Source organism: Pipistrellus hanaki, assembly GCF_964339955.1.
Source record: "Pipistrellus hanaki genome assembly, chromosome: 3".
Taxonomy (NCBI): Eukaryota; Metazoa; Chordata; class Mammalia; order Chiroptera; family Vespertilionidae; genus Pipistrellus; species Pipistrellus hanaki.
Window position 1 is genome coordinate 90903644 of NC_140505.1, and position 72089 is coordinate 90975732.

The 72089-nt window shown below is 40.7% G+C and overlaps 1 protein-coding gene across 1 annotated transcript; it reads left to right on the top strand.

Annotated features, from left to right (window-relative positions):
* The first annotated feature begins 15092 nt into the window (after positions 1–15092).
* HDHD5 (haloacid dehalogenase like hydrolase domain containing 5) lies at positions 15093–47038 on the top strand. The gene is made up of 8 exons (XM_084879576.1): positions 15093–15236; positions 34126–34329; positions 35827–35939; positions 38388–38481; positions 39977–40010; positions 41632–41806; positions 45833–46021; positions 46189–47038. The coding sequence occupies exons 1-8, from the start codon at positions 15114–15116 to the stop codon at positions 46520–46522; spliced, it is 1266 nt and encodes a 421-aa protein (XP_084735702.1). The 5' UTR covers positions 15093–15113; the 3' UTR covers positions 46523–47038.
* The last annotated feature ends 25051 nt before the right edge of the window (positions 47039–72089 follow it).

Sequence of the window (72089 nt, forward strand, 5' to 3'; positions counted from 1 at the left end):
CAGTATTTCAGTTCCTTGTGTTTCACTGCTCCTAAGTGTTGTAATCCAGTCCTGGTTTTTAAGCAGGCAGTGTCTTGATATCTGGTGTTATATTTTTTATTACACTAGAGTCAATTTGTGATTCAGCCTCTGAGTGGCAGTGTTTCTGGGTTGACTTCCAGGACTCTATAGCCTCTCCTGCTTTTTTTTCTCTGTGACACTCAACTGGCTGGAGAGCAAGTCCGAGCAGATACACTACCCTGAAACTCACAGGCTATCCCTCGCATCAGATCACAGCAGGTTGCCCTTTAGAGATCCCCTCTGTTAGCAGCTCTGAGGAACCTCTACCATAATCACAGATCACACAAGCCCAATAGCCCTGAGCTTCTTTATGGAAACACCTCCCGGGTCCTCCAGCTTCTGTGCGCCCTGTGTGCATTTGTCTTCCACCGGGACTTACCTTATCTCTGTGAAATTGACCTTTCCATGGTGGAGTGGAGAGCTCCTTTGAGGTCAAGCATTTGCGCCACCTGGGACTGGTGTTCTGAGGCTCACTGCTGCTCTGTGGTCACTGCGGCTGTGGATATCCAGGCTTCTGACAAGATCCACTTTCCTTTCAAGATGGCAAGATTTCCCTGCCTGAACCCGTAGCTCCTGGAGGGGACGCAGTTACCGTGGGTGCTTCCCTGTCAGAGGAACCCCATGCAGCTTCCTGCGCCTTCTCCTAGAGTTCGCCTGTCCCTTAGTTTGCTAACAAACACTCCCAGTGCGACCCTCAGCTGTTCTTTCTTTCTGCTCTGGGACAAGACTCAGAACATGTCTGTCTATTCTGACACCATTTTCTCCCCCTCTGAACAATAAATATTTATATTTTAAAAATCTCCTGGAAGATATGAAGGGAGAGATCAACAACAGTACAATCATAGTAGGGGACTTTAATACACCACTGACATCACAGGATAAATCCTCTAGACAAAAAATCAGCAAAGAAACAGCAATCATAAATGACTCACTACATCAAATCGACCTAATTGACATATTCAGAACATTTCACTCCAAGCTAAGAAATACACATTCTTTTCAAGTGTACATGGAACATTTTACAAAATAGACCACATATTGGGTCCCAAACATAGTCTCCCAAAATTCACGAAAATTGAAATCATACCAAGCATCTTCTCAGACCACAATGGCATAATATTATAAATAAACCACAATATAAACAATCCAAAAGACTCAGACACTTGGAAGCTGAATAGCATGCTATTAAATATTGATTGGGTTACCAATGAGAACAAGGAAGAAATTAAAAACACCCTGGAAACTAATGACAATAAAAACACAACAATCCAAATTTATGGGAGACAATCAAAGCAGTCCTGAGAGAAAAGTTTATAGCTCTACAGGCCTACCTAAAAAAAACAAGAACTAACTCTACAACTCAAAGAATTAGAAAGAGAGAAACAAGAAAAGTCCAGAGTGAGCAGAAGGAAGGAAATAATAAAGATCAGAGCAGAAATAAATGACATAGAGAAAAAAAAATCAACAAAACCAAGAGCTGGTTCATTGAAAGGATAAACAAGATTGATGAACCTCTAGTCAGGCTCGCCAATAAGCAAAGAGAGAGGACTCCAATAAAAAAAAAAATCAGAAATGAAAGAGGTGAAATAACAACAGACCCTGCCAAAATATAAAGGATTGTTTAAAAATACCATGGCCCTAACTGGTTTGGCTCAGTGGTTATGGACTGAAGGGTCTCAGGTTTGATTACAGTCAAGGGCACATGTCAGGGTTGCAGGCTCAATCCCCAATAGGAGGCAAGCAGGAGACAGCCAATCAAGGACTCTCTCTTATCATTGATGTTTCTATCTTTCTATCCCTCTCCCTTACTTTCTGAAATCAATATAAATATATTTTAAAAATACTATGAACAACTCTACTCCAACAAACTAGACAACCTGGGTAAAACGGACATATTCCTAGAAAAATACAACCTTCCAAAACTCAATCAGGAAGAATCTAAACATCTCAATAGGTTGATAACTATGGAAGAAATTGAAGCAGTCATCAAAAAGCTTTCAGCCAACAAAAAAGCCCAGGGACAGAGGGCTTCACAGGGGAGTTATAACAAACATTCAGGTAAGAACTAAAACATATCCTCCTGCTGAAACCGGTTTGGCTCAGTGGATAGAGTGTCAGTCTGCAGACTGAAAGGTCCCGGGTTTGATTCCAGTCAAGGGCATGTATATTGGTTGTGGGCACAACCCCAGTGGGGGATGTGCAGGAGGCGGCTGGTCAATGTTTCTCTCTCATCGACGTTTCTAGCTTTCTATTCCATTCCTTCCTCTCTGTGGAAAATCAATAAAATATATATTAAAAAAACCCAAAACATATCCTCCTTAGAAATATTAAGGGTAAAATAGAATTTTAACAGTAAAAAATGGAGGAAAACAACACAAGATTAAAAAATAGAAATACAAAATTTTAAAACAAAAAATAAGTCAATAAAGAAAAAAAAAGTCTGTCCTGTGTTGCTCAGTGGTTGAGCATTGACCTATAATCCAGGTTAAGGTTCAATTCCTGATCAGTGCATATGCCTGGAGTGTGGGCTCAATCCCCTGTGTGGGGCGAGCAGGAGGCTCTCTCTAATCATTGATGTTTCGATCTCTCTCTCCCTTTCCTTTCCTCTCTGAAACAATCACAAATATGTTCAAAATAAGACATTTTATTTTTTTTTTTAAAAAGATAAGACAAAAAGGAGGGCAAGATATGGCGATAACAAAGAGAAAAATATTGAAGGGGGCAGAGATAACAGAAAATAGTCACAACAAAATGAAAAAAGGTATAATAGTATAAAAAAAGGCTAAACAAAGAAAACAGAAAAAAATTGAAAAGAACTAATGGATTAGAAAACAAGAGGAAATGTAGGGAATGAGTAAATAGTAACAGAACAAATAAAAGGCAGAGAACAGAGGAAACAAAATAAAATAATTGAGTAATGGGGAGAAAATATAAAAAACAATGAAAATGGAGAGAGTGAAAGAAGAAACCAGAAACATTGAAAATAAATAGAACAATGAAAATATATCAGAACAAAAAAAGAACAGAGAGAAGGGGGGAAATTAAGAGAACAAAGAGAATGAAAAAAAAAAGGAGTTCAAAAACAGATCACAGAAAAAATGAAATAACAAAAAGAGAACAGAGATAATGCAAAATGGAGAGAGAAAAGAGAAGATAGAACAGAGAATAAGTAAGAACAGAAAGAGCAGAGAAACTCAGAGAATATAAAGAGAAATGAGTGAATAGGGGAAACAAAGAGAATGAAGAAAAATATAGAAAAAAATATTGAGAAAAAAGAGAACCAAGACAAGAGGGAAAACAGACATGAGAGAGAACAATCACAAAGAATTAAGAGAGAAGAGAGAAAACAGAACAAGAGGAAAAGAGAGAACTTAGAAAACAAAGAGAAAAAAATTGTACAATGAAAATAGGTATCCAATAGAATTAATTCATGCCAAAGGGGATTTTATCAAACTGTTTTTAGCACAGACTATGATTACTCAATGAAAGTCCAATTAACTATGTAATATATATTTTCCAACATGCTCCTCCAGGAAATGGCCTTAAATGTAGTATCTGACAAAAGATACCAGCACTCTACATATTAGGTTCAATAGTGTATTCTTTCAAAGGGTGAAACATATTCCCAATAGGTAATGTACTAGTATAATGTTTAATCAATACTACTGGAAATACACTAAGTCAGTCTACTTTTAGTGATTTAATAAGCTGCGCATTGTGTGAAACCTATAGTAAAGTGTTTGAAGACTTTTAGAATGAATTCCTAGCCAGCTGGATTTTTGGCAGACTCTAACACAGGCTATAATTAGTAAAGAATATGTGTACTAATTATGTAATGAGTGTAAATGGCATGTATTATAGTATCTCACAGAAGATAACGCCATTCCACACATTAGGTTCACTTGTGCGTTCTTTCAAATTGTTAACCATATTACAACATATAATCAATGTATTTGTAAATGTTACTAGATCAGTCTATTGTTACTCTACCAGTGAACTGTGTATTGTGTAAAATCTGTAGTGTTTGATCACTTACAATTAATTTGTACCAAGTGGGATTTTGACCAACTGTTTACAGCACAGATCATCATTACTTAAAACACACACACACACACACACACACACACACACACACACACACCTCCTTCTCACTATGTAATGAATGTCCCACAATGCGTCTTTTTCCATTAAATTACATAATAGTACAATATTTCACAAAAGGTACCTGTATTCCACAAACAAACCTGTGCATTACTGAAAACAGTGAAATATATTCCAAATAGTATAACCTCTAAGAAATACATTTGTAAACATAAAAAAAGAAAGACAGCCTGGCTGGTATTGCTCAATGGTTGAGTGTTGACCCATGAATGAGGATGTCACGGTTTAATTCCTGGTTAAGGCACATGCCCAGGTTGTAGGCTTGTTCTCCAGCAGAGGGCATGCAGGAGGCGGCTGATCAATGATTCTCATCATAGATGTTTCTCTCTCTTCCTTTCCCTTCCTCTATCTGAAATCAATAAAAACATAGTTTAAAAGAAGAAGGCATTGAAAAAATAACAAGTGTTAGTGCACATGTGAAGAAAAAAGGGCACTCTTGGGCACTGTTGGTGGGAATATAAATTGGTGCTGCCACTATGGAAAATAGTATAAAGTTTTTTCAAAAAATTAAAAATAGAATTCCCATATGATCCAACAATTCCACTTCTAGGTATTTATCTGAAGAAAAAGAACACACTATATAGTATATATGTATTCCCATATTAATTGCAATATTATTTACAACAGCCAAACTATGGAAACAATTTAAGTGCCAATGCATGGATCAGTGGATAAAGAAATTATAATATATATGTATACCATGTAATATTATTCATTAATAAGAAAGAATGAAATTTTGCCATTTGCAACATGATGGACCTTGAGGGCCTTTTTAAATCTCATGGCACACATAAAGTAATTACTAAAAATCTGTTGAACACCAAGAAATATATTATATTTTTTGCTAATCTGACAAAAAAAATAGGTATAATTTTGATTCATTCCCACTGGACCATTATTTTTGTGTTGGCTGTTGTAATTTTTTTTATTTGACAATCAGAGGAAAAAGAGGCTAATACCCCTGACTAGTCAGGTGTATATTTAAAAATTCTTGAGGTTCACTGGTTGAAAATTGCTGTGCTAGGAGAAATAAGACACAGAAAGACAAATACCATATGAACTCTCTTATATGTGGAATAAAAAACAAACAAACACAAAAACAACTCCCCTTGCCCCCTTTAGCCTCAACCAAACTCATAGATACAGAGAATAAGAGAACAGATTGGTGATTACCAGAGGCTGGAATGAGTGAAATGGTTGAAGGAGGTCAAAAGGTACAAACTTCCAGCTATAAAGTAAGTACTGTGAACTTAGAGTACAGCATGGCAACTATAGTTAATATAGATTGTTTTTTTTTTTTTTTTTTTTTTTTTTTTTAATATATTTTATTGATTTTTTTTTTACCCCCTCCCTCCCTCCCACACATCCCCTCCCTCCCCAGAGTTTTGTGTCCATTGGTTGCACTTATATGCATGTATACAAGTCCTTCGGTTGATCTATTATCTCCCCCAGATCTTCCTCCCGTCCCCACTGTAACTTGACAGTCTACTTGTTGATATACTGTCTCTATATCTATCTTATGGTTCACCAGTTTATAATGTTCTTTATTATCCACAAATGAGTGAGGTCATGTGGTGTTTCTCTTTCATTGATTGGCTTATTTCACTCAGCATGATGTTCTCCAATTCCATCCAGGATGCTGCAAATGATGAGAAATCCTTCTTTTTTATGGCAGCATAGTATTCCATTGTGTAGATGTACCATAGTTTTTGGATCCAATCATCTGCTGACGGACACTTAGGCTGTTTCCAAATTCTGGCTATTGTAGATTGTGCTGCTATGAACATAGGGGTGCATATATCCTTTCTGATTGGTGTTTCAAGTTTCTTGGGATATATTCCTAGAAGTGGGATTACTGGGTCAAATGGGAGTTCCATTTTCAGTTTTTTGAGGAAACTCCACACTGTTCTCCACAGTGGTTGCACCAGTCTACATTCCCACCAGCAGTGCGCGAGGGTTCCTTTTTCTCCGCAACCTCGCCAACACTTGTCGTTTGTTGATTTGTTGATGTTGGCCATTCTGACAGGTGTGAGATGGTACCGCATTGTTGTTTTGATTTGCATCTCTCGGATAATTAGTGACTTTGAGCATGTTTTCATGTGCTTTTTGGCCTTCCTTCTGTCTTCTTTTGAAAATATTCTATTTAGGTCCATTGCCCATTTTTTAATTGGATCATTCATCTTCCTTTTATTTAGTTGTATAAGCTGTTTGTAGATGTTGGAGATTAAACCTTTATCAGTGGTAACATTTGCAAATATGTTCTCCCACACAGTGGGCTTTCTTGTTGTTTTGTTGATGGTTTCTTTTGCTGTAAAAAAGCTTTTTATTTTGATGTAGTCCCATTTGTTTATTTTCTCTTTAGCTTCCATTGCACTAGGGGTAGTATCAGTGAAGAAGTTTTTTTGGCATACGTCTGAGATTTTGTTGCCTGTGGATGCTTCAAGTATTTTTATGGTTTCCCGTCTGATGTTTAAGTCCTGTATCCATTTTGAGTTTATTTTTGTGTATGGTGTAAGTTGGTGATCTAGTTTCATTCTTTTGCATGTATCTGTCCAATTTTCCCAACACCATTTATTGAAGAGACTGTCTTGACTCCATTGTATATTAGTGCCTCCTTTGTCAAATATTAATTGAGCATAGTGATTTGGGTTGATATCTGGGTTCTCGATTTGATTCCATTGATCTATATGTCTGTTTTTGTGCCAGTACCAGGCTGTTTTGAGAACAGTGGCTTTGTAATACAGTTTGAAGTCTGGTATTGAGATACCTCCTACTTTACTCTTCTTTCTCAGGATTGCTGTGGCTATTCGGGGTCTTTTATTGTTCCAAATGAACTTTTGGAGAGTTCTTTCTAGGTCAGTGAAATATGCCGTTGGTATTTTAATGGGGAGTGCATTGAACTTATAGATTGCTTTAGGAAGTATGGACATTTTGATGATGTTGATTCTACCAATCCATGAACATGGTATGTTCTTCCATCTGTTTACATCTTCCTCTATTTCTTTTTTCAGTGTCGTGTAGTTTTCCGCAAATAGGTCCTTTACTTCCTTAGTTAAGTTTATTCCTAGGTATCTTAATTTTTTTGGTGCGATCGTAAATGGAATTGCTTTTTTAGTCTCTGTTTCTATAAACTCACTGTTGGTGTATAGAAATGCCATAGATTTCTTGGTGTTAATTTTGTATCCTGCTACATTGCCAAATTCATTTATTAAGCCAATTAGTTTTTTAATGGAGTCTTTTGGGTTTTTTATATACAATATCATGTCGTCTGCAAATAAGGATAACTTTACTTCTTCTTTTCCAATTTGGATGCCTTTTATTTCCTCCTCTTGTCTAATTGCAATGGCTAGTACTTCCAGTACTATGTCAAAGAGGAGTGGCGATAGTGGGCATCCCTGTCTTGTTCCTGTTCTTAGAGGGAATGGTTTTAGTTTTTGCCCATTGAGTATGATGTTTGCTGTGGGTTTATCATATATAGCTTTTATTACGTTGAGGTATGATCCTTGTACTCCCACCTTGTTAAGAGTTTTTATCAGGAAAGGGTGTTGGATTTTATCAAATGCTTTTTCTGCATCAATTGATATGACTATATGATTTTTATCTTTCAACTTGTTTATGTGATGTATCACGTTTATTGATTTGCGGATATTGTACCAACCTTGCATTCCTGGTATAAATCCTACTTGGTCATGGTGTATGATCTTTGTGATGCTCTGCTGGAGCCGATTTGCTAGAATTTTGTTGAGGATTTTGGCATCTATGTTCATGAGGGATATTGGCCTGTAATTCTCTTTCATTGAGTTGTCTTTATCGGGTTTTGGTATTAGGGTGATGCTGGCTTCATAGAAGGAGTTTGGAAGTGTTCCTTCCTCTTGAATTTTTTGGAATAGTCTGAGGAGGATAGGTTTTAGTTCTTCCTTGAATGTTTGGTAAAACTCTCCTGTGAAGCCATCTGGCCCTGGGCTTTTGTTTGCTGGAAGCTTTTTGATGACTGTTTCAATTTCTTCCCAAGTCACTGGTCTATTGAGATTTTTAGATTCTTCCTGATTGAGTTTTGGAAGTTTGTATTTTTCTAGGAATATGTCCATTTCCTCCAGGTTGTTCAGTTTGTTGGAATAGAGTTGTTCGTAGTATTTTGTAACAATCCGTTGTATTTCGGTGGGGTCTGTTGTTATTTCACCTCTTTCATTTCTGATTTTGTTTATTTGGGTCCTCTCTCTTTGTTTCTTGGTTAGCCTGGCTAGAGGTCCATCTATCTTGTTTATTCTTTCAAAGAACCAGCTCTTGGTTTTGTTGATCTTATGTATTGTTTTTTTGGTCTCTATGTCGTTTATCTCTGCTCTGATTTTTGTTATTTCCTTCCTTCTGCTTACACTGGGTTTTTCTTGTTGCTCCTTTTCTAACTCTTTGAGTTGTAGAGTTAGATCATCTGTTACTATTTTTTCTAGTTTTTTGCAATAGGCTTGTAAGGATATGAACTTCCCTCTCAAAACTGCTTTTGCTGTGTCCCAAAGATTTTGGATTGTTGTGCTTTCATTGTCATTTGTTTCCAGGATGTTTTTAATTTCTTCCTTGATTTCTCTGGTAACCCAGTCCTTGTTTAATAGCAAGCTGTTTAGTCTCCATGTGTTTGATTTCTTTGGATTATTTTTATTGTAGTTAATTTCCAGTTTTATGCCATTATGGTCTGAGAAGATACTTGATATGATTTCTATCTTCTTGAATTTGAAGAGACTTTGCCTATGTCCCAAAATGTGGTCTATCTTTGAGAATGTCCCATGTGCACTTGAGAAGAATGTATATTCTGTGGCTTTGGGGTGGAGTGTCCTGAAGATGTCAATTAATTCCATCTGGTCTAGTGAGTCATTTAGGATTGATATTTCTTTGCTGATTTTTTGTTTAGATGATTTGTCGAAGGGTGACAGTGGGGTATTAAAATCTCCTACTATGATTGTATTGCTATTAATCTCTCCCTTAATGTCCTCTAGCAGTTTTTTAATGTATTTGGTTGTTCCTGTATTGGGTGCATATATATTTACCAGGGTTATTTCTTCTTGTTGGATTGTTCCCTTTAGTATTATGAAGTGGCCTTCATTATCTCTTGTTATGTCCTTCACTCTGAGATCTAATTTGTCAGATATAAGTATTGCTACCCCAGCTTTTTTTTCATTTCCATTTGCCTGGAAAACTTTTTTCCATCCCTTCACCCTCAGTCTGTGTGCATCTCTTTTTCTGAGGTGGGTTTCTTGTAGACAACAGATGTATGGGTCTTGTTTTCTTATCCAATCTGTTACCCTATGTCTTTTGATTGGAGCATTTAATCCATTTACATTTAAGGTTATTATTGATAGGTACTCATTTGACGCCATTTTTATTCTATACCCGTGTTCCTTCTTCACTTCTTATTTCTTTATTTTTACAGTAGACCCTTTAGCATTTCTTGCATTGCTGGTTTGGTGGAGATAAATTCCTTCAGTCTTTTTTTGTCTGTGAAGCTCCTGATTTCCCCTTCAATTTTGATTGATAGCCTTGCTGGGTACAGTATTCTTGGATTCAGACCCTTCCTTTGCATGACTTTGTATATTTCATCCCATTCCCTTCTGGCCTGATAAGTTTCTGTTGAGAAATCAGTTGCTAGTCTGATGGGGGTTCCTTTGTATGTAACTTTCTGTCTCTCTCTGGCTGCTTTTAAGATTCTTACTTTGTCGTTGTTGTTTGCCAATTTAATTATAATGTGCCTTGGAGTCTGTCTTCTGGGATTCATTTTGCTTGGGACTCTGCGGGCATCTTGGATTTGTGTGGGTTTTTTCTTTTCTATTTCAGGAAAGTTTTCTGTCATTATTTCTTGAAATACTTTTTCCATGTCTACCTCAGTTTCCTTTCCTTCTGGAACCCCTATTATTCGAATATTATTTTGTTTTGTTTTGTCCCAAAGCTCCCGTAGGCTCTCCTCCTGCTTTTTAATCTTTTTTTCTAGAAGTTGCTCTACTTGGGTATTTTTTTCCATCTTATCTTCTAGCTCACTGATGCGGTCCTCTGCTTCATCTAGTCTACTCTTGATGCTTTCTATTGAGTTCTTCATGGTAGCGATGTCACTTTTCATTTCTTCTTGGTTCTTCTTCAGTTCCTCATGGCTCTCCTTCATTTCCTCATGGTTCTTTCTCATTTCTTCTTGGCTTTTGTCAAATTTCTCTTCCATTCTTTTTAGCCATGCTATGATCATTACTCTGAATTTTTGCTCTGGCAGGCTGCTTACCTCTGGCTCGTTTACTTCCTTTTCTGGTGATGCCTGCTTTTCTTTCAAGTGCGGACTATGTTTTTGTCTCCCCATGGCCTCTCTTTTCAGGTTGTCTGGTTATGTGGTATTCCTTCTCCTGCGTTGATTTTGAGGTACAAAATACAACACTACCAGGTACAACACAAGCGGCACTTAACAGGAATGTATTTACAATATTAATAACCTCTAATAAAGGTGACCACTAGAGAAAGGCAACTTAGGGGATAGGAGAGAAGGAATAAAGGTAACAATAAAATAAAGAAAAATTAAAAAAAAATAAAATTAAAATTAAAAAAAAAAAAAATTAAGTAAATTAAAAAAAAAGAGGGATAAAGAGATAGAAAAAGAAGAAGAAAAAAGTAATGACAAAATGAAGTTGGAAAACAGGGAAAAAAAGAAGAGGGAGAGAGAGAGAGAAAGAGAGAGAAGAAGCAAACTAAAAGAGAAATGGGAAACAAACTATATATATATGGAGAAAATTGCCATAGAAAAACCTCTGGACCCAGCCAATGCCAGTAACAATACTTGGAGATTAATACAAACTACAATATCCACTATTATTAAGTAAGGCTATGATATACAGAAGTAAAATAAACAAACAAAAACAGAGGATTTAAAAAAAAATACAAAGCAACAATAACAATACAGGAATAAGCATAACAATTTCACTAAAAGGCATAAAAATTCACAATAATCAACCTTCACACATACAATGCGAAAAGGATAGAGGGGAGAATGGATTTTTTTTTTTTTAACTAGTTAATATAGTGCAGAGATTGGTATTTATACACTTGGATCAGGGGTTGGAACTTAGGTCTATAAGTATAGTGAGAGCTTTAGCAGGGGGTATAGAGAGAGAATAGAGGAAAAACTAAAGCCGGAAAGGGATAGGATAAACTGTAGACTAAAGGGTAAAGTTTAGTAAGAGAGTGATAGTGTAAAGGTTGAGTTGAGATAGGGTTGAATGATGCTATAGTAGAGATTAAAATAGAATGAAGGTTACTCCCAATGTAAAATAAAGAAAAAATAAAATGGTACTAGAGAGAGAAAAAAAAGAAAAGAAAGAAAGAAAAAAAAATAAATAAAATTTTTTTTTAAAAAAATTGCAAAATAGCAGTAGTAATAGTGATAGAGATTGAAAAATGTAGTAATTGAAAAGGTAAAATCAAGTAAGGAAAAAAGAAAAAAAATTGTTTCTTAAGTAAAAGATATGAAAAATGAAAATTAAATAAAAGATGTAAAAAATGAAAATAAAGTAAAGTATAGCAAAATTAGCATAAAAATGACCAGTACTGGTCACTCACTTCCTCAGTTAATGTATTTGGCACTTCTGATTCTCGGACCAGACAGTCTTGCAGTTCCCAGCTTTCCACTGCACCTCAGTTTTGTAAGGTAATCCTTAATTTTTAGTAGACTATATCTTAGATATTTGTGTCCATTTATTTTTGATTAATTAAAAGACAAAAGAAAAGAAAGGAAAAAAAAAAAAAAAAAAAAAAAAAAGAAGGGCAGTTTGTAATTCAGCTCTTAGGTGTCAGTGTTTCCGGTTTGACCTCCCAGTCTTTTTGGTTGCTCCGGCCTTCTTTCTCTATGGCTCTAGCTGGCAGGGTGCCAGCTGGCTCCCAGACTATCTCTTCTGGCTCCGATCCCTTGTTTCCAGGGAGGCACTTTCTCCCTGCAAATTCCCCGGATATGCCCAACTAGGCTGATCTTCCCTAGTATTCCGAAGCTAGGGGGTGAAGGGGATCAGGCGCCGAGGTGTCCAGATGTTCCGCCCTTGGCGGGACAGCCGCGATACTTAACACTCTGTCCCGTGTCCCCTGGCTTTAAAAAAAAAAAAAAGAAAAAAAATTCCCGCTTCTGGGGAAGCTTATGCCAAACCCAGCACTAGATGTCGCTGCAGCCTTCTTAGGGCTCAGCTTTGTGGGCGCTGCATGGAGGCAGGGCCGGAACTCCCCGGCTACTGTGGCTCCGGCACCGCGGGACCGCGATCTCTCAGGCTTTCCCCGCAAATTCTGACCTTTCCGTGGGTGACCGAAGAACTCCTTTGAATCCACACGCCAGCGCCAACTCGGGCGTCTCAGCTACTGGATGGAGCTCTCCGCAGTGGGCTTTCCAGGCCTCAGAGAAGCCACTCCTTTCTCACAGCGCCGCCGCCGCTGCTTCTGCCGCCGCCGCAGCCGCCGCGGCCGCCGCTGTGGCTGTGTTGGCCACCGGCTGGAAATCCTGTCCAGCAGATCGCTGCCTAGCTTCCTTGAAACCTCTGCTGCCCCTCAGCTGCCAATCAACCCTCCCTGAGCGACTCAGATGTTACTTTTATCTGTTCTGGGACCAGAGTCAGAACAAGTCCGACTGTTCGGTCGCCATCTTCAAGCTCCGCTAATATAGATTGTTTATTTGAAAGTTGCTAAAAGAATATATCATTAAAAAATATATATATATATATATATACACCCTGTTTTCCCAAAAATAAGACAGTGTCTTATATTAATTTTTGCTCCCAAAGATGCGCTAGATCTTATTTTCAGGGGATGTCTTATTTTTCCATGTGCTAGGTCTTATTTTCGGAGGATGTCTTATTTTTGGGGAAACACAGTATATATATATATATATATATATATATATATATATATATATTCAATATATATATATATATTCAATATATATATATATATATATATATTTATAAACACACACACACACACACACACACACACACACACACACACTAGAGGCCCAGTGCATGAAATTTGTATACAGGCGGGGGGGTTGGTGTCCCTCAGCCAAGTCTGCCTCTCCAATCTGGGACCCCTCGAGGGATGTCTGACTGCCCCTTTAGGCTCGATCCAACTCCAGGACTGCTGGATCCCAACTGCTCACCTGCCTGCCTTCCTGATTGCTCCTAACAGCTTCTGCCTGCCAGCCTGATCACCCCTAACCACTATCATGCCAGCCTTATTGATGCCTAACTGCTCCCCTGCCAGCCTGTTTGCCCTTAACTGCCCTTCCCTGAAGGCCTGGTCATCCCTAACTGCTCTCCCCTGCAGGGTTGATCACCCCCAACTGCCCTCCCTTGCAAGCCTGGTCCCTCCTATCTGCCCTCCCCAGCTGGCCATCTTGTGGTGGCCATCTTGTGTCCACCTGGGGGCAGGATCTTTGACCACATGGGGGCAGCCATCTTGTGTGTTGGAGTGATGGTCAATCTGCATATTACTCTTTTATTAGATAGGATAGAGGCCTTGTACATGGGTGGGGCCAGCTAGTTTGCCCTGAAGAGTGTCCCAGATCAGGGTGGGCTTTCCCTTGGGGCATGAGGTGGCTTGGGAGAAGGGCCTGTGGTGGTTTGCAGGCCAGCCACACCCTCTGGCAATCCAAGTGGAAGCCCTGGTATCTGGAATTTATTTATCTTCTACAATTGAAACTTTGTAGTCTGGAGCAAAGCCAAGCCTCCTGCTTGCTTCATGGTGGCAGCCATTTCTGTTGGAATTTATGTATCTTCTATAATTGAAACTGCGTAGTCTGGAGTGAAGTCCTGAACTGGCCAGCGCTGCAGAAACTTGGCTTCCTCCATTGCTCGGGGCAACCCTGTTCTTCCAGGTCAGTGGCTGCCACCATTTCTGTTAGAATTTATTTACCTTCTATAATTGAAACTTTGTACCCTTGAATGGAGGCCTGGGCCTGCCAGGGTGTGTGGAAAGCTTGGCTTCTTCCATTGCCAGGGAAACCCAAGCCCCCACTCCTGCTCTCTGTGGCCAAAGCCATCTTGGTTGGGATTAATTTGCATACTCGCTCTGATTGGCTGGTGGGCATGGCATATGGGTATAATGGAGTGATGGTTAATTTGTATATTACTCTTTTATTAGATAGGGTATATATTAGCCTTCAAAGCTGAGTACCAAAGGGTATTTATTGCTAACCCTTGAGTTAGCATCCCTGATGCCCACTTTTAGTTCTCCTCCTAAAGTTAGATATATTGTAGGCTCATTTATTCTTAGTATAACTATTACCAAGGACAGATGAAGGAGTCTGGAAGGGGGGCATCCTACACATTTAAAATGGTGGGAACACACAGTTGTGCTTAAGTAGTTATTCAGCCCCTCTCAAGACAGTTACCATTTCAGGATCTTGTCTCAACCACCCTACAAAATGTGAGTTTGCAAGGATTACTTCTTATGCAGTATATATTTTCCCCAGGAAATAGCACAGAGCACAGCAGAAAGGAAGAATATAGCTAATATTTATAAACACAAGAATGAACAACTGGCACCCAACAAGCATTCCTAGATTGACTGGGGACTTGAATATCAAAGAAAGGTTTGCTCTCTCAAACCCTTTTCGCAATCAAGGTTTAGTTCCTTCCCCGGACATCTTGAAGGGTTCAGGGAGTTGGGACTTTGGCCTGAAACCTACGATCCAGGAAGTCAGCAGGTATGAATGCCATGCCAACTGTGAACACCAGCTTGTAAACTCATGTCTTGTTTTGGAAGGGCAGGACCTTGAGCCTGTTCACAGCCCAACTGCTGCCTGGACACCCAGGCAGAACTACAACTCCCGAGAGGCCTCGGGCACCCCCGGCCGCTGATTGGCTGCTCGGCACAGGCGTAGTGGTGGCCCGATGGCTGTTCTTGGTTTGTTTTCTGCGGTCCGTGCGGCGCGGCCCTGGCTGCGGGTGGCGTGCGCGGTCGCGGGATTCCAAGGCCGCTGCCTAGGAAAGAGTTACGCTGTGAGCCGCGCGCAGGTGAGCCGGTCCGCAGGGCTTGTGGTGAGGCCGGGAGCTGCTGGAGGAGAGGCCACGGGTCCAGCCCCTCAAGCCTCCTTAGCCTCCTGGAAATGGCCGTGACTGGGCAACTGACTTCCAGTGCGTTTCATTCTTGCCTTAGGCACCTATGTTACCTGCATTCACAGCCTCCCCCTGATTCGAGGCGATTTGGCGGTCTTTGGTGGGGAAGAAAAGTTACTCCGCCCAGAGCATAAACAAAATATCCCAAACGTGCACCAAGATTGTGTCTTGGCCTCTTGCCGCTCTTCGCCCCCCAAATTACCCGGCCTTTTCTGCCTGCCCATTTTTCTGGTCAGGGTATAAGGTTCATGCACTTCCTCTTTGATTTCTTGATGAGAACCTTTTTTTTTTTTCTTCTGATTTTCAACTGCATTTGAAAGAGATTTGGAGACTCATGCTAAACTCCCCTCCGGAGCTGCACTTGTAAGGGAACAACAGCCAAGAGATAAATGTGGTTTTTATGGGGTCTTTTTTACTTTGTTCCCATTGGCTTTGGGCCTGCTTGTAATGAGTAGCTGTTAGGTCGGGAGGTGGGGGGAAAGTTTGTGAAAGAAATCTGGTGCAGAGTCCCTAATTTGGGCCAGGTACTTAAGTGATATCTAATTTTCAACCTTGGATGTAGGTATGACCCTGGTGTTAATAAGGAAGCTGAAGTTACGAATCAAATTTTGAAAAACTTTAAAAGGTCAAACACCTGATATACTACCATGCCAGGTAGTTATATCTATAACCCTGACTTTCCCCTGAGCCACTTGGCCTTATAAATTCACAATTTCTGTATGTAATAATGATGATATTTTTTATTTATAATGCTTTCACAGTAAACCTTTGATGTATTTTAAATTAAGTACTTATTTTTAAAAAATAATACTTTGTGCCAGGCACTAAGTACTTCACAACTATATCATTAATCTATATAATTTTCATAGCAACTCCATGAGGTAAGTACTATTATTATTCCCACTTTACAGATGGAGGAACTGAGTCACAGAGAGGTTAAGCGACTTGCCCAAGGGCACACAGCTGGTAAGTGGCAGAATATGGAACCCAGGGCAGTCTGATGCCAGAGTTCTAGCTCTTGTTAGCTATGGTACTGTAATCATTTTGGATATGGAACAGCTAAGATTCAAAGAGTTAAGTGACTTGGCCATTGTCACAGAGCTTAAAGTACCCAAGCTGAAACCATAGAATGATAATATATCGATGAAAGGACTGCAAATTAGTGACATTATTATAAAGAATAATTGCCATCACTTATAATTGTTATATTGATTCTGGCATCCTGAGATATCTCTGAATGATTTTTATGATATAATAGAATTTAAGAGTATTAGCATTTGAGTTAAATCATGCCTGTATCATTTACTGGCTGTTTGACCTAAGGCAAAATACTACTTTGCTTTCTAAACTTCAGTTTCCTAATATATGTAACTAGTGTGTTACTTACTATGCAGTGTTTTGTGTGAATAAAAATACAGTACTTTTTATGACAAACTAGAGGCCCGATGCACAGATCCGTGCACTAGTGGGGTCTCTCAGCCTGGCCTGCGCCCTCTCACAATCTAAGACTCCTTGGAGGATGTCAGCCTGCTGGTTTTGGCCCAATGGAACATGTGCCCTGACCAGGATCCGGTCAAAACTGGCAATCCAGCATTCCCCAAGAGATGTAGTAGTATGCAAAGTGGCAGGGGGGAAGCCCTAGCCCCGGCTGGGCACCACCCTGCTCCTGCTCATCCCAGTCGCACTGTGCCTGCCACTGCCTCCACTCAGTAGTGTTGCTGTGGAGGTAGGAGAGGCTCACTCTGAAGCTGCACTTTCCAGTTGTGAGCCTGGCATCTGCCAGTCAGTCAGCTGAGAGGCACTCCTGCTGTGGGAGCACACTGACCACCAGGGGCAGCTCCTACATTGAGCGTCTGCCCCCTGATGGTCAGTGTGCATCATAGTTACTGGTTATTCAGTTGCTTAGGATTTTATATATGTACAATAGATAGATGTAGAGTACTTTGTACAGTGACTGACATATAGTAAGTTATCTCAAATGGGGGAGTGATTGGAGGAGACAGTGAAGTGGACTATAGTTGTAATGCTATTGTTTAAAATGGCAGTCACCAACTGGTAATGGTGGTCCATGAGATCCGAAAGGTTGGTGACTGCTGGTTTAAAACATACCAAGCCAATTCTAGGTAAAAAGCAAAGACAAAGGAACATCTAAGTAGTCCCTTCATTTCAAATTAATCTTAAACCACACATTTTATTATTGACACAATATGAAATTTAATTAGAGGATATGGCCTAATACCCAGGACTAGTTAAAAACTAAAATCAAGTAATGTAGAAAAAAAATCAGAATACAGATTGGAGAATGAAGAGAAAAATGAAAAGAAAAAAATGTATTCTTTGTTCTTTTCTCTAGGTACTTTTCACTTTTCTTTCTTTCTTATATTTCTTTTTTTTATATCTTCACTTAAAAGAATAGACCCTATTTTTGTAACAGTTTTAGGTTTATAGAAAAATTGAGCAGAAAGTATAGAAAAATCCCTCCCTCCAGTTTCCTCTATTATTAACATCTTGCATTATTAGTGTGGCATTTTTAAAAAATAGTTGTGTACCTTTACTTTTTATGTTGCTAAGTGTCCACTTCTTTCTACATTCACCATTCACCTAGGTATTGGAGATGGTGATTACTCCTATATAGTTACAGATGAGGGATCCTCAAGGGTGTTGCTAAATTGTTCTGAAACCTTCTTGTTCTAAGTAACAGGAATTGAAGATTCTTATGTCTAAGAGAGCAAATCTTGTGTTATTTAGAATATGGCCACATAAGACCACTAAAACTGTTGCAGCCATCAGTACAGATGAACTGTCTTTATTTCATTTTTTAGATATGTAAGTTTTCAGAAATCAAAAACAAATACAGCAGTTTCTCTCTCTCTCTCTCTCTCTCTCTCTCTCTCTCTATATATATATATATATATATATATATATATATATATATATATATAATTGATTTCAGAGAGGAAGGGAAAGAGATAGAAACATCAATGATGAGAATCATTGATTGACTGCCTCCTGCACGCCCCCTACTGGGGGTGGAGCCCACAACCCAGGCATGTGTCCTTGACTGGAATTGAACCTGGGACCATTTAGTCCACAGGCTGATGCTCTATCCATTGAGCCAGCCAGGGCTAGTAGTTTCTTGAATAGTGTAATTTTGTTATAAGATTGATGAGGTGCTATTAACTTTTGTTAATATCAATTAGTTTTGGTAAAATTGGTTTCATTATCACTTTGCTTCAAGTCACAAATCTTATTAATGATGTTAAGTGAGGAGGACATACTGTACTATGAAATCTTCCAGATTCAGCAATTATTAACATTTTGCCACACTTGCTTTGCTTAGCGCCTCCCCCCCCCCTTTTTTTTTGTGTGCCTATAAGATTTTTAAACAAATTTCTGATTGCTTGCCATTTCAACCTTAAATTCTTCTTTATGTACCTATAAGAAAATAAGGACATTTTTAATATCACAATGCTATTATCATACCTAACAACATTAGTAATTACGTAATGTTACTTAAAATCCAGTCCTTTAAAACATTTCCCTTATTGTCTCAAAATTATAGGCAAATGAGTTACATTTAAACTTTCAGAACAGTATGCTCTGTGTCCTACAGTACAAGAAGGAAGGTAGATCATGTGCTAGAACAGCAGAGTCCTTGTAAGTATCACCAATTCTGCCTTGGCTGGTGTGACTCAATTTCTTGGGTGTCGTCCTGTACAGCCAAGGTTGCTGATTCAATTCCCAGTCAGGGCACATGCCCACATTGCAGACTTGATTCCTGGTAGGGGGCAAGTAGAAGGCAGCTGATCAGTGTTCTGCTCTTACATTGATGTTTCTTTCTCTCCCTCTCCCCCACTCCCTTTCTCTCTAAAATCAGTAAAAATATATTTTTTAAAAAGAGTTACCAACTCTTTTCCCTTGAGAAGATATAGGGTGGAAAGAAAGTGCCTGAGGGGAAAGTTCTACCTTATTTTACTTAAACCTTCATTTTGGGGGGCATTCAACATTCCATCAACCTTTATTGAGCACCTGCAAGGGTCTAAGCATTGTATCAGATTTGGGGTTTTGAAGGCAAATCATATCCTCTTTCCCTTTAGATCTGTGCAGTGATTCTCTTTGAAAATAATAAGATGATGAAATTTATAAGGAGATATGGTTGTTTTGCCCAGGAAAAATCTATAGTACTTTAAGAGATTTTATGAAGAGGCAAATGAAAAGAAAATGTAACTCTTTGTCCTTTTTCTCTAGCTACTTTCACTTTATTTTCTTTCTTATATTTCTTTTGTTTTTTCTTGTACCTTCACTTAAAAAAGGCCATCCTGAAACCTGTCTGTGGAACCCAGTTAGGACACCAATCCTAGTGGGTTTTGTTGAGGAAAAGGTAGGTGTTGCAGAGATCATTGAGAGCCATTGGGTACCTGAGTATATTGAGAACAGAGAAGAACTGGAACTCAGTGGGGGGGCTGGCAGGAGGTGCTGGATGACCTGGTACCTCCTGGATCCCTTTTGAGCTTGGAGTTGTTGCTGTATGGTCACCTGAAGAGCACTGATTTTACTGTGAGCTCCATTTGAGGCTGAATTTTTTAAAAATATATTTTATTGATTTTGTACAGAGAAGAAGGGAGAGAGATGGAGAGTTAGAAACATCGATGAGAGAGAGTCATCGATCAGCTGCCTCTTGCACACCCCCTACTGGGGATATGCCCGCAACCAAGGTACATGCCCTTGACCGGAATCGAACCCGGGACCCTTCAGTCCCCAAGCCGACGCTCTATCCATTGAGCCAAACCGGTCTCGGTGAGGCTGAATTTTTTAATCTAGCACTTGTGAACTGAATTTGACTAGTTTAATTTTCTCTGAATTTGGTTTCTTTTTCATTTAATTGTTTATACAGTGAATACATAATGAGCACCATGTATAAACCAGGCTACTTTAGCTAGGTAATGCTAATTGAAGGTAATGATACCCACCCCCAAAGTGTTGGTACGAGGATTCAATAAAAATATATAGCTTAGTACAATCTACATGTCTGGGGTGCAGGATCAGACATTGGAGTAGAGAAAGATGCTGTTTGTTCAAGCATTCCCTGCATGGTATGTGGGACTTGACAAGTTTCTCTGGGCAGCTCAGTTTGCTGGTGGTCAGAAGTGCTATCTTCTTGGTTTGAGTTTCTCTCCTCCTATTTTTCCATTGTCCTTTCCTACTTCCAAATTGGCACTGAAGCTGTCATTGTGTAAGGCTGGGAGACTGCAGAAACTAGTGTGAAGGAGCTAAAAGATCCTTCCCTGGGTGGTCTTTCTTGTTCAGTGGAGGAGAGATAGGATCGTTACTTTGCAGTCACTCCTTTGTCAGTGGAAGTGAGGTATCCCTTTCTCCAAGGTGGAGTTCTTACCCTGAGAAAGAGAATTTTCTGAGTCTCACATGGGAGAATGAGTGATTTTTATTTGTGTGGAAGCACATAGTACTTGGATTTCCAGGGCCCCATTTCTCTTAGTCTAGTTACAGAAGAAGTGTAACTAGGGATTCAGTAGAACTAAAATTAAAGCCTATGTCCAGAGTTTCTGTCCCATGGTACAGGTGGGTCAGTTCAGCATAAGTCTAGTTGCAGTCCATTAGTCCATTGTATGTGGAAGTCTTCATGGCCATGGGCCACACAGGAGTATGCCGCGAAACAGGAGCAAGAGCCCCACAAGCCAGGAATCAACCAAGAAAGCCCAAGAACCCAAGAGAAATAAAAAAAATAAACTTCTTTGTTCAGGGAGTTAAGAATTCCAAATCTTCCCACACTTGCAGTGACCATACCCATTCTGGCCAATGACCTCTTCCCAAGTGTGATTGACAGACAAGCACCTTCTCTAGTTCCCACAACTTTACTGGCATGCATCTATCTCCCCCCTGTTCAATTCCTTCCCCCAGCGGAGGAATGGACCACTGGGTGGTCCCTGGGGAGTATAAAGCTGCAGCTTCCTGGTGAAGCTGCCTGAATGACATGCCTATTCTCCCTCCTTGTTATTAATAACTAGGTTAATTACAACTGTGTCAACTCCGTTTTCTATATTGTTTCAGAAACCCATGTCTCAGCTTCCTTGATCCCACATCTTCTTTTTGTTGTTGTTAATCATTACCTCAGGATATTTTTCCATTGATTTTTAGAGGGCGTGGAAAGGAGGGGGAGAGAGAGAGAGAGAGAGAGAGAGAGAGAGAGAGAGAGAGAGAGAGAGATCAATTGGTTGCCTTCCCAACTCTCCCAGACCTGGACCAGGGATCTATCCTGCAACCAGGGTACATGCCCTTGACCAGAATCCCCCTTGACCAGAATCAAACCTGGGACCCTTTAGTCAGAGGACTGATGCACTTTTGCTATTGACTTACATGGCGCATCCTTAAATGGTGATGCTCTTCCTGGTTCTCTGTTAGCCACACTTTAACTCTTACTCTGTGTGTGTTTCTCGGGATCTCCTGTCTTCTCCCAAGTTTTAGCTAAGAGTAGAGACCTTCTAGATTTTCATCTCCAGGACCTTCTGTCCAGGGCTGATATCTCCATTTGCATGTGTTGCAGGTCCAAAGTGGGACATAATTTCTGCCCTTCCCTCCTCTTAGTTGATGCTCCTCCTGAATTCCTTGGATCATTGGGTGATACCAACCCTCCTAGGTTCCCAAGCCAAAAAGAGCATGTAGTTTCTGTGGTCCCACTCTCCTCCCCTGCATCTGATTGTTACCAGGCCTGGCGGTTATGCCTTCTATTCTGATCTGCCTTATCCTTTACATTCCTGTTGCAACACCTAGTAAAAACTTCCACTATCACCTCTGTCTTGAATTGCAGTGAATCCCACCTCTGTCTTGAATTCCAGTGAATTCCTGTTGCGACACCTAGTAAAAACTACTACTATCACCTCTGTCTTGAATTGCAGTGAATCCCTTCAATGTGACTCTCTTCAGTCCACTCAATCCATTTTTCACTCTGCAGCCAAGATTTTTCAACAGCAAAAGTCTGATGATGTCTTTTTCCTGTTTCAAGCTCCTTATTTTACGTTGGCTAATCTTGTCATGGCTTATACAGCCCCATCTGCAATAGGTAAGGTACCCCTGATTCAGGTTCTCAGGGTCCCTATCTAATAAAGAGAGAATATGTAAACTGACCATCACATCATCACAGAGATGGTGGCACCCATAGCCACAAGATAGCAGTGCCCAGTCCCCTCAGCCCCGCCAGAGTCCCCCAGTCTTTTCAGCCAAGCTGGCGAGTGGGAAGAGAGGGCGTGGCAGGTGCATGGTGCAGCTGGACCCGCCCTCAGCCCCCCAGCTACCCAGGGCTGGCCCAAGGCACAAGCAAGCCTCGGATGTTGGCTGCCCAGCTGCCTGAGGCTTAGGTAACCAGGATCAGCAAAGGCTTGTGATGCTGGCAGTGGCAGCAGCAGAGGTGTGATGGGGGCTGATCGCTGGGTCACCTCCTGGCCCTCAGGGTTCCCAGGCTGTGAGAGGGGGAAGGCCAGCCCAGGCTGAGGGAACTCCCTCCAGTGCATGAATTTTCAAGCACTGGGCCTCTAGTCTCTTAATATAGTGCTCAGTGTAGAAGGGCCTATGCTGCTTATGCTGCTTGTTTAGTTGTCTTCCCCTTGAACTGTTTAGCAGAGCCACTTCTGCCTGCTTGTCTAGCCTTGTGCTGATTGGGTTCTCAATAGATATTATTAAATGAATGCATATATTTAAATCCTTTGTTGCCCAGCTCAAAATTATCTTATAAAAACCTACCTCTGTTAAATTCTGTTTACTCAGAACTTAAATACTCAGGATTGCTTTGCACTTATGAAAATGAAGCAGTTTTATTGAGTTTTTGTGTCCTAGACTAGTTTGTTCCTTCACCCAAGCTTAGTGAAGGTGTGGAACAGTTATTCTGTTTTTGGTTGATCCTCACATAGGAATACTATGCACAAAATAAGAATGACTTCACTTGGCAACCAAAAAAGGAGACTAGCAAACAAGTTAGGTTGGGGTTTCATCTCATACATTAATATTTATGAAATAAGAAATTGAATGAATTTTTTTTTTTTAATCCAAGAAATACAGATTAAGATTGAGAAGGCAAATCGAGAGCAGATACCCCCCCCCCCCCCTTTTTTTTGCTGCATCACTGTAACCACAGCCCTGGCTTCTGAAATCTCGCTCACTTCTTGACAGATTGACAGTGAGAGGCAGGGGATGGGGAGGGCTATGTGCATGTACCTCGATCTGGGAATTTCCCCCTAAGTGTAGATAAGGAACCAAGCCCTCCCCCAGTAGCCTAGGCAATAGGAAGCGGCTCCTGTGGCTTAGGCCCCATAGGGTCAGCATGGGCCTGCTCAGCTCCCAGGCCCACCCAGCATTGTGCCAGGGCCCTGGCTGTAGATTCTGAGCAGCTGTGGGTGTGAAGCTGCAGGAGAAATAGTCGAGAGCAAGGGGCAACTGTGGGAGGGAGCAGCACCAGGCATAGGGAGAGATGGGCCGCCTGCCCTGTGCCCAGCAGAGGGTCGACCCCTGGCTGGTGCTGAGAGTTCAAGCTCTGCTTAGTTGAGGCCCTGCCCCTCCTTTGCTAACTGCAACAGATACCCAGAAGCTTAGCATGTAACATAGAAAGAATGTCTAGAATGTGTATGTACTCCATATATGGGAGACAAGAAACCTAGAAATGTATATAAGGCAAAAACTTTACCATGTTCAGTGCTCAGCCTCTGGAGAGGACTCCACTGAGCTAGTACTGGTGCAAATAAACAGTACTTTCTGTACCTCCAAGTGCATTTGGTTTGTCATTTCCCGCTGGCCTGCTTTCTGCCGTAACAAGATGAAATACAAATTTTTTTAACTTTTAAATTTAGACATTTGTTATTAACAAACTCTTTGATACATTTGTAAATCAAATTTTACTTTGTATGGACAAAGGTATATGTATTACCAGTGGCCGTGCAGGTGGTGTTATATCTTTAAAATATTTGTAGTTTTTTGACTTACTACTCCTACTTTTAAGAATCTAGCTCAGGGAAAAATGGATAATGTGGAAAAATCAGCATAAAGAGATTCCTATAGCATTATTTATAGTAGCAAAACTGTAGAAAACCCTAAATATCTAATATAGGAGAAAGAGTATTTAGTGGATTATTCACTCAGTATATTATGGAGCTAGAAATGATGATTAAGAGATAGCTATGTATTGATCTGGAAAGATAACCAAGACATACCAAGTAAAAAAAAGGAAACAATATAATGCTACTAGTGGCCTGGTGCACGAAATTTGTGCACGGGGTGGGGGGGGGGGGACGTGAACCTCAGCGCAGCCTGTACCCTCTCCAATCTGGTACCCCTAAAGGGACAGTCAGATATCTCTCTCACAATCCAGGACAGCTGGCTCCCAACTATTCACCTGCTTGCCTGCCTGATTGCCCCTAACTGCCATCCACTGCCAGCTTCGTCACTCCTCACTGCCCTCCCCTGCTGGCCTGGTCACCCCTAACTGCCCTCCCCTGCCAGCCTGGTCACTTCTAACTGCTCCCCCCTGCTGGCCTGATTGCCCACCACTGCCCTTCCCTACCGGCCATCTTGTGGTGGCCATCTGTCCACATGGGGGCAGCCATTTTGACCATATGGGGGTGGCCTCTTGTGTGTTGAGTGATGGTCAATTTGCATATTACCTCTATTATATAGTATTTATGTGTTAAGAAATTTTGACTATATATCTATAAAAGATATATATATATATATATATATATATATATATATATAGTTTCTGGAAAATATACAAGAGGGAGTAGCACTGTGTGTAAGAAAGAGACAAGAACCCTAAAAAATATTTATGTTTGTAGTTTTTTAAAAACCCTGTGTGTGTGGTTAAAATAAAAATTTAAAAGATGGAAGCGAGAAAATGGCTACAGAATAGACAGATGTGTTCCAAGTCTTATCCCGGAACAGAAAGATAGAATAGCTGAGGTTTGCACGGGGAGTGTTTGTTAGAAAGCTAAGGGACAGCTAAACTCCAGGAAAAGGTGGGGACTGCTAGATGGGGTTCCCTTGACTGGGCAGCCCCCACAGCGCTGGGTCCCCTACTAGAGCTATAGGTGCGGACGGGGATACTGTGCCACCTTGAAAGGGAAAGTGGATCTTATCGGAATCCTGAAAATCCACATCTGCAACAACCACCGAACAGCTGGGAGCACCAGAACATCTGTCCCCACTTGGCACAAATACGCTGATTCAAAGGAGCTCTTCAATCCACCACAGAAAGGTCAGATTTTGCTGGGGATTAGGTGAGGTCTCTGGTCCCAGCAGGAGACAGAAACGCACACACTGCAGGAGCTGGAGGACCAGGAAAGTCTGTGCCTAGAAAAGTCAGTGGCTGTTGGGGCTGGCATGATCTGTGAATGTGGAAGGAGATCCTCAGAGCTGCTAACAGAAGGGATCTCTAAAAAGCAACCCATTTTGATCTGACGTGGAGGGACAGCCTAAGAATTTCAAAGGTGTGCAGGCTGCTTAGACTTGTGCGTAAACCCATTGTTTTCACACTTGCGCTTTTTCCTCTTCATTTCCTTGCTTCTAATTACTAAGCAAGAATCACCCATTTGGGGACCCCCTGGGAGACTGCAGGGGGAACTTGTTTTTCTGGAACCTGGGGAATGGAGTGGGGAGTGACCATTGGAGAGCCAGCTCTGAGGCAGCCCACCTCCACAAAACGGTATTGAGTGTCACAAAAAAAAAGGATAGAGAGGCCATAGAGACCCGGAAGTCAATCCAGAAACATTGCCACCCAGTGGCTGAATCACAAATTGACTCTTATGTAATAAAAAATAAAGGAATATGAGAAATTAAGACACCGCCTGCTTAAAAATCAGGACTGGCTTACAACACTGAGGAGCAGTGGGACACAGAGAATTGCAATACTATCCAGCCTGGGAAACAGGCATGCCAAACAGAACAATAGAGGAAGTAAATGACCTTCACTACACATTTTATTTTTTTATTTTAATTTTTTGCATTTTTTACTTAAGATAGTATTTTTTTTTTCATTTTTCTCACTTGATTTTACCTTTTCAATTATTAAATTTTTATTTTCAATGAGCATTATTATTACAACTATTTTACCTTTTTTTATTTAAATGTCATTTTATTTTTTCTTTATTTTACTTTGGGATTAGTGTTCTACATCCTATTCTCATCTTTCCTTTAGCATCGTTTTACCCTATCTCTACCTTTATGCCATCACTCTCTTCCTAACCTTTCCCTTTTTGGTGTCCTGTTTATCTTAACCCTTTCCTGCTTTAGATTTTTCCTATTTTTTCTGTTTACCCCCTGCTAAAATTTCACCCTACTTAATACGTTTAATTTCCAACCGCTTGCTCCAAATCCATACACGCCTCTTTCTTCACCATCTTAACTATCAAAAAATTGTTTTTCTCTCTCTCCTTTTGTTCTTGTTTACTTGAATGTTGATTATATTAAATTTTTATGCTTTTTTTGTGAGATTATTTTGCTTATTCTTTTTTATTTGTTTGTTTTTTACTTATGATTCCCCTTGCCTCGCTTGATATTAGTTGGTATTGTAGTTTGTATTAATCTCCAGGTTCTTGTTGCTGGCATTTGCTGGGATTAGTGGTGGTTCTATTGGAGTTTACTCCCCATGTATATAGTTTGTAAATTTTTTCTCTCTTACTCTCTTTCTTTACTATTTTATTTTTTTTCCTTTTTCCAATTTCATTTTAATACTCCCTTTTCCCCCCTTTCTTTTTACTCTTCCTCTTTCTCTCTTATCCCCTAATTTGAGTTTCTATGGTGATCACCTTTATTTGGAGGTTATTAATATCATGAATACATTTCTCTTTAGTGCTTTGTGTGTTGTACCTGGTTGTGTTGTATTTTGCACCTTTAAATCAACACAGGAGAGAGATAACTACATAACCAGACATTTAGAGAAGAGAGACCCTGGGAAGAAAATGAAACAGTCCACATATGAAAGAAAAGCAGGCATCTCCAGAAAAGGAAGTAAATAAATTAGAGGCAAGCAATCAGAAAAAGAATTCAGAGAAATGGTCATAAGGTGGCTGAATAAAATGGAGGAGAATTCGATAATATGAGTAAGAACCAAGAAGAAATGAAAAGAACCCAGAAGAAATGAAAAATGACATTGCTGCTGTAAAGAACTCAATAGAAAGCATCAAGAGTAGACTAGAAGAAGCAGAGGACCACATCAGTGAGCTAGAAGACAAGATGGGGAAAAAAAAATACCCAAATAGAGAAGCTTCTAGGAAAAAAATAAAAAAGACAGGAGGAGAGCCTAAGGGAACTTTGGGACAATGTGAAAAACAAAACACATCTGCCTTACAAGGGTTTCAGAAAAAGAGGAAACTGAGCAAGGAATAGAAAACCTGTTTGAAAAAATGAGAGAAAACTTCCCTGATATAGGGAAGAAAAACCCACAAAAATCCAAGAAGCTCACAGAGTTCCTAGCAAAAAGAACCTCAATAGACCAGTGCCAAGGCATATTATGATAAAATTGGCAGACACCACCTACAAAATAAGAATCTTAAAAGCGGCCAGAGACAAAAAGTTACATACAAAGGACCGCCCATCACACTAGCAACTGATTTCTCAACAGAAACTTATCAGGCAAGAGGAAATGGAATGAAATATACAAAGTCATGCAAAGGAAGGGTCTGAATCCAAGAATACTGTACCCAGCAAGGCTATCAATTAAAATTGAAGGTGAAATCAGGAGCTTCAAAGACAAAAAAAGACTAAGGGAATTTATCACCACCAAACCAGCAATGCAAGAAATGCTAAAGGGTCTGCTGTAAATATAAAGGAAGGAAGGAAGGAAGGAAGGAAGGAAGGAAGGAAGGAAGGAAGGAAGGAAGGAAGGAAGGAAGGAAAGAAAGAAAGAAAGAAAGAAAGAAAGAAAGAGGAAGTGAAGAAGAAACACAGGGGTATAGAATAAAAATGGCGACAAACAAGTACCTATCAATAATAACTTTAAATGTAAATGGGTTGAATGCCCCAATCAAAAGACATAGGGTAATGAATTGGATAAGAAAACAAAACCCATACATCTGCTGTCTCCAAGAAACACACATCAGAAAAAAAGACACACACAGACTGGAGGTGAAGGGATGGAAAAAGGTTTTCTAGGTGAATGGCAATGGAAAAAAAGCTGGGGTAGCAATACTTATATCTGAAAAATTAGATCTCAAGGTGAAGGACGTGACAAGAGATAAGGAAAGCCACTGCATAATATTAAAGGGAGCAATCCAACAAGTAGAAATAACCTTGGTAAACATATACGTACCCAATACAGGAGCACACAAATACTTAAGAAAAACTGCTCGAGGATATCAAGAGAGAGATTAACAGCAATACAATCATAGTAGGAGACTTTAATACTCCACTATCACCATTGGACAAATCCTCTAAACAAAAAATCAGCAAAGAAACATCAATCCTAAATGACTCACTAGACCAGATGGAATTAATTGACATCTTCAGAACATTTCACCCCAAAGCCACAGAATATACATTCTTCTCAAGTGCACATGGGTCATTTTCAAAGATAGGCCATATGTTGGGACTTAAGCAAAGTCTCTCCAAATTTAAGAAGATAGAAATCATATCAAGTTCTTTTAAGATTACAGTGGCATAAAACTGGAAATGAACTACAATTAAAACAATCCAAAGAAGTCAAACACATGGAGACTAAACAGCATGCTATTAAACAATGACTGGGTCACCAGAGATATCAAAGAAGAAATAAAAAACATCCTGGCAACAAATGACAATGAAAACACAAAATCCAAAATCTATGGGACACAGCAAAAGCAATCTTGAGAGGGAAGTTCATAGCTCTACAAGCCTACTGCAAAAAACAAGAAACAATGGTAATAAATTACCTAACCATGCAACTCAAAGAATTAGAAAGAGAGCAACAAAAAAAGTCCAGTGTAAGCAGAAGGAAGTAAATAATAAAGATCGGAGTGGAGATAAATGACATAGAGACCAAAGAAACAATACAAAAGATAAATAAAACCAATAGCTGGTTCTTTGAAAGGATAAACAAGATTGATGAACCTCTCCAAGAAGCAAAGAGGACCCAAATAAACAATATCAGAAATGAAAAATGTGAAATAACAACAGACCCTGCTGAAATACAAAGGATACTAATATAAAAAATACTACAAACAACTCTATTCCAACAAACTTTACAATGTAGAAGAAATGGACATATTCCTAGAAAACATAATCTTCCAAAATTCAATCAGGAAAAATCAAAACATCTCAATAGGCTGATAACTATGGAAGAAATTGAATCAGTCATAAAAAAGATTCCGCCAAACAAAAGCCCGGGCCCAGACGACTTTACAGGAGAGTTTTACCAAACTTTCAAAGAAGAACTAACACTATCCTCTCAGACTATTCCAAAAAATTCAAGAGGAATGAACACTTCCAAGCTCCTTCTATGAAGCCAGCATCACCCTAATACCAAAACCAGATAAAGGCAATGCAATGAAATAAAATTACAGGCCAATATCCCTCATGAACATACGTACCAAAATCCTCAAAAAAAAATTCTAGCAAATCGGCTCCAACAGTAGATCAGAAAGATCATATACCATGACCAAATAGGTTTTACGACAGGAATGCAAGCATGGTACAATATCTGCAAATCAATAAACGTGATACATCACATAAACAAATTGAGAGATAAAAATCACATAGTCATATCAATTGATGCAGAAAAGGCATTTGACAAAATCCAACACCCCATCTTGATAAAAGCTCTAAACAGGTGGGAATAGAAGTATCATACTTCAACTAATAAAAGGTATATATGATAAACCCACAGCAAACATACTCAATGGGCAAAAACTAAAACCATTTCCCCTACGCACAGGAACAAGACAGGGATGCCCACTCTCACCGCTCCTGTTTGACATAGTACTAGAACTAGCCATTGCAAATATACAAGAAGAAGAAATAAAAGACATCCAAATTGGAAAAAAAGAAGAAAAGCTGTCCTTATTTGCAGATGACATGATATTGTACATAAAAATCTGAAACACTCCATCAAAATCTAATAGATATAATAATTGAATTTGGAGATTTAGCAGGATACAAAATTAATGCCAAGAATCTATGGCCTTTCTATACACCAATAGTGAACTTATAGAAAGAGAGACTAAAAAAGCAATCCAATTTACCATCACACCAAAAAAATTATGATACCTAGGAATAAACTTAACTAAGAAGGTAAAAGACCTATATGTGGAAAACTACAGGACACTGAAAAAAGATAGAGAAGAAGACATAAACAGATGAAAGGACATACCATTTTCTTTCTTTCTTTCTTTTTTTTAAAATATATTTTATTGATTTTTTACAGAGAGGAAGGGAGAGAGATAGCTAGAAACGTCAATGAGAGAGAAACATCGACCAGCTGCCTCTTGCACACACCCTACCGGGGATGTGCCCTCAACCAATGTACATGCTCTTGACCAGAATCGAACCCGGGACCTTTCAGTCTGCAGACCGACGCTCTATCACTGAGCCAAACCAGTTTCAGCAGGACATACCATTTTCATGGATTGGTAGAATCAACATCATTAAAATGTCCATACTACCCAAAGCAATATAGATTCAATGCCCTCCCCATTAAAATACAAATGGCATACTTCACAGACCTAGAAAAAACTCTCCAAAAATTCATCTGGAATAAAAAAAGACCCCCATATAGCTTCAGCAATCCTGAGAAAGAAGAATAAAATAGGAGGGGTCTCAATACCAGATTTCAAGCTGTATTACAAAGCCACTGTTCTCAAAACAGCCTGGTACTGGCACAAAAAGAGACATATAGATGAATGGAATAGAATAGAGAATCCAGACATAGACCCAAACCACTATGCTCAATTAATATTTGACAAAGGTGACATGAATATACAATGGAGTCAAGACAGTCTGTTCAACAAATGGTGTTGGGAAAATTGGACAGATAATGTAAAGAAAAAAAAAAATGAAACTAGATCACCAACTTACACCATACACAAAATATACTCAAAATGTATACAGGACTTAAACATAAGATGTGAGACCATAAAAATACTAGAGGCATCCACAGGCAGCAAAATCTCAAACATATGCCGAAAGAACTTCTTCACTGATACTGCCCCTAGGGAAAATAAACAAATGGGACTACATCAAAATAAAAAGCTTTTTTACAGCAAAAGAAACCACGAATGAAACAAGGAAGCCCAATGTATGGGAGAACATATTTGCAAATGTCATCACTGATAAAGGTTTAATCTACAGGCAGTTTATACAACTTAATAAAAGGAAGATAAATGATCCAATAAAAAAAAAATGGCCAACGGACCTAAATATAATCTTTTCAAAACAAGACAGAAGGAACGCCAAGAGGCACATGAAAACATGCTCAAAGTCACTAATTATCTGAGAGATGCAAATCACAATGACAATGCGATACCATCTCACACCTTTCAGAATGGCTATCATCAAGAAATCAACGAACTACAAATGTTGGCGAGGATGCGGAGGAAAAGGAACACTCATGCACTATTCTTGGGAATGCAGACTGGTGCAGTCACTGTGGAGAACAGTGTGGAGTTTCCTCAAGAAACTGAAAATGGAACTCCCATTTGACCCAGTGATCCCACTCCTAGGAATATATCCCAAGAAACTAGAAACACCAATCAGAAAGCATATATGCACCTCTATGTTCATAACAGCACAATTTACAATGACTAGGATTTGGAAACAGCCTAGGTGCTCGTCAGCAGATGACTGGGTCAGAAAACTTTGGTACATCTACACAATGGAATACTATGCTGCCATAAAAAAGAAGAAATTCTTAACATTTGCAGAAATCTGGATCGAATTGAGAACATTGTGCTAAGTAAAATAAGTCAGTCAATGAAAGAGAAATACTGGGTGATCTCACTCATCTATGGAAAATAAAGAACATTATAAACTGATGAACAAAATGATAGTTACAGAGATAGTAAGGCATCAAACAGACTGTTAAATTACAGTGGGAAGGTTAGGGAGAGGTGGGTGGATAAAAGATCAACCCAAGGGCTTATATTTATGCATATAAGCATAACCATTGGACTCAAAACTTTGGGGTGTGAGGGCATGTATGGGATGAGGTGGGGGGGTTAATGGTAAGATATGTACACATATAATAACTTAATACAAAAATAAAAATAAAAGATTTTAAAGATGGTTATGAATACTATTATAACAGGTAAAAATGCTTGTATGTCAAGCAAAAAAGACAAGATGAAAAATTACACATATAAAGTATAGTTGTAGCTATATTACAAATAAGAATAGATAAAGTAGACAAAAAGAAAATATTTTCCTGGCCATAATGGTTCAGTTGGTTGGAGCTTTGCCCTGTGCACTGAAAAGTTGCTGATTCCAGTCCCTACCAGGGCTCATACCTTGGTTGCAGATTCAATTCCCAGTTGGGGCATGGATGGAAGGCAACAGGTCGATGTTTCTCTTTCCATCCCTCCCTCTTTCTAAGCATGTCTTTAGGTTAAGATTGAAAGTAAATAAAATAAAAACAAAATATTAATTGATTGTGTTAAAGTGCAGAGATTGCCCACCTGGTGTGGCTCAGTGGTTGATTGTAGACCTATGAACTAGGAGGTCACAGTTCGATTCCCAGTCATGTCAGTCAGGCACACGCTCCTCAGTAGGGGCATGCAGGAGATAGCCAATCAATGATTCTCTCTCATCATTGATTTTTCTGTCTCTCTATGAAATCAATAAAAAATATATTTTAAAATAAAGTGCAGGGATTATGTTTTGAATTTCTAGTTTGTAATTTAAAATTCTTTATATTAGTTATGGAAACATTTTTAAAATATATTTTTATTGATTTCCCAGAGGAAGGGAGAAGGGAGAGATAGAAACATCAATGATGAGAGAGAACCATTGATCTACTCCTTCCTGCACGTCCCACACAGGATAGAGCACTAAACCCTGATAATGTGCCCCAAGTGGCAATCAAACTGTGACCTAATTCATAGGTCAATGCTCAACCACTGAAACACACCAGCCGGGTTGGAAAAATAATTTTTAGCAAAATAGTTATGTGTTTAAACATACATGAAAAAGGACCAATTCTTTAGTATTGATGGGCTTGCTCTATCAGAAATCCCATGTTCTCATTTTATGTTTTAGGCCCTGGGCAACTTGAGAATAATGTGGAGTTCCTCTTTTTTTTTTTTTTTTTTTTAAGAGCTTTTATTGGGCAAATTACAAAGGTAGAAGAAGCAATTTGTACAAGAAACAAGCTTAGCAAACAAGTTATGGAGGTAAAGGAAGGCTCTTTGAGCTTGAGAGTGAGGAAGCTGATGGTAACATGCCTGGGGCTGGAATGGGTAGGGGAAAGGGAAAGGCATGGCCATGCTCCCTGGAGGGAGAGCACCAAGTCCCTCTTTTTTTTCTTTTTAAAATATATTTTTATTGATTTCGGAGAGGAAGAATGAGGGGGAGAGAGAGAAAGAGAAACATCAGTGATGAGAGAGAATCATTAATCAGTTGCTTCCTGCACACCCCACACTGGGGATGGAGCCCCCAACTAGGGCATGTGACCTGACCAGGAATCCAACCTTAACCTCCTGGTTTATAGTTTGAGGTTCAACCACTGAATCATGCAGGCTGGGCCCCAGTCATTCTTTTTAAGGGTCTTTTCCTTCCTCCTCTATGCCTCTTGACTTAGGCATTGACGGCTCTTTTCTCTCCTCTGCAGAGCCAGCCTACCTTTGGGTTCCTGTTGGACATCGATGGAGTGCTGGTACGGGGCCATAGAGTGATCCCTGCTGCTCTGAAAGCCTTCCGCAGGCTGGTGAATGCTCAGGGGAAGCTGCGTGTGCCTGTGGTCTTTGTCACGAATGCTGGGAACATTTTACAGCATGGCAAAGCCCAGGAGCTGTCAGCTCTGCTGGGCTTTAAGGTAAGGAGGCAGCTGGAGACTCAAGGGCCTGGTTCTGACTAAGGCTTTTTCTGACTAAGCCTTTTTCCTTGGGGTGCAGAATAGTATTGATAAGCCTGAGGGCATGGCCAGTTAGTTCAGTACAAACCCTGCTTGAAAAATAACTTGAAGTTTAAGCCCAGCCTCATAAGTAGAGCCTCATCAACAGGGTAATTTTTTATATATACATACATGTTAAGTACAAAATCCTGCCCATGGAGTTGGTAGTTCAGCCTATAGTTTTTATATTCATTTCTTCTGGGTATCAGGGTTGTCTCTTTCGAACTATCAGCCCCTAGAAAGTAAGGGTCACATTTTTCTTTTTTTTTAATGTTTACATTGATTTGAGGGGGGTGGGGGGGAAGAAAAGAGAGAAACATCAATGAGAGAGAACCATCAATTGGCTGCCTCCTACATGCTCCCTACTGGAGGTTGAGCACAGAACCCTGGACATGTGCCCTGACAAGGAATCAAACCAGCAATCTCTTGGTGCATGAGACGACACTCAACCAACTGAGCTATACTAGTCAGGGTGAAGGTCACATTTTTCTAAATCTCTGTATGCCAAGTGGGACTCTGAAGTAACGGCCCTTATTTCTCATAAATAAGATGCACACATGTAAATAAGTACTGTCCCCAAAAGCAGTCCCTCTTCACCCACTTTCAACTGCACATGTATCTCATATTGACACACTCATTCTTTGTTGAGGGTGTTTGTAGTTTTGGGGAAAAGTACATGGAACCAAGAAAGTAAAGTGGCTGATTGATGATGGGGTGATCCTGTTTGAGGATGAATGCAGGGAGTGAAGACATAAAACTGTTTCCCTTCTGTGGTTTTCAGAGAGGGTTTCAAAAACATTCTGAGAATGTTTTGTTGTAATTAGTTTAAATGTTAAAAGGCTAAGTCTTCAAGTAGAACTAAGAACTGAAAATCAAAGTTAGAAGCATAGCTCTATGACATTGACAAAGCATGCACACTAACTGTGCTTTTCAAAGGGAAGTTGAGCAGGACAGGATTGGTATGAGAACCCATCACTGATGGCATGTCCTGCTTACTTTTTGTTTGTTTGTTTGTTAATCCTCACCTGAGAATATTTTTTTCCATTGATTTTAGAGAGAATGGAAGAGAAGGTGGGGGAGGGAGGGATAAAGGGAGAGAGAAACACACTCTAACCACTTGGCCTGGGGATCAAACCTGCATCCAGGTACATGCCTATGATTGAGAATCAAACCCAATATCCTTTAGTGCTCAGGCCAACACTACTCCTGAGCCTCATGGGACAGGGTACTGCTTGCTTGTTTTGTGTGGCAAGAGCCAGGAGCTAGGAAGCCCTCTTTCCCCCCCCCCCCCACTTTTTTTTTTTTTTTTTTAATCTGGGCAGTGTTTTTTTTCCTTTCTTCCTAGGTGAAAGAAGCTGCCATTTATCTCCCATTATTACCCCTCAACTCTTCTCTCCTGTCTCTTGGCTGTCCCTACAGGTGGAGCCAGATCAAGTTATTCTTTCTCACAGTCCCATGAAGCTTTTCTCACAATATCATGGAAAGCGGATGATAGTGTCTGGGCAGGGACCTCTGGTGGAAAATGCCCAAATGTATCCTTTTGGTGCTTCTCACTCTGGTTGAAGAGAAATGGGCAGGACTGGGGACTTTTCTCCCATAGCTGAGGGGGCACCATCATAAGGCATGCTGGATGCAGGGTGCCAGGCCTCATTGGGGGGTGGTGGGCTCTTGAGGGAAGAGAACAGCCCTCAGGTGTGGTCAGTAGGCTGGTGGTTTCCAAAAGCCAGACTACTGAATCATTACCTTTTGGGGAGCTAAAAATACAGATTTCTGGGAAAAATAATCAAGTCTTTATTTTAAAAAATGAAACTAGGTGATTCTGTAATTAGGTTTGAGAATCATTGCTCTAGGGCTGTTCTTCATGGTGCTCAGTCAACTTATCTGCAATGTTAATTAAGTATCTACAATGAATTCCTCCTTTGGGTGTTGTGATTATTCAAAAGGCAGAAGATTGCCCTTGCTCTCAAGCAGCTTATTTATTTGCTCCTGCAGACTCTGTCCAGCACTTCTGGTGTGCCAGCACTATGCAGTAGGGTTTAAGGGAGAAGGAGCCAGGAGAAGCACCATGGAATTTTGAATTAATTGAAGGGCCCATACTTGAGGCACCATATATAATAAAGGAATGTTTCAGATGGCATGAGATTAAAGAACTTAAAAGAGTAGTATAGGTGGTTCTGGGTGTCACAAGTGTTAGGGGAACAGGAACATCCTTAGAGCAGAAATTACTTATGGTTTCATGGAGTAGCAAGGCTGTGACACAGGAGAGGTTTCAGGTTTCCCATGCAGAGGCAGTTAGGAGGCTAGAAAGAGAAGGGATGGTGAGGATCCATGAAGCAGAAGATTGTAATGAGACAAGGTGGGAGATAAGGATAAGGAGGGTGGTACTGGGTGTAGAAAACTGCAGAAGTAAATGCAGGAAGTAACTGAATTAATTATGAGGACAGTGGAGAGTCTCCAGGTTTATTACTGATGGGGTGATCTGATGGAAGCATCATTTTTGGAAAATTCATTTTGAGAATAATCTGAAATTATGGACAGTTAAGGTTACAAGTGGGAATTAAAGATAGAAAAATGGAAGCAGGTCTTGGAGAGCTAAAGCTGAGCTGGCTTACCTCTCCCATGGCCTCCCCATGCTGTTGGAATCCAATTCATCTTAAAGCTTCAGCTCAAACATAACTTCTCTAGACCAGCATTCGCCAACTGGTGTTCCATGAGGTCCAAAAGGTTGGCGACAACTGGTTTAAGGAAATCTTTGGAGTAGCGGTTGCCAACAGGTGGCCTGTGAGGTCCAATAAGTTGGTGACCACTGCTCTAGACCAAGCATGTTAAACTCAAAGGCTAACACAGGCCAAATAAGTAAGGTTTAAGTTTATGTGGGCTGAAAAAACCAAAACGCTTCAGTTTTCATGGAAATATAGGTTTAGTTCTGTAGAGACATGCTGAATACAAAGGGCTGAAATAAATGAGTAATTGTTAACATAAAATATTAGATCATTTTAATAAAAATATTTTTTCTTGAGCATTAACATATCAGACACTGAATAGCTGCACAAATTAATAAGTGTAATGCAAATAAGTCTATATTTCTTGTTCTCTGAAGATGAACTTTTTCCAGTTGCGCACACCAAACAAGTCAGTCCAAGACTAATGGCATGGCAATTGCTAGTATTAGTGGAGAGAAATGGTGAGCCTGTGTGTGAGGTATATAAGGGAAATGAATGCAACACGATTATAGTCATAAGCAAAAGTTGTAGTTCGTTAGCAAACGTTGTAGTTCGTTATTAATAATTATGTATAACAGGATATTGTAAAAATTAAGTTATAAAATTTTTATTAAAATATTTCTTGCCCTAACCGGTTTGGCTCAGTGGATAGAGTGTCGGCCTGCAGACTCAAGGGTCCCCGGTTTGATTCTGGTCAAAAGCATGTGCCTTGTTTGTGGGCACATCCCCAATAGGAGGTGTGCAGGATACAGCTGACCGATGTTTCTCTCTCATCAATATTTCTAACTCTCTATCCCTTTCCCTTTCTCTCTGTAAAAAAATCAATTAAAAAAAAAACAACCAAAAACATTTCTTACATACCATTAAGGCCACTGAGTAGTCTCCTTTTCTGAACTTCTTGGTATATAGTGACAGTGCTCTCGTGTGATGGGTTTTGGGAAGGTGGTGAGCTCCTTGAGGACAGAGTTTCTTATATGCCTTGTGCCCTAGTGCTGCCCAGTATAGGATCTGGCACCTAGAATGTGTCCAGTCTCCAGTGGTATATTGCTTGGAGGAACACAGCCCCACTCTGCCTATGCACTCATGGACTGCCTGTCAGCATTTTTAGGATTGGTATTGGCCCTGCTGGGCTCATTGGTTTACTCTTGTCTTGGGATTGGGTAGACTAGTTTGACCAGGATTGGGTTGGTTTCCCTTCCTTTAAAGATATTTTTTTCCCCAGAACTGCCCAGCTTTGTTTTCCTGACCTTGCTCTAGACTGGGCTTCAAGAATGTGGTTACTGTGGATGAGCTGCGGATGGCCTTCCCTGTGCTTGACATGGTGGATCTCCAACGGCGGCCAAAGACCACGGTAATAAGAATACATCTGGGGGCCGAAACTGGTTTGGCTCAATGGATAGAGTGTCGGCTTGGGGACTGAAAGGTCCCGGGTTCGATTCCAGTCAAGGGCATGTACCTTGGTTGTGGGCATATCCCCAGTAGGGGGTGTGCAAGAGGCAGCTGATGTTTCTAACTCTCTCATTGATGTTTCTAACTCTCTATCTCCCTCCCTTCCTCTCCGTACAAAATCAATAAAATATATTAAAAAAAAAAAAAAAAGAATACATCTGTGTTTAATTATGTCCTCTTGTTCCTTCATGGCTTCTCTTGTAACCCTTCACTGTTAGAGCTACAGCTTGTCCATGTTTCCCAAATTGCCTTCTTGGAGAGACACATCTGACCAAGGATTTGCCCTCCACATATCCAGAATGGCTCAGAGGAGCCACAAACTACTAAGGGCTTCTCTTTCTGCATTGTTTGTGATTAGCTGAGAACCCTTTTATAGAGCCCCAACATCTCTAGTTGGTAGCTTTGTATTTTAGTAGCTTTCCCAGTATTGTCTGGGAGAATCATTAAATTTATGGAGAATCATAAATTTAACCTTTGTTAAATTCTTCACTGTTCTGCTTTATCCTGAGACAGTTTCCTTGTGAAAAGCAGCTTGTTTATAAAAATAACTGGCAGTTCTGAGTGTCTGCTGTGTTCTCTTTGGGTTCAGCTCATATTTATCTTTTCTGATCAGTAGTCACAGGGTCTCTTATTGAACCTCTGTAGTGTGTGACTGCCCCTGGCCCTGTTTTTTATGTCAACTCTATATATTTATATCATATAGCCTATATTATAAGTGTGACTACTATCAAAATGTGATGAAATGTTATAAACAGATAAGCTTACTTTTATTCATTTATATAGCTTCTCTCCTAATCCCAGAGTCTTCTAATTAAAATAGAGCACTTTATTGCATTTGAGAGCTTTTTTCTAGAGCCATGCAAATTATGTGGAAAACCAGAATATCAGAGTTGGAAAAGATCTTAGAACAGTTCAGAGACTGAGCCTCAGGGGAAGTGACTTACTCCAGGTCATTGTAATAGTCTGGGGAAGGAATGGAAGCATTGGTTACAAGAAAGCTTCTGCTTTCTAATCCGATAGCAAGAGAAATAGTCCATCATACCCCCAAAGATCTCTTTTTTCTCCAAAGGCTCACCTTCCTTGGCCCATATCTTGCTTCCTGTCCTTGCAGGAAAAAGCAGGTGATCAACCTTTTCTCCTAGCTGACCTTTACTAGTTTATGTGGTACCCTCGACTTGTTTTTTGACCAGCCTGGTTCTTCTCTCTTCACCTTTCTTCATGAATCTTCTCCCTCAGTCCTATTTGCTTCTCCTCTGCTTGGGCTACATCATGAGGTGGTCTTCAATCCTATCTAGAATGAGACTTTCCTCCCACCCACCCTTAGAAACCAGCGTGTGATTGTCCTGTAGTGGAAAGTAATCATTGCATTGATGGGCTTGTTCTTTGTCTTTTGGCAGCCCCTTCCAAGGAATGACTTCCCCGCTATTGAAGGTAATGAGGTCCTCCCCTGGTGTGGGCATGGGGCTGGGTTGTTCTTTCTCCTTTCAAGCCCTCCAAACTATTGTAGTCAGGGAGCATTGAGCATTAGATCACCTGGGTTCTAGTCTTGGATCTGCCACTCACTACCTGTGAAATATTTGTTGTTAATATTTCCTTCTTTATATCATTTGCCTTTTTATTCTGGAAGAATCATAAGCTTAGAAAATCTTAGAGTAGAAAGGTACCTACGGGTAATTTAGTCCAGTGTTCCTTAGCCTCATTAAACCCAGTTCTCTCCTTGTATAACAAAAATGTTTACTAAATTAAATTCATAGATAATATATCTTCCTATACACATATGTTACAATTAATTAGTTTAATATAATTGTAATAGGGAGAAATGAAGGGAAAATATAAAGGTAATATGTACTTCAATATGTAGTAATTTTCCAAAAAGACATAATGAAGTAGTAAGATGATTGAACTAAAAATAGAATCACCATGAATGTTACAGCTACAAATATAGACTGTTATATGTTTATAGGTATGATATAGGTGTATTTTATTGGTGACTCAGAAATTAGGGGCAGTATCATCATTGGTGAAGTGATTTTGCAAAATAGGGACTAAACTTGGTAACATTTTGAAAAAAGAAAAGTACAGCCTTCTCTTGACTTATGTAATAGTTACTTTTTTTTTTTTTTTTTTTTAAATCATTGTTTATGAAAACTACCAAAAAATACTTTGTGTTTACATGGAATTAGGGTTTAGGTTCATTAATTATAAACAGGTTGTTCCCTACATGAATACCAGCTGGGACACTCAAATGGTTATAGACATAGGCAGTTTTTGAATGAACAGAACTGTATTGAGTATCTAGCATACCTGGCCCCCCTCCCACAATCCTCACCACTAGGTATCAGTCATTTTAATGATTAAAATACATCCAATAGCTTCCACAACAGTTTTTCAGGGGGCAGTGATTCAGTTCACTGGACTGTTAGCTGATATCACAACTTTCAATTGTTGAGTACCATGTGTCCATCACAGGTTAAGTGCTTTATTTATTATATATCATTTTTATTCTCATAATAATATTATAGTAGGTGTTGTTATAGTTGAAGAAGTTGAGGCTTAGAGAAGGTAAATAACTTGCCCACAATCAGGAAAGTTGGCACAGTTAGCCTTAGATTTCAGGTCTCTATCACTCTGCATCCAGCTCTCCTAGCTGTTAGGGTTATTGACTCCCTGGGGCTCAGAGATAAGTGGCTGAGGAAAGTGAGCAATTTTGCCAAGTACCTATGGGTAGGGTGGTGGGAAGAATATCAGCAGGAGGAAGTGGACCCGAGACTCACTGTTGTTTGTCTTGTTTTTAACTTATGTGAATGTGGTAGACACAATAACAGTATGAGCCCTTAGAAGGTGCCTTCCTGGGCCCTGGGTTTTGTTCACCTTGGGTGAATAGGTGAGTGGCTCTTTCAGGGAACCATGCCCTTGCCTGGGTGAGTGTACTGTTGGGGGAAGAGCTGTGGTTGGGTGGACTCAGCTGGTTTTCTGAGGGCCTTCCTCCCATCCGCCACAAAGGGCAGGCTAAGTGCTCTGCACTCTTATCCTATGTCTTTGCTCTTTAAAGGAGTACTCCTCCTTGGGGAGCCAGTACGCTGGGAAACAAGCCTGCAGCTGATCATGGATGTCCTTCTCAGCAATGGGAACCCTGGGACGGGTCTGGCGACGGCCCCTTATCCCCATCTCCCTGTCCTGGCCAGTAATATGGATCTTCTTTGGATGGCTGAAGCCAAGATGCCCAGGTGAGGATATAGTCCCTGACCTTGACCCTGGTGGACCATTTCCAGCTATTGCTTGAGGAGTCCTACTGACAGTTAGTTTTCCACTGCCACTTGATACTGCAGCTTACTGAGCACTGTAGATGTATTGAGATGATTTTTAACAAACAATCCTTGCCTTCAGAATCTTAACAGAATAAATCCTTTTTGATTAGAGGAATCCAAATGGTCAGTTTCTGAGGTATATCAATGCAAATTATTCAACCGCTCTTCTTTCTTTGCCTTCACCCTGTATCATTGATTAGTTCAATTATTTGTTTCCTTTTGCCCTTAAAACATAAGAGCAGGGGAAAGAAATAATTGCTCTGATGTTTGTATATACAAGGGAACAGACCCAGTGGATAAGTGACTTTCTCAAAGGCACTCAGGTAGTGGACAGGCTTACACACTCTGCACAATTGTGTAGAGCTCACCTGTCCTGTCCTTTTCTGAGTTTGAGCACAATATAGGCAGCCCTTTTTCTGGCCCTGGATGTGCCTTACAGCTGATGTTCACTGTGTACTGTTTAGCTGCTCTTATCTGCAAAGCCAAAGTCTAGAGCAAGCATGTCAAACTCAAAGACTAACACAAGCCAAATAAGATTTAAGTTTATATGGGTGGCAAAAAAACAAAAACTTCAATTTTCATAGAAACATAGGTTTATTTCAATAGAATCATGCTGAATACAAAGGGCTGAAATAAATGAGTAATTGTTAACATAAAATATTAGAACATTTTAATAAAAATTCATATTTTTTCTTGAGCATTAACTTACCAGACACTGAATAGCTGCACAAATTAGTAAGTGTAATGCAAATCTATTTTTCTCGTTCTCCAAAAGGGAAATATTTCCTTTGTGCACACCAAACAAGTCAGTCCAAGACTAATGGCATGGCAATTGGCTGCTAAAATATTCACTGCTAAAATAAAATAAAATTAAATTAAAAAATTAAAAAATAATAAAATATTCACTGCTAGTATCAGTGGAGAGAAATGGTGTGCCTGTATATAAGGCTCATAAGGGAAATGAATGCAACACTATTATAGTAATCAGTCATAAGCAAGCGTTGTAGTTTGTTATTAATAACTAGGGCAAGAATTCATGCACATTGAAAGTAAATTAATTAGAAGAAATATTTTAATATCACTATTTGCCCTTTCTTTATAATAGAAGTGTCAACCAAATTTATGATTGACAATGACAGATAGAAACACATGGCGCCAATGATATATATAAAACTTGCTTAGTTAGACCTGCTTTTTGATGTACATAGCTAAACTTTTCCCAGCCCAGTGAAGCACCCCAACTTCTCTTTCAGGTAATTGTTAGCAGCACAGCAGTAAATACCAACATGAAGCAGATTTTTATTGTACATCATCCAGGGAGAACAAAGGGTAAAATATTTAACTGCAGCAGTGTTTGATTATATTCTGTGCAGTGAGAAAACCTGAAGTCATTTTCAAGTTCCACCATTTCTTCTTTTCAGTCAGATCAAGTTTCTGAATCTGCATTTTCCAGCTAATGAAAAGACAATAGGATTCCATGGAGTCTCCTATCTACCTATTCCAGGTCTTCTGCGACGATCCAATGAGATGAGGCATGGGAAAATGCTTTGCAGACATTTGATTAAAGTGTGAAATGTTTGCACCTGCTCTAAAGCAAGTGGTGTTCTGGGCTAAAGAAACTCCAAGGAGGCTAGTTGTCATTAGGGAGAGGAAGCCGGGCATTGCTATGTGATGTCATTAACCAGACAGACACTTAGCATATTAGCCATATAGATAGATATAGATATAGATATAGATATAGATATAGATATAGATATAGATATAGATATAGATATAGATATGGACTACAGGCCCGATGCATGAAATTCATGCAAGAGTAGGCCTTCCTTCCCCCTGCTGCTGGCTCTGGCTTCCCTCCAGCACCCGGGACCTGGGCTTCCCTCACAGAGGGAGGCCCCACCCACCTGCTGCAGCCTGCAGTCAGTGGCCTGGGCCTTCCTCTGCAGGGTGATCATGGGATGGCCGGGCCCCCGACGAACTGTATTGTACCTGCCTTGGCTGGCCTGGTGCCAGTGGGTGTCATAGCGTGGTCTAGGATGGTTGTCCAGATGATTGTTCTGCTGTTTGGCTATTCAGTCAATTTGCATTTTATGCTTTTACTATATGCAAATTGTAATGACCGGCTTCCTGTCCCTATATAGTAAAAATTTTATTATATAGGATGGTTTGTAAATTGAAATCTTCCCCTTACTATTCAGTTCATAGCCTATATAACCAAAACCCCTTCACCTAGTGTCAGCAATAAATACTTTTATTATACAGAGAGAGGAAGCTGGGCATTACTATGTGATGTCATTACCTGGTGTCCACAGCCACCGTTTCTGGGCTGGGCTGGGTTTGCACCATGGTGTTTCAGCAGCTTCGGCTGCAATTTGGTGGACTGTTGCTCTGGAGTGGTGGCAGGGCCTGTGTCCCACTTGGGAAAAGCTGAGTGTTGCTTTGTTGGTGCCAGGTCCATGTTGCTGTTTCTCTATAAATGGCAAGTGCTCATCACAGTAGTTTCTGCATTGAGTGTCTGCCCCCTGGTGGTCAGTACAAGTCATAATGACTGATTAGACAGTTGGAGGGACACTTAGCATATTAGCCTTTTATATATATAGATTATGTGTAACAGAATATTGTAAAAATTAAGTTATGAAATTTTTATTAAAACGTTTCTTGCATACCATTATATTGGCTGGGTCACAAAAATATTCATTGTGGGCCGTGTGGGCCTATAAGCCACAGGTTTGACATGCTTAGACTAGAGTTTTCTCCCCTCCCCATGACTTTCAGTAAGCTGGGAGTGTAATCCATCAATAGGGTAGCAGGGCCCAACACTGCCTCAAGTCATGCCATTCAATAGCCCATAAGAGATGGGGATTACAATGTCTCTTGTTACTTTTTAAGTATTTTCCTATAGTTTGAGGTTAGGTATTCTTTTTTTCTGAGTTATTCTTCCAAAATTAGGGTATGCTGACACTAGGTAAAGGGGGTTGGTTAAATAGGCTGTGAACTGAATAGTAAGGGGAAGATTTCAATTTACAAACCAAATTTTAAATTAATCTTTTATTTAATAATTTGAAAATATAACTTACTACATAAATAAATGACACAAATATAACTTCTATATCTTGTGCAGTATCAGTTGAGATTTGGTTTAGCGGCAAGGGATTAAAACCCAAAACAAAAGTATTTTAAAGGAGATAAAAATTTCTTTCTCATGTAAAATAAGTCTAGGGTAGGCTGTCCAAGTCTTGTATGAAAGCTCTACCTGTCAGGAACAGAGGTACCTCTATCTTCTTGCTGTGCAATCCTTAGCCCTTTATTACATAATCCCAAATGGCTGCCTGAACTTCAACTGTCATATCAGCATTCCAGGCAGAAAGGAACAGGGGAAGGTAGAGAAGAGCATCACCTCCCCAATTTAAGAATATTTCCTATATGGTTAGCCCAGCATTTCTAATTTCATTGACTCTGGTTATAGTGCATTCGCATGGCCACACACCCTGTTGCAGAGGAGGAAAGGAATATAGTTTTTACACTTGGTAGCACTATGCTTAGTAAAAATTGGCACCGAGAAAGAAGGGGAGAATGGCAACCAGTGGTCTGCCACAATTCTAAAGCAAAAATTAAACTTTCTGGAATCCTAATTCCTGGGGTAAAATCCTAGTTCTACCACCTTGGGCAAGTTACTTAATCTCTTTATGTCTCAGTTGTAAAATGAGAACAATGATCTCATAGAGTTTTTCTGAGAATTAAATGTGATTTGTATCTCCAGTGTTAGAACAGTTCTCAATAAATGTTATTAGATAATAGCAGGTCATAAATGTAATTCTTATTAGAAGTAATTTTATTTTGACCTGTCACCACTGGATGAGTGATAGGGTACTGCTCAGAGAATGGCAGGTGGCCTGGAGAGTCCAGGGAGCGAAGACTGATCTGTTGGGCTGTCTTCTCTGGTAGGTTTGGCCATGGCACGTTTCTGCTGTGCTTGGAAACCATTTACCGCAAAGTGACAGGCAAAGAGCTGAGATACAAGGGCCTGATGGGCAAACCCAGCATCCTCACTTATCAGTATGCAGAAGAACTGATCAGGCGGCAGGCGGAGAGGCGGGGTTGGGCTGCCCCCATCCAGAAGCTCTATGCTGTAGGGTAAGCTCTATCCATCACCTCAACTTTTCCTTCCCCTCTCATCCACCTTGTTTCCCTATGTTTAATGCACACTCCTTGCCCCATAATTGTCCTCTGCTCTCTGCGCCTTACCACACTGAACTTCGGTTTTCTCCTCTTTTCTTTTCCGGTATGGTTGCCCCTACCAGTGATAATCCTATGTCTGATGTCTACGGTGCCAACCTGTTCAACCAGTACCTGCAGATGGCGAAGCATGAGCGGGCAGAGAAGCTGGGGGCCAGTGGTCTGTTGAAGCAGCGACCCTCAGCAACCCAGAGCTGTGCCTCCATCCTGGTGTGCACTGGTGTATACAGTCCCAAGGCCCCGGGGTCCACAGAGCGTGCTCAGGGAGGAGAGGAGCCTCCCTTCCATGGGCACCGGGACTTTAATTTTAGTCCAGGGCTTATAGAGGCATCCCACATTGTGAATGATGTGGATGAGGCTGTGCAGCTGGTTTTCCACAAAGAAGGTTGGGCTTTGTAATGAGGACTGTGTTCCAGGCAGAGGGACGGAGGGTGTCTGGAGTTGTAGGTGAGTCCAATTTGCTGGCCTGGATCACAGGGCAGAGCATCATGTCAAGCCTGCTCCCCACAGATGTGACATAAATGATTACTTGGAAGAAGACACTGGCTTTTCTCCTGCTGGGCAGTAGCCATCGAATTGTACCGTGAGTAGCATTATGGGTAGAACTATCAGGATTTTCTTGGTTCAATTCCTGTCTGCTTCTCCTGGCAGTTTGACCTCAGCCCCGTCCCTTTGCCTTTATGCCTTAGTATCCTTGTCCTCCTCATTTTCATTAGAGTCTTCTGGGAAAAGGGGAGACAATATGTAATAACATGGAAATTTCTACAGGACCTTTTCCTGCATCAAAGGAACCATTGCATGCCAGCAAGATGTCTAACTAACACTCAGATATTACTTTTTATTGTATTTCAGCTTATCGCTCAGACTTTTGAACTTATTTTAAAATTTAAATGATAATAAATATTTATTATGCCATCTCCTGTGAAGCTCTATCTGGAATATATTTACAAATCATGTGGGGAAGACTAGTGGTGAGTGGTGTGGGTGACCTTCAAGCAAAGAGATTGGTGGCATTTCACTTCCAGAATGAGTTGATGTCTCCTTTTCCACCTTTACTCCCTCTGACCTTATCTGGGCTATGAAGCAAGTCTATTTAGGAATGAGTGATGCCCAGGCTTTGACATATACTTAGAAACTTCCCTGATATGGGGGGGTGGGGGGGTGGATTTTGCTATGCTTCTAAAGGAAGGAGCTTTTTTAAAATTTTTTATTATTATTTTTTTTTATAATGATTCTAGAGAGTATGTGTTTTCTTTTTTCCTCCCTCTAGGAGTAATCCAATTCTATTTTTCCATGGTCTGTGTCACCCATGACCTTGCATTTGCCAAATCCCTATATCACTTCTTGCCTTCATCTTTCTTTTTTTTTTTTTTTTTTTAATATATAATCTTTATTGTTCATATTATTACAGGTGTCTCCCCTCCCCCATAACTCCCCTCCACCTGATTCCCCACCCCACCCCATGCCCTTACCCCCTGCCACTGTCTTCATCCATAGGTATAAGATTTTTGTCCAATCTCTTCCTGCACCCCTCAGATCTCTTTCCCCCTGAGGATTGTCAATCCACTCTCTTTCTATGCCCCTGATTCTATTATATTCACCAATCCATTCTGTTCTTCAGATTTTTTATTCACTTGATTTGTAACTCACTTGTTGATAGGTATGTATTTGATGTCTTTTTGTTGTTAATAGTTTTTACCTTTACCTTTTTCTTCTTCTTTCTCTTCTTAAAGAATACCCTTCAGCATTTCACGTTATCCTAGTTTGGTGGTGATGAACTTCTTAAGCTTTTTCTTGTCTGTGAAGCTCTTTATCTGCCCTTCAATTCTGAATGATAGCTTTTTCTGGGTAGAGTAATCTTGGTTGTAGGTTCTTGCTGTTCATCACTTTGAATATTTCTTGCCACTCCCTTCTGGCCTGCATATTTTCTATTGAGAAATCAGCTGACAGTTGTATGGGTACTCCCTTGTAGGTAACTAACTTTTTTCTCTTGCTTCTTTCAAGATTCTCTCTTTGTCTTTTGCCCTTGGCATTTTAATTATGATGTGTCTTGGTGTGGCCCTCTTTGGATTCCTTTTGTTTGGGGTTCTGTGCATTTCCTGGATTTGTAAGTCTATTTATTTCACCATGTAGGGAAAGTTTTCTGTCATTATTTCTTTCAATAGGCCTTCAACATCCTGCTCTCTCTCTTATTCTGGCACCCCAAAAAATCCGGATGTTGGTACGCTTAAAGCCATCCCAGAGGTTCCTTACACTGTCCTCACACTTTCGGATTCTTCTTTCTGCCTCTCTGGTTGGGTGTTTTTTTGTTTCCTCATATTCCAGATCTTTGGTTTGACTCTTGGGGTATGTTGATCTACAGTTGAGTTTCTGTATATTCTTTACTTCAGACAGTGTATGCTTAATTTCTGACTGGTCCTTTTCCATTTTTCTTTCTTTCTTTTTTTTTTTTTTTTTTTTTTTTTTTTTTTGGCGTTCTCCTTAAGGTCCTTAAAGTCTCTTCAGGTTTCTCAGCGGTTTTTAGAAGATTCTCGAGTAACCTTATAAATATGATTCTGAACTCTGTGTTGTCTAGTAGTTTACTTTCCTCCATCTCTCCCATTCGTGATATGCTTCTGTGTCTCTGCATTTTGGTTGCCTCCCTGTGTTGATGGAGTGGCTTTGTGTGATAGGTCCAGTAGCTCAGCTTCCCCAATCACCCAAGGTGGTTGCTTTTGGTACACCCATTTGTGGGCTAAGTGCAATGCCTTGGTTTAGTTAAGCCTTAATTGCTGTTGGTACACTGGGAGGAATTGACCTCCAGGCCAATTGGCTGTGAGGATCCGCTGTGTCTATAATGGAAGAACTGCTGCGCTGGAGACATGCTTATGGTTCAGGCCTTGTTTCAGTGGGGCTTTGGTGCTCACTGAGTCCGCCTCCTGAATGTGTCACTTATGGATGTGAGGAGTTAAAATCTGGTATCTCACACTGACCATTAGGTACACTGGCTTCTGGATCTTCCTTGGGGTGCAGTTCAGCTACTGTCTAAGGCACACATGTCAAACACAAGGCCCGCAGGCCAAATCCGGCCCACCAGGCCTTGCAATGTGGCCCGCACCGCGCTGTCATCACTGCACTCCGCTGCGTTCCATCACAATGACGCGCGCGGTGACATAGGAGGCTTGGGATCTCGCAGGCCGCCTCGCCGGCCACCGTACTTGCTATCTATTATGCATGCGCATAGATAACAAGTCACGCGAGATTCAGGAGGCGTGACCTATAGTCCGGCATCCGATGTGGTTGTGCGGGTGGCAGAGCAGAGGAGAGAGTGAGAGTGCGGGCATAAAAAATACACAGCAGAAGCTGCCAGTTCCTGGCATAAAGTGCAGGCATAAAAATCGCAACAGAATCTGCTATCTGTACCCAGCCAGGCATTTATTGACTGACTTTTTTTTTCTCCACTCCATCTGCCAAATCAAGCTATCCCTGTGCAGTTTTCAACTTTTTTCTTCTAACGCAGATTTCCAATAAACTACATCTTTTACTGCCAATATTGATCCCAAAATGTCCAGGAAAAGAAAAGTTGACGGTGAAGGCAGATAATTTAATGACAAATGGGAAAATGAATACATGTTTGTGCTTAGAGAGGGCAAACCAGTGTGTATATTGTGTTATGAGACAGTGTTGGTGATGAAAGAGTACAATATACGTCATCATTTTGACACCAAACATAATGTTAAGTATGGCAAATATACTTTGGAAGAAAAGCATAAAATTGTTAAAGAACTAAAAGGCAAACTACAATCACAGCAGCAAATGTTTACAAAGGCTACAGTGAAAAATGATGCTGCAGTGAAAGCAAGCTTTATAGTGGCTGAAGAAATTGCCCGTACTTCAAGGTGTTTTTCAGAGGGTGCCTTTTTGAAGCAATGCATGCTAAAAGTGTGTGAGCAAGTATGCCCAGACCAGATACAGTGTTTTTAAAATGTCAGTTTGTCAAGAAACACCATTGCAGATAGAGTTCAAGAACTCTCAGGAAATCTATCATCACAGCTGGCCGAACAGGCATGCAGTTATCTCGCTTTTTCACTTGCTATCAATGAAAGCACAGACAACACTGATACAGCGCAGCTGTCCATCTTTATACGTGCTATGAAGACCGACCTCTCTGTCACTGAGGAACTTTTGGATGTAGCTGCCATGCATGGGACGACGACTGGTAGAGATATATTTGAGGCTGTGGAGAAATCTATAAATAATTTTAAATTACCCTGGGAAAAGTTGGTGGGGCTAACTACCGATGGCGCACCTTCAATGTGCGGAGAAAAGAAAGGCTTGGTTGGACTAATGAAGGAAAGAATGCAAAAAAGTCACTGCCACACACCCTTAATTACTTATCATTGCATTATCCACCAAGAGGCTATGTGTGGAAAAGTTCTGGACATGAATGACATAATGACCACAGTCATTAAAACTATTAACTTTATACGGGCACATGGCCTGAATCATCGCCAGTTCCAGCAATTTTTACAGGAGGTGGGTGCAGAGCATGGAGACGTGCCATACCACACAGAAGTTAAGATGGCTGAGCAAGAGCGCAGTCCTCAAAAGATTTTTTGAGCTCAGAGAACAAATTGCTCTTTTCATGGAAAGTAAAGGAAAGCCCTTGCCTGAACTGTCGGATCCCGCCTGGCTATGTGATTTTGCTATGATGTGTGACATATGCGAGCATCTCGCCCAACTGAATCTGAAGCTGCAGGGACGCAAACAAGTCATCACGAAGATGTCTGACATGATCACAGCATTCCAGCGTAAACTTCAACTATGGAAGTCCCAACTGGAACAGGACAATCTTGCCCACTTTCCCGTTTGTTTGAGTATCTCAACCACTATTTCTGGTACTTTTCCTTGCAGTCGGCTGGCTACCAAAGTTAGCCGTTTACTAAGTGAATTTGAGCGGCGCTTCTCTGACTTTAGAACACAGCACTCAGGCTTTGACATCTTTGCCAATCCTTTTACAGTTGATGTCAACAATGTGCCCCATCACCTTCAGATGGAAATAATCGAGCTTCAGTCTGACAGTGGCCTGAAATCAAGGTTTCAGGATGTTGAAATTGAGGACTTCTACCCTCTACTGCCCCCTGACTCAATGCCAGCGCTCCGACTTCATGCTGCCCGTATTCTATCCATGTTCGGGAGCACCTATCTTTGTGAACAGATGTTTTCAATAATGAATCTGAACAAAAACAAGCACAGATCACGCATTACCGATGACAACCTCCATGCTGTTTTGCGGGTTGCTACAGCCCAAGAAATAAAACCGAACATTGACTCATTGATCCGGGGAAAACGGTGTCAGACATCTAGCCAGAAAACAAAACAATGAGCATTTTAGATACATTCCAATATTACTGTTTTGCTTGATACCAATATTACTGTTTTGCTTGATAGCATGTGAGTTGGTTAACAGCACTGTTAAGGAAAAGATTGTTCCACTCATTTTAAATTCACATTTCTGGTTAACATTGTCAGTTTATGACTGTTCAGTAAACCATTCAGCCCCCGATTTTGGCTGGATTTTAGATTTTGGCCCCTTCTCTGATTGAGTTCGACACCCCTAGTCTAAGGCCAACCTGCAGGAGGCTACAGCGAGAGCCACAGTCCTTTCCTTCCTGCTTGAAGCTTGGAAGCTTTGTAGCTGTCTGCACCTGGTTGCAATGGAGAAGGCCATTTATATGCAAAAGCCACTGCTTGGAGCTTGGATGTGTTTGTAGATTGTGCAGGGTGGAGTCTCAGGGCGTCACTAGGCTGGGGGTGGCCAACAGTGATGACTGCCCATCAGCTGTCTCTGCCTCCCGGACGGCGTCTCACGCCCCCACACAGCAAACAATTATTCTTGCGCACAGCTCTGCAAGCAAGCCACCCTCACTTTCTGACCCGATGGCAGACAGTCTAGCTTCTCCCCAGAAACTGGATTTCAGAGAGATTAGGAGCTTGTCTCTCTTCGTGTTGAAGAAACCAATGCCATCTGCCAGCCGGGATCCGCCGCCTGCCCATATCGTGCTAACGCCTATGTACTTCAGTTTTTCAGCACTTTGCGCTGAATGCTCCTTTCTCTTTCAATCTAGTTGTAGAGCTTCCATTCAGCCAGCTTTCCCATGGTTCTGGGTGATAGACGTTTTGTTTTTTAGTTGTAGTTTTGAAATTGTTGTGCGTGGCAGCAGTTTAAGTGTGTTTACCTAAGCCACCTCATCTTTCTACAGCAGATTATTCTTTCCCCTTGTCAAAACACTCTGTATTTGGCTTTGTCTGACTGACTTCTTGATACCTCTGTTTACATACCTGGTAGTCATTTAGAGTAGAGGGAACAAAGGAGGTTGAGAAGTGGCCAGTGAAATAGGAGGGAACTTGAGAGCTGGTATCTTGGAGGCTGAATGCAGAAGGTATTTCATGAAGGAAGTAGTGATGAATTGTTCTCACTTTGTATCAGAGCTTAACCTTGTTAAAACCAAACACAGCTCTAATCCTACCCTAACACCCCAAATAATCTGGTTCCTGCTGCAGTCCTCCCTACTTCAGACAATTGCAGCTCCTTCCTTGTTGTTTAACTGAAAGCTTGGACTCATCCTTGTCTTCTCTTCCTCTCCTATTTCCCATGTCTAGTCCATCAGCAAGTCCTGTCAGCTTTGCCTTCAGAATGGATCCAGTGTGTGAGCACTTGCCTTCAGAATGGATCCAGTGTATGAGCACTTTCCAGCTTTCAACACCACCCTGGTTCAGGCTGCTGGCTTCCCTTGCTTGGATTGTTGCTTCAACCTCTTATCTGGTCTCCCTGTTTCACTCCTACCCTCTCTCCTCTCTGTTTTCCATTCATTGGCCAGAAGTCAAATCATAAGTTTGATCTATTCTGTGATCAGAACCTTCTTATCTCACTCATAGTAAAAGCCTAAATTCCTTACCACAGCACAAATCCCATTCTACCACTTTCCCTTTGATCATTTCATATCAGCCACACTGGCTACATCCTTGTCCACTATACACACTCCTGCCTCTGGGGCTCTGCACTAGCTGTTCCCTCTGTCTCATTTCCAATATCCAGAAGGCTCACTCCATCCCCATTATTTCCCCTTAACCCCCATCCTTTAACACTCTGTTAAAAAATTTTTCTTTTCTTACTTAATTTTTCCTATATCTTATCACCCCATGACTTATATTTACTCTTTATTTTATGTCCTTTAAAATATAAGCTCACCAGAACCGGTTTGGCTCAGTGGATAAAGCGTCGGCCTGCGGACTGAAAGCTCCCGGGTTCGATTCCGGGCAAAGGCATGTACCTTGGTTGCGGGCACATCCCCAGTGGGGGGTGTGCAAGAGGCAGCTGATCGATGATTCTCTCTCATCGATGTTTCTAACTCTCTATCCCTCTCTCTTCCTCTGTGAAAAATCAATAAAAAATAAAAAATAAAAATAATAAAATATAAGCTCAATGGACTTTGTTGGGTAATAATCTTACCAGCTTATATTTGTTTTTTAGGTAACCTTTCCAAACATTTTAAAACAGACATCTGTTTATACTTTATTAGAGCCTCACAAAACCCCTAATGGAGAGAGATAAATCTTATCTGTCCATTTTTTTAAATGAGGACATCAAGGCAGAGATAATTTATTTTAGAAACATTTAGTGAAGATCTGTGTGCCAAGCACCATTCTAGGCACCATAGTAGTGAGCAGTCATTAGTAACAATTCCTGCCCTCGTGGAGTTCACCTTTCAGTGGTCTAAGTTAGTAAATGAAAGAGCTGAGCTTGAAGTTGGGTCTCCTAACTGGGTTCTCCCTGAGATACATATAAAAAACCCTCTCATCCTTAGCCAGTCCACTGCCTTTCCTCCAAGCATCGCTTTATGTCCTGGAGCAGCTGCTGTCATGGAGAGAGACCAGGTAATTTCTCCGTAGGCCAAATAAGTTGAAGTTACCAAATGGTACAATAGGCGAGTGCACCATAAGGCAGAAAATAAATCCATGTGGCTACTTGAGAAATCTTGCAGAGTTGAGAATCCTTAGATCCAGATTAAAGTGATGGAAGATATCATCTATCTCTGTCTGCCTTTGTTTCTGTCTCTTTGGCTGGTAGTTGTTTTGGCACTATGGCCATCTCTCTTCCTTTCTTGTTTGAATTTCCTAAACATAATGATGAGGAAAATAAGACATTTGGGTGGGGGGTGGAGAGGTGGGCTAGCAGCCTGACTCTGTACTAGTTAATCAGTATTCCTAATGCACATTCTTGTTAGTCTATAATCAAGTTTCAGGCTGAGCTAATGAAATGACTGTGAGTCATTAGCTTAGCCTGAAACTTAATGTAAATGTTACCTTTCTATATTTTGATGGAACCAAATCAGTACCAAAAATAAAAAATAAATAAATTGGACTTTGTAAGTCAATTTGACCAGGAAATAAACTCATATTTATAATAAAATTATTAACCTGGAACAAAACTATACCATCAGGCAGTCACATTGAACAGAGAGAATCACTTTCATTTCTCTAGTTAGTCATTAACTTGGAGTTGGAAACATAGGGGTGTTGTAGAAGACCGAAGAAATCCAAGCAATGCTTAGAGAGAGTTACACAGCTTTATTATGCCATTGGACTCAGAGTAGGTTGCCTCTCAAATTCTGAGCAAACCAATATGGTGGAAGCTCCACTTTTATCCCTTTTTGGTGTCTTTATCTCCCAAATATGGATTATATTTCCGGACCTTTCATGAGCTTTTCAAAAGCCCCAGGTGTTGGGGGTCTTAAGACCTTATCTAAGGGCCTGGCCTGTCACCAGTGCTGATAACCCCCCTCTGGGGGATGTGTCATGGTTTAGGGCCTCTGTAAAATGTGAGCATTTAGGTAATAGCTCTTGCAAGACCAGTTTATGGAAAAGGGGGCAATGACTTAATTGTAGGTTATCAAGAATGTACATTAGATTGCTGGCACAGATTCAGATTGCTAGCCTCTATAAATATCAGGGTTACATTGGAATTAGACTTTTAGCCTTATTATTTCCCCTCCCCCCCCCTTGTCTCACAAACTGTTTTTAGCCTTGTAGTATAACAACTATGGGATGTTACAATGAACAGGGATGATGACCACTCTTAGCTGCTTCCTGCTGATAAGGGGTGATGACCAAGGGATTAGCATTCTGTAAATTCTAATAAACACATTTATTAAACCCTTCCTTTCAGAGGGGTTTGTAGGGAATTATTCTGGTTTGTAGGACTATCTTACCCAATGGGGGCAGCCATTTTGTGTTTTGGAGTGATGGTCAATTTGCATATTACATAGTTGAAAGGCATCTAGACAAAATGAGATAAAGCAAGTTAAGAAATGTAGAAGACATGGTCCTAACATTACAGCTATGAATAGCATTAACGGTGGTCCTGCCAATGAGAGAAGCTATTTCCACACACCCCCCACCTCTGACCCAAACAGCCCAGGACTCTGATAGCTCCTGTCTTTTTTTGTTGTTGTTGTTGCTCGTTCAATTAGATTCTTTGCCTAATCCCTGACAATGCCTGACTGGTTGGTGTAAAAGCAGTACTCTTCTCCTAAGAAGAGGCAGATTTCACCTTTCTCTCCTATTAGTAAGTCTAATCCTCTTCTATTCTGTAGTATTACTGTGGCTAAGGAATCAGCTTGATCCTGTAAGGCAATTAGAGTCTCAGCTACTCTCTTTGTCTTCTGAAAATTCTTGGGTCAAACTTAATAGGAGACAGAGTGAGCTATTCCCCCTATCCCAGGTCCCATACTACCTGCAATTCTGAGCTCTATTAGAAGGGGGATTACTTGCAGAGTCCTCATATCTACTTACTGCTTTAAGCGGGGGGAGGGGGGGGTCTCATGGGATTGGTTGTTGTATATAATAGACTTATCTGGGGTTAGATAGGCAGGAATACACACTCCTATCCAGTTTGCAGGCAGGCAGGCAGGGGTAAGCAGTGGTTCCTCACATGTAGAATGTTCCTGCAGAGAGGTGCCCGGGGTTAGTGGTGTTTTCAGACTTGAGAGTTGAGTTGCATAGATCATCTAGGAGGTGACCTGTTGGCTGTTGGCCCTGGGTACTGCTAAAACAAATAGGAGCAACATTAGTTAGCTGCACATTGGTCATGACAGGTCCTATTATTTCTTCTGCTAAGTTCCTGGTTTAGCTATATTTACTGGGGTAGCCTTTAATAGGAGTGGTCCTGGGGGAAGACATAACCAGCAATCACTAGCAAAATTAGGATTGATAATATTGAGGAGGTGGTGGGTTGAATTGAGGAGCTGATGGAATTGGGGGTCCAAGACATATTGCCTCTGTGGCCGAGTTCTTCGTCTGGTACCGGTACCTTGGATGCTTCCTGTCGTTTGATTGTTTCTAGTCCTATGGCTTCCCTGGCTCAGGCTCAATCAACAAAACTTTGGTCCCCCCCTACAGGCCCAACAGACATATGCACTGCGTGAGGATCCCTAACAATAATTGTGGAGGTTACCTGCCCAGTAGATCTGTGTTTTCCATATACAGAGCTTTATTCCAGTGTAGCACTACCTCCCCTGATAAGAGGAAAGACTTACAATGGTATCATCCTTGGTCCTGGTTAATCAGGATATGTAGTTGCAAGGAAGAGTGGGAACGTACACGCTCTAATTAAGGGATTATGTTATTCCCCCTGTTCCTGTACAGTGGGGGTCCACAGCAGTGAACTGCTAGAATGAAGAGTAGTATTATAACTACTCCTGCTCGGCAAATGTAGCCAAGGATGGCATGACAAAGAGTGGTCAAGCAATTCATGATGAGGCCTTTGTTTCTTTGCTGAGGCGCAGCTGGAGGTGATTTTCAAGATCTGAGGTCAGCTTCCACTCGGACTGATTGCTGCTTGGCTCTTGAGCTGCCTTCATACACGAGTGGTGGATCCAGGTGCTCAATCCTACAACCTTCAGAGCTGTGGGTGTGGTTCATATGACTAGATAGGGTCCTTTCCAGGTAGGCTTGAGAGGCTCCTTTTTCCAATCCTTTACCCAAACCTGGTCTCCAGGTTTATAAGGATATATGGCTATTCCTAGAGAGATGGGTAGTCAGTCAATAACCCATCTGTGAACCTCAAAGACAGTTTTTCCAAGTTCTTGTAGTTGCTTCTGGATTTCCAAGTTCCCTATTTCCCCCAAATCTCCCTTTGGCCGAATTAAGGGAGTGGGTCTACCATTTAGAATTTCACAAGGAGAGAAACCTACTTTGGCCCTTGGGTCACAGCATACCCACAGGAGTACAAGAGGCAAGATATCTGTCCAGGATCAGGTTGTCTCTTGGCATAACTTAGCCGTAGTCTGCTTTAGAATCCGGTTCATGCATTCTACTTTCCCTGAACTCTGAGACCTGTAGGCTGTATGTAGGTTCCATTTAACTTCTAAAGCCTTAGCTTCCTGTTGTGCTATTTCTGCTACAATGACTGGGCCAGAGGAATTCCATACCTTGGAATTATATCCTTCAGCAATTCCTTAGTGACTTCTCTTGCTTTTTCCATGTGAGTGGGATATTCCTCGACCAACCTGAAAAGGTTCAAACAAAAACTAGCAGGTACTTATTTCCTCTGCTAGGCCATATTTCTGTAAAATCTACTTTTAACTCCTCAAAAGGAGCCTGCCCGCAGCGCTGAACTCCTATCAGTCCCACAGAACCCTATTTGGCATTGTTCTGAGCACAGAGGAGGCAGTGCTGAGAGATAGGCACACAAGGAGGGAAGATGGGCAATTAGGTAGTATCTGCCTAACAAAGCTTCTAGGACATTCTTCCCTAAATGAGTGAGTTCATCTACTGGTGGACTACCTTATGGGCCAATGGTTCTGGGACATAGAACCTATGATCCACCAGCCTTCCTTCGTTCTCTTGCCCCCTTCTTGCTGGGCCCATCCCTCTTCCTGAGGAGTGTATTTTGGAGGTTCATGTAATTTGGCTGCCAACATGATTCGTGACGGTGACACTTATTCTTCAGCAGCCAGCTTGGCTGCGGTGTCAGCACAGTGGTTTCCTTCTGATACTGAGCCTTTCCCTTTCTGATGACCTTTGCAATGGATGACGACTATTTCCTTGGGCTCCCAGACTGCTTCTAGTAACTTTAAAATCGCATTCTGGTTTTCTATTTTCCTCCAGCTGTCAAGAGCTCCCTTTCCTTATATATGGTTCCATGGATATGCAGGGTAGCAAAGGCATAGTGCGAGTCAGTGTAGATGTTGGCACACTTATTCTTACTTAGTTCTAAGGCTCTAGCAAGGGCTCAAAGTTCTGCCCTTTGCACTGACCATCCTTCAGGCAGGGACTGTGCCTCGATTGTCTCAAAGTTTGATACCACTGCATATCCGGCTCATCTTTTTCCTTCATCTAAGAAGCTGTTGCCATCTGTGTACAATACCAAGTCTGGGTTTGGCAGGGGCCTATCTGTTAGATCTGGCCGGCTGGAATAAAACTCCTCTAGGATTACAGGTTATCATGCTCAGGGGCCCCCTTTGCAATGGGTAGAAAGGTGGCAGGATTAGGAGTTCTCACAGCTTTTAATCATACCTGCAGATTCTCACTTAACAGGCCTTGATATTGAGTCATTCGAGCATGAGTCAGCCAGTGCTGCCCCCTTGCTTCCATCAGGGTGACAATAGCATGAGGTACTTTTACATTTAAGTTTTGAAGGTAAGCTTATCTGCTTCCTTGAGTAACAATGCAGTGGCTTCAAGGCCCTGAGACATGGGGGCCACCCAAAGGCTACTGGGTCAGTCTGTGTGGAGAGATAGGCTACTGGTCTTTGCCAGAGTCCAAACTCCTGCGTTAGAACTCCTAGGGCTACCCCACTGTTCTCGTGAACAAAAAGATTAGTCTTATATCACATCTGGTAGCCCTAGTGCTGGGGCCTCAGTGAGCTTTGCCTTTATGGTGACAAAGGTTTTCTCTTGTTTGGGACCCCAGTCGATGGATGCCTTCTCTTCTCCCTTTAAAGCTTCATAGAGAGATTTAGCCAGGTCTGAAAACCCTGGGGTCTAAATTCTACAGAACCCTGCCACTCCCAGGAATTCCTGAATCTGCCGCCAGGTGCTAGGGACTGAGATGGCACATACCGCCTGCCTTCTTTCAGTCCCTAGCCTTCATTGCCCTTGGGTGATCCAAAAGCCTAGATACTTGACTTTTTTCTGACAAATCTGTGCTTTTTTTTCTTTGACACCCAATAACCTGCTTCAATTAATAGTCTCAGAAGGGCTTGTGTTCCCTCCCAGCACTGAGCTCGAGTGGAGCTAGCCAGTGGGAGGTCATCTACATATTGGAGTAGAACACACCCCAAGTCCTTTTCTGGGAACTTAGACAGATTAGATGCTAGTGCTCCACTAAAAAGAGTAGGGGAATTCTTGAACCCTTGTGGCAGTTTGGTCCAGGTGAATTGCTTCTTGGCCCCTATAGTTGGGTTTTCCCATTCAAAAGCGAAAAGAGGCTGGCTGGAAGGAGCTAATCTAAGGCAGAAAAAAGGCATCTTTCAGATTTAGTCATGTAAACCATTCCGCCTCTGATGGAATGAGCCCCAGAAGAGTGTAGGGATTTGGCAGTGCTGAATGCAGAGTTGTAACAGCCTCATTAACAGCCCGTAGATCGTGCACCGGATGGTAGTTGTTAGTCTAAAGCTTTCTTGACAGGCAAGAGTGGCATGTTCCATGGAGACATGCATTGTTTAACAAGTCCCCACTGAAGCAGCCAGTCTAAGTGGACCTGGATTCCACTTAGGCGTGCTTCTCTCAGAATTGGATATTGACAGGTTTTAACAGGCTGTGCCCCAGGCTTTAAGTCAGTCACCACCGGAGCAGGAATTTTTTTTTCTAATTCAGGTTCTAATGGTGAGAACTTTGGGAGGTATAAAGTCTCCATGTCCCCTGCACTGCTAGGGACAGGATCTTTGGGGAGGTCTCCTCACTTAGGCAAAGCTGTGCTGAGCCATTTGGAGCAAAAGTGATTTCTGCCCCCATCTTGGCTAAACGATCTCTTCCCATGAAAGGCACTGGGCAGTCTGGCAAGTACAGGAATTCATGAATTACTTGATGACCACCAAGTTGGCATCGGTGAGGGCGGCAGAATGGTCTGTGGGTCTGGCCCCAGCGGCTCCGATAATGGTGACCTCCTTCTCTGAGAGAGGCGCTGTTTTCTGTGTGATACTGAGGCTCCGCTCCCGTATCAGCATAAAGCCAGTCTGGCCCCAATTTTCATTCTGAGCATGAGCTCATAGGGGCCTACCTGAAGAGAGCCGGTCTGTCCTAGTCGGAATCAACCATTGCTAGCCCAATGAGATCTGCTTCAGGTGGCTCTGGTTGATAGCGACTGGGTGGAAAAGGGGGTCCAGTTTTCTTATTTTGTCATTTGGAACATTAATTCTTCCAGTGTCTTGTCTCCTTACAATAGGCACTCTGGTCTCGTCTCAGACTTGCTCTTCCTTTTCCCCCTGATCTATAGTCTTACTTCCCTTTCTGATCTGTCTGAGAGTTTGAGCCTCTAAAAGCCATTGCTATTATATTGGCCCTTCTTTGGATTCTCTTTTCTTCCTTGCCACACTGTCTTGGTTGATGAAAACCTTGTTTGCTATCTCCAGCAGTTCAGTGGGATTTTTTTCTGGCAAAACTTTCCAGATTCTGTAATTTTCTCCTGATATCAGGCTGGGCTTGGCCTACAAAAGTGGGATTTACCATGGTGTGATTTTCCAGGGACTCAGGGTTAAAGGGAGTATAGATTCGGTATGTCTCACATAGTCTCTCATAGGAAGCTGCTGGACTTTCATCACACTTCTGGAATACCTCAGAGATTTTAGCCATATTGGTGGGCTTTTGGCTCTGGCCCTGACCCCATGGAGGAAGGCCAGCCAATATCTTTCTAGCCTGGCCTTTTCATCTTCTGAGTTCGGGTTCCAATCAGGTTCCTCATCTGGGAAGGCCTCCCTGGCCCATCTGTCTGTATCTAATATTCCTGCTGGGTCCTGGATCTGGAGCCACTTCCAAGCCTCTGATACTACTCTAATGTGCTCCTTAGTGTTAAAGAATGTAAAAAGGAGCTGCTAGGGTTTCTGGGTCTGGAAAATCATTTCTAGGAGGTCTACGTTGGCCTGAGGATTTTTCAGAATAAACTTGGTTGTGATGCTTCCAATTCAGGGTGTCACTTGTGGTAAAGGGCTGAGAATAATAAATTGGACTTCCCTCCCACAAGGTCCCATCTTCACCAAGCACTTGGGCACCCCAAATCTCCCTGAGAGGCATCTGACATGCTGGTTGTGGCTTGGGCCCTTGATCAGCTGAATGCAAGTATCGCCCAACTAGCTCAGGAGAGCCCAGTTGAGGAGACACAGCGGGGGGTGGTGTTTTTAGACTTTCTGGACCTTCCAAACCAGTGGAGGGAGGTGCTGCCTGTGGCACACCTTTTTAAAGGAGGTGGTAAAACTGGCAGAACTTCCTCAGGGGTTCCTGGCAGAACAGGGGGTTGGGTTCCCTTCTGAGGGACCTGTTTCTTTTCTCCTGCCTGCTTCTCTTCTGCTTTCTCCTCTCCTGCCTGATTTCCTTAGCCTGTTCCTCCCCTGCCTGCCTTTCCTTAGCCTGCACCTGCCCTGCCTGCCTCTTCACTCCTGCTATTAAAACTTTACTCTATCCCTTGTTACACATGCAGAACCAGACCCAAGACAGCAAGGTTTGAGCAATTTCTAACCAGCTATCTTGTAGGGAAACTAATCTGAGTGTCCAGGGTCTTTCATGACTACATTTCAGACTGCCCTGATCAGTCCCTTATTTAAGGAGCCGACCCTTCCGAGGACCAGCCGATCACAAAGGCTGGTCATTGTAATGCATAGAATTTCTTCAGTGGATTTGGGGTTCATTTTAATACCATAGTCTCCATTGAAACCCTTTTCAACATTTTTCAACAAAATTTTTCAACATGCAATTGAGAATTGGGTTTACTTTGTTTCGACCCCATGATGATTGGTATCGAGAGACAGACAAGGGAGGTGGTGACCTAATTTCACAGATCCTCACTCAGATGCCCACCTGGTAATATCCCTTTGGAGCTTAGATTTGTCTTAGCTAAGATGCACCCATTTAAACCCCAGGCTTGGTCACCTCCACGTGGGGGTTAGTCATCATTATGCCATATGACAAATAGTGGAACTACAGGTTAGGCCCACTCGGACTCCATAACCAAGGTTGTGGAGCCACACGAAGGATAAGAGAAGGCAGGCCCTCTCCCTTAACACTCACATACTTTCACCAGACATTCACTCAGAATTTAAAAACACAGTCCACCCGTTTCCTGACCAATTTAACTGATGAAATCCTATGACTTATGGGGGGGTGGTCAAGCTCCCCTTTCACTCTTTTCAAAGTACCAGATTAACAAAACCATGAGCTGGTTCTTTGTAAGGATAAACAAGATTGATGAACCTCTAGCGAAGATCACCAAGAAGTAAAGAGAGAGGACCCAAATAAACAGAATCAGAAATGAAAGAGGTGAAGTAACAACCAATTCCACAGAAATACAAATGCAATTGAGAATTGGGTTTACTTTGTTTCGACCCCATGATGATTGGTATCGAGAGACAGACAAGGGAGGTGGTGACCTAATTTCACAGATCCTCACTCAGATGCCCACCTGGTAATATCCCTTTGGAGCTTAGATTTGTCTTAGCTAAGATGCACCCATTTAAACCCCAGGCTTGGTCACCTCCACGTGGGGGTTAGTCATCATTATGCCATATGACAAATAGTGGAACTACAGGTTAGGCCCACTCGGACTCCATAACCAAGGTTGTGGAGCCACACGAAGGATAAGAGAAGGCAGGCCCTCTCCCTTAACACTCACATACTTTCACCAGACATTCACTCAGAATTTAAAAACACAGTCCACCCGTTTCCTGACCAATTTAACTGATGAAATCCTATGACTTATGGGGGGGTGGTCAAGCTCCCCTTTCACTCTTTTCAAAGTACCAGATTAACAAAACCATGAGCTGGTTCTTTGTAAGGATAAACAAGATTGATGAACCTCTAGCGAAGATCACCAAGAAGTAAAGAGAGAGGACCCAAATAAACAGAATCAGAAATGAAAGAGGTGAAGTAACAACCAATTCCACAGAAATACAAATGATTATGAAAAAATACTATGAACAGCTCTATTCCAACAAAATGCACAACCTAGATGAAATGGACACATTCTTAGAAAAATACAAGCTCCCAAAACTCAAGCAAGAAGAATAAAAAAAAAAACCAAAACTTGAATAGGCTGATAACTACAAAATAAATTGAAACAGTGATCAAAAATCTTCCAATAAACAAAAGCCCTGGTCTGGATGGCTTTACAGAGGAGTTCTACCAAGCATTCAAAGAAAATCTGAAATCTATCTTCCTCATACTATTCCAAAATATTCAAGAGGAAGGCACACTAAGTAAGAAAACTGTGGACCCCCTTATTCACAGGCTATGCTGACCCAACGGCCATGGATTTTTGTGGGGCGTAGACTTCCTTTGAAACTCTAGATTCCACTGTGTGCGTTTCTCTAGCCTAGATCGCAGACTTCATCTTTCTCTAGGTGATATTTGACCTTTCTGTGAGAAGGTGCAAGTCTCATCTGCATCTGTGTATTCATGCTGCTTGAGACCTGGTTTGCAGCTGATCTCTGGGTGTTGTGGTTCTAGGGTCCTGGGAGGTATCTGAGTTCTTCCTGGTTGAAGGTAAGGTTAGGCTTCCGATCACAACCACTCTCCCCTTCAAGATGATGTGGTCTCTGCAGCAGAGCCACCCACTCTGGAAGAGATTTCAGCAGCAGTAGGGGCTGCCCAGTCAGGGGAACCTGGTCCAGCAGTCCCCAACAGTCCCTTAGAATATAGCTGTCCCTCACTCACAAATAGACACTCCCCCCACATCCACACTCTCTACTTTCATTCTCTCACTCACACACTACCTTACAGCCTGCCTTCCCGTTGGCAGCCATCTTCGTCAGTATCATTTTTGTAAAGAAAAATAAAATAGTACTTTTATATTAAAGCCACTAAGTTATCCCTGTTACAAACTTTGTCAAGAAAATGCCTTGGGTAATAATAATTGGCTTTAAAATCTCAAAGTTACTAAGATATAATAAATAGATGTAACTTAAATGAAGGGTTTATGATAAAGGTTTTTAGTGATAATTTTATGCCTAAACATAATTTTCTAAAGTCTTTGGTAACTTAACACTTTGGTGTTTGCTGGGTTAAATAATAAAAAGTATTAAATATCTAGGTATCTATAATAATAAAAGTGTAATATGCTTTTTGACTGGATATCTTTCCAGATGTCCTTCCCTGACAAAGCCAAGGCAGCCATGGGATTGAGGCAGCCAAACCCAGCTACAAAGGCCTACTCTTGCATGAATTTTATGCATCGGGCCTCTAGTTTTGAAATAATGGGATACTGAAATATTAATTAATTTGAGTTTGCCTACTTTGGGGTTTTTATAGGATAGATTTGAATCTATTAATGAATATGTATTATATTTTATTTGAATTATATATTAAAATGTGTATATTTCTAATCTGAAAAATGTTAAGTACTTAACTTGTCAACTAAAATTTAAGGTTTCTAAGAGTTGGAAATTCTAGCTAATTGGAAAGAAATATGGTTTTGGTAATAGGAGGCATGAGGTGTGAAGATGCATTTTTCAAGGGAAAAGGGAATTTAGTTCTAAAGCTAAATCAATAATAAGATTTTTAAAGTTATATAAGACATGTGAAGAAAAATTTTAAAAGGATATTATAGGTAACCTGAATAATTTAATTAGATAAGTAAATCTAAAGTAAGCTAATACAGAATTTGTTTAGTCCTTTTCCAGCCTGTTAAAAGGGAAAAAGGTTTTCCTATATTTGCCTAAGAAGCAAAAGTTCTATAAATTGTTGAAATAATTATATATTGTGTTATTTTAATCAACTACTTAATTACTTTAAAAAGGTGATCTTAATAGTGGGAACTGAAGTTTTGCTAGGCTATGTTTGTGTTTTATACCCTTGAATAAATAGTCGAAAACTGTTTAATAAAATAATTATATATAATCTTTTGGTAAAATAAGTTTGATAATCTTTACAGCGTTTGAATTTTAAGAAACTTTTTTGGAATAGAATTGGCTTTATATAATTCCAATAGGCCCTGGAATACCTGAAGGATTTGTGTTTTGTTTTGTTTTTTTCTTTATGAAAGAAAATTTTATACTTAAGGTACATGTGAAGGTTTGTCAAATAAAGAAATGATAATTATCAATATATTTTGTTTATATATTAAATTCTGATGCTTTGGCTTATAACTAATCATTATTAGGAATAATATTGTGAAATATTGTGTTTTGCGGAAAGGATAAGATTCTTTGTTATTTGCAGTATAATCAAATTTATAACTGTGTCATTTTAAATTTCTTCTTGTCATTTAAAGACAGTCACTGTTTTATTATAATGCATTTAGGAAAATTTTACATTTTCTGAGGGATTCATGGAAAGTTCTCTAATATTTTCAAATCATCCCTTTCAAACTGGATGAAAATTAGTAGAACTCTATAGATTATTTGGATTTATAGACATTCTAGCAGAAAAAATCAGGAGAAACAAAAAATAATGGGACTGAATGAACTGAAAATAATTATAGTATTTGTAACTTTTGCTGAAAATATTGTTGATTCTTAAACTTTTTGTATTTCAGATATAAGGAAGCATTTTTAAAGCATTTTAGTGAATTATTTTTTTCTTCCTACCTTTCCCTCCAGTATTTGCCAATTCTTAATGAGTGAGTCATGGCAATGCATTTCTTTGCATAAATTCAATATGACCAGTTTCCAATTGTGGTTTTATTAACCAAGACTTTGTAATGTCATGTCTAACACTCCTGGACTCTGGATGTCACCAGAAAGCTTTAGGAATGAAGCCAATGTGAGCACCTTGGAGAAAGCCTGATATCTTGCTTGGTCATTGGGTTCATGGCAGTGTTTCAAAAGGAATTAAGGTTACTTTCCTGAAAGATGGAAAGGAAGGAACCTCAAGACATCTTTGGAAATCTCAACTTGAGGAATTCACCCAAGTGTAAGAAAACCTAATAGCAGTTAGGTGGCACAGTTTCTTTGCCCTGCAGGGCTAATTAAAGCTCAAATGTGAGATTCCAGCAAAGCATTTTTTTAAGCCTGTATGAGCAACTATTATTTTTACTGTGTTCTGCAAACAATCAGGCTGAACTGCAACTAGACTTAATACACTAAGTAAATTGGTCTTAATTTGGCTCTTTACTAAAAATGAGGGTGATTTTAGGATAAAAAATTATATTTCAATAGGAAATTATTATAACTAATTTTTTCCCTTCCACTAGACCATTAGTTGTAATTCTTACTGTTCTAACTTGCTCAATAATACTTAATTTTATAACACAGTTTGTCTCAGGTTATAAGCCCTACTCACACTCAGAGAATACCATCTGTAGACACCATTGTTACCTTCTTCTGTTTCCAGGCCTCATCATCCCTCTGACAGAGCCATGATCTCTTGGCTCTGAGAGAAGTCTCCATCCCTCTTCAGCATGAAGCAGATTCAGAAGAGACTCTATACTCCTTTTCTATGAAAGAATTCAGAACCAAGATCTTTGAAGGGGGTGTGTTAGGCAGTTAAGCAGAGCAAGGATGATGGGCCAACTGGAGGAGAAATGGATATGCTTTTGAGACGTGCTTCTCACCACTCCAACTGCTCTGAAGCTGGCAGTGGAGGAACCTATGTACAATGGACCTTCACATTTTGCCTAGTAGGAGTTGGGATACCTATTGCTAACATATATTTTTGTGCATGGTGTTTTCTCTAAAGGTTGCTACAGTAACTTCTTGTGGTGAATGTCTGACTTTTATTAAGTGTTCTAGTTTTTGTCTTTAAGTATCTAATAACTACATCATTAATTGTTCTAATAATTTCACCCTCCCATATAGTAATAGACATACTAAGCTATAGGCCAGTTGATTTCTGATATGTGGGGTAAATGTTTATTCATATATCCCTGCCAACAGCACCGGGGGGCTTTATTCCTTAGGACAACGGACAATCTTTATGCTTCAGAAACATCACCGGTTCCAAATCAAGAGACCTTCTATGGCCATGGCAACCAGACTGCAATGGCGATCTCCACCTACGGATTTCTGCTGAATATATTACTTTAACCATTTTCATTATACTGTTAATAGTAGGATCCTTAATGTAGCCATGGCCCAGTTGGCTTGTAGCATGGTAAAAGCCAGTAATGCCACTTCCAGTGCTATACATGGGATAAATCAAAAGCTGAGCCAGGTCAGGGAGGCTGTTCTAGAAAATCGGGAAGCAATCGATTATTTGCTGTTGCAGCATACAACAATTATGAGGAATTTAAAGGAATGTGTTGTTTTAACCTTTCTGACAATTCTCAATTGATAGCAAACAACAGCCTACAAATTAGGAAAACCATCTCCAAGGTAAAACAATTAGAGGGAGTTTTTGGAGTTGACTTATTCAACCTAACTTTCTGGCTAGCCAACCTGTCTGGGTTGCTGGAATTCTTTTTAATTTTTCTGGTTATTTTTTGTAGTTTGATAGCTTGCTGCTGTATTCAATGTCTTCCTCTTTTGAAATCCTGCATTCATTGTATTCTGTCTTCAAGAACTTCTATCAAGGCAGAAGCAAATGCAACGAACAGGATGAGCCTTTTCATCTAAAATCAATCTCATAGATATGAGATGATAAAAATAGCAGTGGGGAAATGATAGGAACAGAAATAGAACGGTGGGGAACTAGCTAGAATTGTAAGAAATATAAATCATACTCTGTTAACCATGATTGTTTTATTCTGATTAAAGAAGCTAACCTGGCTGGCAGCTGCCCTCAGGACCTGGGAACTCACCTGGAAATACAGCCCATCATCAGGGAGCTGCCTATGTGTCATGGAAAGATTAACAACTTTGCTGCAGAAACCAGAAATGGCAGCCTTTTGAAGACCCCAGCCCTTTTTGCATATCACTAGCCCTTTGAAGATCCCCACCCCAGTGCTTACCATTTGGCATACCATTTGGCTACTTCCCCATGTAATCTTTGTACGTCTACCCAAATAAGCAGTTGGCTTATGGTGGGGTGCAGAGCAAATTTTTGTGGATGGCCTGCTGCTCTCCTATACTGACAGTAATACTGATATTGGAATAAATGCTCATAAGGACTCAACCCTGTCTTTGCTCAATTGGCTATAGTAGTGACAAGCATCATGGATCAATTGTTTGTCCAGTTATTCTGGGATGCCTGTTTCTTTGCTTCAGGCTCTTGGCAGCATTATTGGGCTTTGGAGGTAGAAGAATTGTCTTTGTATAAACTGCTAGGGAGTTGACAGTTTCAGCTTTTGCTTCTAGGCTGCTCTAATACTTGGCTCCAAAGTTCTATCACTTTTTTTTTTTCTTCTTTTCTGAGAGATGAAGAAGAGGGGTCTCACTTGAAACTCTCCCACTCTGACTTGAGCTTTATTCCAGAGCAGCCTTAGCATTTCTGGGACCTCTCTTTTGAGAGGGAAGGGGAATATCTCTTCTTGTCTCATTTTCCTTTGGACTTTCTAACTATTGCTTTTGGCTTCATTCATTCACTACAAATGACTACTGAGCACCTACTAAGCCTCAGGATAAGAAGTGAGAAACTGTCCTTGTCTTGGAGAAGTTCATAACCCTGAACTTGGCCCTATCAGATTTCAAATATTTTTATAAAGTTACAGTAATTTAGTGTTCTGTTGGCAAATTCTGTGGGCTAAAACAGCACTCAGAAACACATCTATGAAAATATGACATACTAAAATGTTTATTTCTTGCTTGTTTCATAATCTGAAGTGGGTAGGTGGCTATTCTCAGCCTTTTCCCCCAAGTGGTAATTCAGGGATCCAGGCACCTTTATTTTGTGGTGCTGTCATCTTCAGCACATGATCTCCAAGGTAACTGGAGTGATTCATGGCCAGACCTGGTAGTGGTGTACATCACTTCTATCCATATCCATTGTCCAGCCACATGGTTCTCAAGCAACTCCTGAGAAAATGTGGTCTTCCTTTATGCCTAAGAAAAGGAAGCAATATCAGTTGGCATCTAGTCTGTCTGTTGTCATATTAAAATTTACTAGGATAAAGAAATTGTTTTGCTTAGTTTTTGTTTATTTAATTTTTTATGAAGAGCTCAAGCAAGATGAATAAAAACTATAAGAATTGTTATTTTTGTACAATTAAGTCTTCTCTTTAATCTGTATAGCTTAATGTTTATTTTATTTTATTTTATTTTATTTTTTGTATTCCCATTATCCCTTCGCCTTTGGCAACCATCATCTTGTTCTCTATATCTGTGTGTCTGTTTCTGTTTTGATTATTCTTTTTTTATTTTTAGATTTTGAACATAATAAGTGAAATTATATGGTATTTGTCTGTCTGACTTATTTAACTTAAAAAATTTTTTAGCATAAAACCCTCTAGGTTCATTCCTGGTTGTTACAAATGGCAAGATTTCATTATTTTTATTTTATTGCTGAATGATGTTCTATTATGTATGTGATATATATGTACATATGTGTGTATATACAGTATATATGTGTATAAATATAATCTTTATGTTTCCTGTCTATTTTTTAATTTTATTGATTGATTTGAGAGAGAGATAGAAATATTGATTTGTTGTTCTACTTAATTATGCAGTCATTGGTTGATTCTTATATGGGCCCTGACTGGAGATCAAATCTGCAACCTTGGTATGTAAGGTTGATGCTCTAACCAGCTCAGCTACCTGATCAGGGCCTTCCATTCAACTATTGACAGATATCTAGGTTGCTTCTATATCTTGGCTATTACTGTAATGCTACAATGAACATAAGGATGCACATATCTTTTCAAATTAGTGTTTTTGTTTCCTTTGGGTAAATACCCAGGAGTGGAATTTCTATATTGTACAGCATCTCTATTTTCCATACTGTTTTCCATAGTGGCTGACCTAATTTACAATCCCATCATCAGTGTACTAGGGTTTCCTTCTCTTCATAGCCTCACCAGCACTTGTTATTTGTTGATTTGTTGATGACAGTGGCCCCAGGAACATATTCATGCACATTGAAAGGAAGTTAATTAGAATAAATATTTCAGTATTGCTTTATATTAATAAAAGCATTAACCAGTTCACGATTGACAAAGACAGATGGAAACACTCCTGTGAGATTGGTGCCAGTGAGAGCTTTATATGTATCATGAATGAGTTAGTCAATTTAGCCTTTTGTATATACTACTAAAGATCCAGTGCATGAAATTTATGCATGGAGGGAGGTTCCCTCAGCCCAGCCTGCACCCTCTCCAATTGGGGACCCCTTGGGGATATTCGACTAAACCGGCAGTCAGATAGCCCTCTCGGGACTGTTGGCTCCTAACTGTTGGCTCCTCACCTGCCTGCCTGCCTGATCACCCCTAACTGCCCTCCCCTGCAGGCCTGGTTGCCCCTGAATGCCCTCCCCTGCCAGCCTGATCTTGCCCCCAATGGCCCTCCCCTGCCGTCCTGATCTCACCCGCAACTGCCCTCTACTGGTCAATTTGGTTCTGATTGGTCGGTTTCAATGCCAGTAAGCATCAAAAGCTCCACCTGCTAGGCAGCCACTGGCTCCCCACAGCACCCAGATTTGGTTCTGATTGGTCAGTTTCTATGTCAGTCAGTGTCAGAAGCTCCACCTCCTAGGCAGCCATTTGTTCTTCACAGCACCCACATTTGGTTCTGATTGGTCAGTTCCTATGTCAGTCAGTGTCTCTAGAACTATCAATGGGGCCTTATCAGAAAGGTGGGGCTGATCATCAGTCTTGGTGGAGGCCTGGAGAGGAAATGGAGGCGAGGCTACTGGCCAGACTAGGAGAGAAAGAGAGAGGCAAGTGCTGATCAAAAGCTTCCACAGAGGCAACAGATAAGTCCCTGCTTCTGTCTTCAGACCTCTCTCTGGCCCTGATTTACAGCCCCCTCAGGAGTCAGTGTTGGGACACTGTGCTTTGGCAACCCAGTGCTGACTGTAGGATTGACTTCCAGTTGGTTGAGCCTAGGTTGTTACTGGTTGTTACAACCCAGGGTTTTTCTATATTAGGATATAGAATATACTTGCTTAATTAGACCTGCTTGCTGATGTAGCTAAACTTTTTCCAGCCCAGAGAAGCACCCCAACTTCTCTTTCAGTTAATTGTTAGCAACACAGCAGTAAATATGAACACGAAACAAATTATTATTATAGACCACGCAGGGAGAACAAAGGGTAAAATATTTAACTTCAGCAGTGTTTGACTATATTCTGTGCAGTGAAAAAATCTAAAGTCATTTTCAAGGTCTACCACTTCTTACTTATTTTGAGTTGGGTCAAGTTTCTAAGCTTTCTAAATCTCCATTTTCTGGCTAATGAAAAGAAAATAGGATTCCACTAAGTCTCCTATCTACCCAGTCCTGGATTTCTGTGAGGATAAAATGAGAGGAGGCATGGGAAAACACTTCACAGACATTTGGTTAAAGTGTGAAATGTTTGCACCTGGCTATAAAGTAAGTTGGACACAGCATATTAGCCTTTTATATATAGAGATACCATTCTGACAGGTGTGAAGTGATATCTCATTGTGCTTTTAATTTGAATTTCCCTGATGATTAGTGATGCTGAACATTTTCTCATATGTTTGTTGATCATCTGTCCTCTGGATAAATGTCTATTTAGGTATTCTGTCTATTTTTGTTTGGTGTTAAGATATACAAATTTCTTATAGATTTTGAATATTAACCCCTTTTTGGATATATCATTTGCAAATATCTTCTCCTGTTCAGTTGATTGCTTTTTTTATTTTATTTTATTGATCGTTTTTTTTGCTGTGCAAAAGCTCTTTACTTTGATGTAGTCCCTTTGTTTATATCTCCTTTTATTTCTCT

Excerpts from the sequence above, each read along its gene's own strand:
- HDHD5 (XM_084879576.1), top strand. The coding sequence starts at position 15,114 with ATGGCTGTTCTTGGTTTGTTTTCTGCGGTCCGTGCGGCGCGGCCCTGG. Across the intron at positions 34,330-35,826 it reads CAGCTCTGCTGGGCTTTAAG|GTGGAGCCAGATCAAGTTAT; the intron begins GTAAGGAGGCAG and ends CTGTCCCTACAG. Across the intron at positions 41,807-45,832 it reads GCTGAAGCCAAGATGCCCAG|GTTTGGCCATGGCACGTTTC; the intron begins GTGAGGATATAG and ends CTTCTCTGGTAG.